Here is a 55925-nt window from a genome sequence, read left to right on the forward strand (position 1 = left end):
TTGAATTTAAAAACACTTCATGTTAGATGTAGTAGAACTTTTATAGTTTTTTTCGAATAAAGCGAACTTTGTATGACTTTGAAAATGATGTCATGATTTGACTGTTTTATCTTGTTCAATACAAATATGTCAGAGGTCAATATACAGAATTTTATCATCATTTATTTTCATTCAATATTTATTATTGTTAATTATTAATTTTATTGTTCAATAAAATATTTATTATTCCAGAAAATTATTATTTTAAAACGTTTTGTGTTACGAAATTATTCAGAAAGTTTGTGCATAGTTTGGTGCATTTTAAACATATTTCGGTAAGCTCATTACTATGTTTTAAACTAAGAGCCCCTGGTTAGAAAGCCCAAGCAACTTCTGTTATAATAAATACCCCAATCAATCCTACATTAAATAATTGACTTAGTTTGCTAGTTAAAAGTACTTTTGACCGGCTAAGAGCTTTGACTGTAACATACATATTATATTACATTAAATTTAAAAGCTTCAAATTTCTCATCAAATTCTCAAATCTATTTTCAGTCAATAAAAAATGTACCTCAAATTAATAATCTTACTTGTTGGATTAAAACTATGCCATACGGCGAACGAAACTTTTACTTCAAGTATCGAAAACGATGACGAATTATTTGATTTGCTTCGAGAAAAAGGTAAAAATTATAAAAATGAACTTCCATTATTGACGGAAATGTATCAAAATGATTCGCCAAATAGTACCGACGAAGAATGGGATAAAGTTTTGGCAAGCCTACATTCGAGTAATACCACTGCAAATAATGAACCGCTTCTGACAGAAAACTATCAAAATGACTCGCCAAACGGTGCTGAAGACGAATGGGATAAAGTTTTGGCAAGCGTACATTCGATTAATGTCACTGGAAATAATGAACCAGTTCCGGCAGAAAGCTATCAAAATGATTCTCCAAACAATATAAGTGATTTGACTCAAACATCAAATTTTAAATCGAATGAAAATATTGATGACGATTTAAAAAATTTACTGTCGTTAGTTGGGTCGAATGAAGTTTTAAATGATGCGCCCGAATACAGTGAGGAAGAAATGGACGAAGATCCGCCATACGATGAATTTGTTCTACCCGGTAACTTAGAAGATTTTATAACAACGCCCGCAAATACTGAAGTAACAAACGAATCGATAAATAAGGAACAACCAGAGGATGAACCTCCTTATGATGATTTTATTCTACCCGATAACTTCGAAGATTTTATAACAACACCCGAAAATAATCAAGTGACAACAGAATCGAGAGACGAATCATTCTATAATGAAAATTTCGATGAAGTTAGTACTACAACTGAAAATGATCATCCATTCAAATTAGAATTGATTACGACAGAAAAAATGGAGTTCGAAAATGATGCCGAAATGGGTACAGATAAAAATGTGCGAGAATTGAATAAATTGTTAAATTTGGACGATTCGTCAAATGATGTATCAAGTTCTATCGATGTATCAAGTTCCATTCAATTAGGGACGCGTTTTGCATCACCTGTTTATTCATCGCTATCCACAAATGAAGAAGATCAATCTTCCGAAGAGGATTCCGAGCAAAACGATGAAACAAGAGACGCAAATAATGTGACGCAAGTTGTTCGTTTGGATGATATTTTAAATGAGAAAGTTGATTTGAAAAATAAATTTCCCCCCAAACTATATGGAAAACAGGCGAGGTAAGTTAAAAATATTTAAATTTTCATAGCAAAAGCTATCATGGGTTACGAAAATCCTTAAAAATTCTTTTGTTTAGTAATCAACGAAGTTTGGCATTTGTGTTCGATTCGACTGGTTCAATGTGGGATGATTTAGAGCAACTGAAAGGTGGTGCAGAGAAAATTATGTCCGCTATGGAAGAACGTGACGATAACCCAATTTACAATTATATTTTGGTACCATTCCATGATCCCAGTAAGATTTTTGTTCATATGCAAAACTTTCAATTTTCAATATTTTGAAAATTATGCCAGATACAAATTAGTGTGGGAGTAGTCTAGGAGCTATGGTCGTATAAACAATTAATTTGTTTATAACAAACTTCCCCCCCCCCCCTACTCTGATCGATGAGCAAGTTGAAAATTCGGATTCAGCAGGTCAAAATACATCGAAATGCATTCCTTGTTCGGTAGGACCTGCAAATACATACGAAACCCACTCAGCGCCTATACTAATTTGTTTACCTGAAATTACTTGATCATACACGGTCCTTAATAGTTGATCCTTATCATTTTCCTGCATTTTAGAAGTTGGACCAGTAACTATAACAAACGATAAAGCACTGTTTCGACAGAAATTGGAAGAAATGGAAGTTTATGGTGGTGGAGATTGTCCCGAAATGTCTTTAGGTGGAATTAGTATGGCAATTGATGCTAGTCTACCAAGATCTTATATTTATGTGTTAACGGACGCCACGGCAGCTGATCATATTTTAGTTGGCAGTATTTTGGATAAAGTTCTTCAAAAACAAATTCAGGTAAGCGATGGAGACTCAAATACTTGAAAGAAAGCAAAAGATATCCAGTAATTTGCTCAACATTTTGTTAAATTTTTTTACAGGTTGTGTTTGTTTTAACTGGAGATTGTAATAATCGCACAAGTCCAGAATACACGGTCTATGAGAAAATAGCAGCCGCAAGTTCGGGTCAAGTTTTTCATTTAAAAAAATCGGATGTCAATCAAGTATTGGATTTTGTACGGAAAACTTTAGATTCAAGGCGTGAAAATTTATTAGTAGTGACAAATGTTAGTCCCACAAATAAGTCACCGCATAAAGTTGCAATCGATAGTTCATTGGATCAATTTACAATATCTGTATCAGGAACAAATCCAAAAATTGATGTAGTGAATCCAGAAGGTGAACATATTAATGAACCACCAAAAGTTGAACAAATTTTGGACTTGGAAAATATACAGGTATAGAAAGTTAACATCGAATTAGTGGTTTTTTATTTTTTTTGGTATTATAAAATTGGAAAATTTTTCAGGTTATAAATGTAAATAATCCTTCAAATGGTAGCTGGGAAATAAATGTTTCAAGTGGATCAGATCATTCTATTCGATTATCGGGTCTAACTGATTTACGCATAGATCATGGTTTTTCAGTTAATGTTCCAAAAAATATGGATGAAACGAATCATAGACCTTTACATGGTTCGTAGCTTATACCACTTCCAGTGGTACCAAAATTTTCATTTAACTTTATCTTTCGCAGGTCAAAATACATATTTGCTGTTAAAACCATCAAATGATACAATTGTGGATCAAATAACATCTGTGGACCTTATTGGACTTGATGGACAACCATTAAGGCATAATATACAATTGGGTTTGTTGCCAGGAACAAATGATACATATATTTCGGAAAAATTTAAGCCTCCAGTCTCATTTTTCAACCTCTTCGTAAGTATTTATGTAATTGTTATGAATCTTAGAACAAAAAAACAAAATCGGTTCTTCCGAATTTTTATCGAGGATTTCTTTAAATTTTTTATTTAATATTATTTTAAAATAATTTCAGATAAAAGGTGAAGATAAAAATGGTAATCCATTTATCCGATTGACAAATACTGCAATAAAAACCCAATTTCCAGGTTTGTGTTCTGTACATCAAATACCAATTGTACACCAATTTATTTTCTAAAATAATTCTATTTCGTTCCAGAAAAACCATTTGTAACGGTTAAAGTACCAGAAGTCTATCATTTAGTGCATGTTCCATTGGATATAAGTTGCCATGTCGAAACATTAGTACCAGCGAAAGTTCAATGGTTTAAAAATGGGAAGGCAGTTAGTGATCGTCTTACAAAAGAGTAAGTTAAACTTTAAACTTTCATTCTGATATTTCAATCGACCTAAGAGAGAACGCGATATCTCAAAAGGAGAAAAAATATAGTTATCAATATAGTAGTTGTATTACTTCAGTAAATCTGTCAACGCTACAATGAATACTATCATATATTGCTCATCTGTGTAAAGGATACCTTAGCTACCTCTCTGAAATGTTTCGCACTAAACTACTTTTAGTCTCATGTCGATAGAAATATCTTAAACGTAGAGGAAACCAACTCGTTAAACTCGTTAGAGAGTAATAGTGAATAAATAATACCTAGCTCAAATAAATTGAATCTCTGCTTTAATGACTTCTAATGATTTTAGACAAACTGGGTGGTTTCATTGGTCAGATATGTTCCCAAATATTCACACAGCTGGGTTGTATACTTGTAAAGCTGAAAATGAAGCAGGAGAAAACGAAGAAAATGTTAGACTACACATGATTGGTAAGAAATACTTATATTCTGTTTAAAAATTTATTATCAAATGCTTATTCGAAGACAGGATTAAGGAAACGAAGATGAGCTATACAGGTTGTTCTGTTATTGATAACAGAAAAGTATACCAGTAAATTAAGCTTATCAAGACAAATGGGTAAGCTCTTAACCAAATTTCGATCTGAGGAATGATTCGGGAGATGTGGCTATGTGGAGATTTATTAATTTTAAGACAGTGAAATAAAGAAATCAATTCTCTCTTTTATAGAATCACCTGTCCTAAAAAAACCTTATAAATTGGTAGAAAGCTTAAAACCAGGTTCAGCATTTTATGCAGACTGTTATGCAGTGGCTGGAATCCCCTCGCCTGGCATTGAATGGATGAAAAACGAAAAAATCATTACACCTGGTATGTATTTCAAGTACCTACTTTTGAAGTATATAAATATTAGAAAGATAATAAATGAAAATTTTCAAAATCTGGTGATTTATTATTCGAGTATTATTGGCATGAAAGGATCACGTTCATTAGCCAAATACTAATCACTTAATCGAATCTGATTGGCCAACGTCACAATTTTTTAGAAACTTGAAAAAGTATAAATTGTGTACACCGATGATAACTACATGATAGTCGAAATACGCATTTATATAATACAAAAATTAATCTAAGAAATTGAGAAAAAAAACTAAATTTAATTTTAATATTTGATTACAGATTCTGGTATTAACATCCTTTTAAATGGAACCCTTTCTATCCCGTACGTTACAAGTGCGCATGAGGGTTTATACCAATGTGTTGCAGCTAATTCAGCTGGAGTTGATGCATTTAATTTGGATATCCGTGTTGAAGGTAATTATTCCCTATGTATATAAAATATATATCTAGGTATACTAAGTTTGGGCCAAAGTTTGTAACGCTTAAAAATATTGATGGTACGATCAAATTATTTGGTATAGGTGTTCATAAAATCACCTAATTAGCCCATTTTCGTTTGTCCGGCCATCTGTCCGTCTGTTAGCTGAAATATTTATAGCGAGCTCAGGATGTAAAAAAGCGAGTTTGAGGTCGTTAATGAGCAACATCTAGAAAAAAACATCATTGTTTTTTCATGAGAGAACAATTTAGGACAAAACTTTGGTGTCCATTTTCTCCAAAACTGTAGTAAGATAAGGAGTTGAAAATTTGAAGGTAGCTTCAACTAGTGGTCTTGTTAAATATTCTGGAAAAACAAAAAATGGAAGCCAATCGGCCGCCATAATTGTGTTGGTTTTTTATACAGGGTATTTCAACAATTACTCTTTCAATTATTTGTCTTAACTTGTTTTTATTTTGTAGTTGCGCCAAGTTTTACCGTCGAAAGCGATAATTATATAGCCATTGAAGAATTTGTGGATAAAAGTTTAGAGTTACATTGCCAAGCGGTTGGTGTTCCAAAACCATTTATTACATGGTTAAAAGATGGAATTAAACTGATCCCAACGGACGATTTCCAGTAAGTTATAATAATTCGTTTTACAATATTTTTTAACTAAATGGGTATTAGTAATATGTCGTCCTATTTTAATTTTAAAGGCTTTTAGATGAAAACACAACACTTGTAATTCCAAAATTGGCTGTAAATCATGAAGGCTTATTTACTTGTATTGCATTCAATAAAGTTGGATCCGTTAACAAATCAATTTCATTATCCGTCCTTGGTAAGTTATCAAAATATGAATCCTCTCGTAAGTAGTACACTCGCTAAAGTTAGACGAAGTGCAGTTTTCGAGGCACTCCCGTTTTATTTCGCGAGTATTTAATGATAAAATTTATTTTTAGTACTTCCAACTATTCAAAGTCCTATCACCGACGATGAAGTTCAAGTTATAGAAGGTAACAAAGTACTACTGCCATGTTTAGCTTTTGGAAAACCAAAGCCTACCGTTTCTTGGACGATTAATTCAACGAAACACGATGAACTAATCCACATATCAGGCGAAAACACAAATTTGAGGTAAAAAGAAATATATGTGGTAGCTAGATTTTATAATCAATTCAATACCATTTAAATAAATTTTTCCATAGTTTTACAGCAAATCGAAACGATTCAGGCCGCTATGAATGTGTAGCTCAGAATGCGTATGCTAGCGTAAGTCGAGTATGGTATTTGGACGTATTTAGTGAGTGGTAATACATATTTTAAGCACGGCAATAAAACAATAATTTGATCAAAAATGAAAATAATTACTTTCAGCACGACCAATTATCGAACCGTCGTTCAATGAAACTATTGAAATTCATGAAAATGAAACATTGGAATTAACATGTCATGCTACCGGACATCCGAAGCCAACTTTAACATGGAAATCAAGTCAGTTGTTCGATCAATTGTAAGTAAAACAAAGTTGAAAACTAGGTCCAATCTGATGCCAGAACATGATGTCATATATTAAACTCTGCAACTTTTATATAAGTTGTTTTTTGATTGGTTAGCTACAAAACGAGTTATTAGCCATAATAGGTTAAAATGGTCCACCCTGTATACATTACTTTAATTTCCGATCAACCTTAACTTAATTTGTAAACATTTAACTACTTTTTTCAGCCCAACCGATGACGATGAGAGAGTGACAATAATTGGAAAACGAGATCAAACACCTATATTTTGTACATGCTTTGCTGAAAATTCCGCTGGGATTACCAATAAAACATTTACGATAATAGTCAAAGGTCAGTTTTTTCATAAGCTTTCTCTGTTCTAAATTCTACTTTTATCGGTAGAAGCATTTCGTGAATCGAAAATTTATACATCTTTGAAGAATCTGTAATTACATAAACCATTTGATTTGTAGCTCCCCCAAAATTGTTGGGAGAACATTACAATAGCATTCAAAAACTGGAAAATGAAACACTACTAATGGTTTGTATGGCTGAAGGCAATCCAAAACCTGACATTACATGGTACAAAAATGACGAATTACTTAATAATGGTAGTTCATTTGTAATTAATTCCGATAATTCGCTAAGTATTCCATCGATTGAAAGAAATTTAACGGGAGTTTACATGTGTGAAGCTAAAAATTCTGAAGGTGACGATTTCTTAGTGTATAATGTTACAGTGTTAGGTAAGGAAATCAAATTCTGTGCACTTTTACAATTTATTTTGAAAATTGCAGCAACGAAATTTATTTATAAATACTTACAGTTCCGCCAGAACCGAATAATTCTGTAAACAATAATGTGGAAATAATTGAAGGAAAAAGTGTTCAAATAGAATGTCCGATTATGGATTCATTCCCACCACCAACCGTACAATGGTTTAAGGTAGTAATTAATTTCTGCGCGTTTTTAACACTTTTCAAACCAATTCCGTTTTTTTAGAATGGAAACAATGTAGAAAATACACAAGTTCCAAAGAACCATACACAAAATAACTTATTATTTATTCAAACAACGACAATTGCCGATGATGGAATCTATGTTTGTGTCGCCACAAATATTGCTGGTACAGCTGAAGCTCAAGTCTATTTGACTGTTTTGTATCGACCAAAGATCAAAAATAAACAAAATACACCGATTCGAATTAAAAAGCATACGGGTGATGTTGTTCAGTTGAAATGTGAAGCTGATGGAAATCCAACGCCAAAAGTAAGATATTTTGCTCACATTCTTATACATTTTTAGAAAAACTGTTTATTAAAAAGTTCATTCAATTTGTATTTAGACCCAGTGGCTTCGTAATAACAAAGTTATTTCAAAAGATAATTCGACTTTATCGATAGATAATTTAGAGTTAGAAGATCGTGATAATTATACTTGTCAAGCGAGTAATCGAATTGGTCGTGATGAAAATGTCTACTTTTTAGATGTTTTAGGTAATTATAAATCTCTTTGAAAAGAAAATATGTGTAACATTTATTTATGGATAAAATCCATAATTTTAGAACCACCAAAAATTCAAGGACCTGATCATGAACAAATCGATGTAGTACGTGGGCAAACATCCATAATTGTGTGTGAAGTGACTGGATTTCCGCAACCAGAAATCTTATGGTCGAAATCAAGGTGCGTAATATATACTTAGCAGCTCCTTAATCCCTTCTTTCCGATTAGACACTGTGGCCAAATGGTGTGCTCAAATTCTGAAACTTCTGCCAAAAGACTTCAAGGTTTCGTGTAAAAAAGGGATCCGAAGGTGATCGGTTCATAATAAACGGTCCCCACGACTCAAAATTTCGATTTTTCTATCGATTTAAGTTTCAACCTAAAATATTTTATTTTATGTATAGTACAGATATGCCATTAGATCAACTTGGAATTGAAATTGTGGATAATCGATTGAAAATTTTATCCATGGATTATCAACATCAGGGTAATTACAAATGTGAAGCAATCAATACTGAAGGAATTTCGACCAAATCAATCAACATTAAAATTAAAGGTAACGCTAATCCTTAACCACCTATTTTTTCTTAGCTCGCCTCCATCAAAGCCCAAAATTGATGGAAGGTGATTCCCTTCATACTAAATTTCAAATATTAGGACACTTTTGGTGATGAAAAAATGCATTAACAAGTGAAATTCTGAGTCTGGCTGTGGATCATTTGGGATAGACTGTATTAACATAATTATTCTATATTTCCAGTTGAGCCAACTATAACGGTTATCCCAAAAAATAAAACTATAACTGTGAAAGAACATGATAAATTCGTTCTGGAGTGTATTGTCGAAGGGATACCAAAACCAGAATTACTCTGGGATAAAAATGGTGTTGAATTATCAATTGAAAATTTTCAACGTGAATTTACTGCTCGTAGCTATCCAATCCAATCAAATTTAACTAAATACACTCTAACAGCTCGAGATGTAACTGCTTCGCTTAGCGGAAATTATCATTGTAATGCAAGTAACGCATTGGGAACAAGTTCTTCAGAATTCAACGTTACAATATTAAGTAAGTATGATTGGGATTTTTTTTCAGGATTCTTTTATTAAAAATATTTTCTTTATCTATTTATTTCAGCATCTCCTAAACTAAAATTGGGCACAAACAGCCAAAATAATTCGATTGAAGCAACAGAAAATTCACCTGGAATATTTGTATGTAACATTGACCTTGGAAATCCACCTGCGAAAATTACATGGTACAAAAATAATAAAATATTATCAGAAAAATTGGATAGCAAAATTCAAATTGAGTCTAATGAAACAATTTTAAAAATTTTGGATGTAAATCCCATGGATAGTGGAATCTATAAATGCAGTGCATCAAATCCTATTGGCAAGATTGGACAATCGTTTAATTTCGATGTTTTAGGTACGTTTTGTATAAGATCTTTTGAGAGCATTCTAACAGTTTTCTTAAATAGTTCCACCAAAAACTGACAGTGACATGCAAGTTCCAATTGATATTATTTTGGGCGATGATTTGAAACTATATTGTGATATTTCTGGCCATCCAAAACCATCGATTATGTGGTTAAAGGAATCTTCTCCAATTGAAAAAGTTAACTCGACGAATGAATTACTGGTAAAATTTAACAGAACTTTATAATTCAATCTCTGATCCTAAATCCTAATCCTAAATTTTATAGATACTTCCAAATGCATCCAGTTCCGATAGCGGTGAATATACATGTGTTGCCATTAATAAAGCTGGCACTTCGAAAATGTCGTTTAATGTCAAAGTTTTAGGTAATCATATAAACCCCAATTCTTCGTTATTATCAATTTGAAACAATATTTAATTTCTGATAGAACCTCCGAAATTTTTGGATACTTCTCCTGCCGAATTAAACATAAATACATCCATAAAACATGGTTTTGTATTACGATGCGAGATTGGAGGTAATCCACCACCAAATATTACATGGGAAAAAGAAGGACGTCCCCTTTTCAACCGATTAAATAACAATGCATATCATATTTCATCGGATCGAACTCATTTACAAATTTCAAATCCTAAACTATCAGATGCTGGCAAATATATATGTGAAGCACAGAATTCAGTCGGCATGCTACGGCGACAATTTAACGTTTTTCTAAAAGGTATTTTGGCTACAAACATTTGGTTGATTTATTTTAATTTAAATTTATTTTATCAGTTATGGCCGAATGGAATCCTTGGTCAGAATGGAGTGAATGTAGTGTGACATGTGGAGAAGGCTTTCGAACACGTGCACGTCTTTGCAACTATCCCGAAGAATTTGAAAATAGCTCAATTGCTATCGACTTAAGTGGATGTATGGGTCCAAGCATCGAGTCCCAAAATTGTATCCAAAATCCATGTGCAATAGATGGTTCTTGGAGTTACTGGACTGTTTGGACATCGTGTTCGGCTACTTGCGATTCTGGAGTTCAATATCGTTATCGTTACTGTAATAATCCTTCTCCAGCTTACGGTGGAGCAAATTGTTCTGGCCCAAATATTGAAGAAACTGTTTGCAATGATAGACCATGTCCGAAAGATGGCGATTGGTCTAACTGGTCAGACTGGGGTCCATGTTCCACGACATGTGGAGTTGGTGTTCGTTTTCGAAGTCGTGAATGTGACAATCCAAAACCAGAATATGGAGGAAAAGATTGCGATGGAAATTATGTGGAAACAATGGAATGTATCCAAGAACCATGTCCAGGTAATTTTAAACACACACATTTAAGTTTAAGGAGAAGAGAAGTATCCCCAATTGAGCAAATTCTGGATATAGAATAAAAATGAAGATAAATTGATTCTTGGAAATAATCTTACCCTATTAATTGAGAAATTATTTCTAGTTAATGGTGGTTGGAGTGATTGGGAACCATGGAGTCCATGTTCAGCAACATGTGCTTTAGGTAGAAAAGTTCGAAAACGACATTGTACAAATCCTGTTCCCCAATATGGTGGTAAAAAATGTATGGGAGAAGCACTTATGGTAAAACAGAAATCATTAAAATTATCTAAAATTTTTACTAATTAATATTTCTTATTAAAAGATTAAAGGCTGTGTGGTTCGACCATGCTTTGAAGATGGACCAAGATCCATTGAATACGACATTTCTGGCAATATAAGTGGTATCCCTATTTTGAATCAACGTATTTTGGCCAGAACCTCTGTAGATGGTCCAACCAAGACGTATAGATTTAGATCATTCGAAGATTATAAACGAAATAAGAATAAGGTAAACCTTAAGACTTCAAGGGACGATTTTCAACATACTTATCCTGAAAATATTTTCGTAGGATAGCTGGCTTCCTTCTCTCGTATTTTTGGTATCTCCAATGTCCATGAATATGCTTATGGTAGAAAATGAAGATCGATCGGAAGAAATTGATTATGACCAAGATTTCGATGATGAAAATGAATTCGAACAAGAATCGAAAGTTTCTTTCCAAACAGGTATATTGTAATATTCAGAATCCATGTTTCAAAAAAATTCCTTTGATGATTTCAACTCGAATAACAATGATTGTTCTCTAATGTTTTTCTAGGCCAAGAAGTGATCATACGTCAGCAAGGGAAAACACATCCAGAGAATGGAGTAATGGAAGTTTTTATTGAAATGAATGGAGAATTGCCGATTGTTCAATCAGAGTCTAAATTAGTCATTGATCCATTTACAGAGAATTCGATTCCAACGGGTAAAACAACCAGGCAAGCATCAGCTAATAATTACATGACAATCGATGGGAAACCGATACAATACTCTTGGGATAGTAAAATTAAATATAAAAATCGTCCACAATTGAGAAAGTAGGTGAAAGTATTTTAACTTTCTTTTATTTATGAACTTTCAAAAACCGTTTCAAAATATTTAGGCTTATGGTAGAGAAAATCTCAGCCGAGAATATTGCTTCAAATTATGATCCAAGAAAAAGAGAATTAAATCTTGTTATGACCACAAATATTGAAGATAATTTAGATTGTCCAGAAGGTTTCGAAACAGATAGATCACGAAATATTTGCGTAGGTAAATAAAATAATTTCCCAATATTTTCGAAAAGAAATTTTTAATATTCTTTTTCTGTTCAGATGTTAATGAATGCGCTAAAAATCTTTGCCATTCATCCCAAATATGTAAAAATACTGTGGGTAGTTATAAATGTTCTTGCAGAAATGGATATAAATCTTTGGGGAATGGGTATCGATGTTTAGGTAAGATAACTTGAAAAACGAGGAAATTGGAAGCGTTTTTAATAAAAATTATTGTTCTAGATATTAATGAATGTGTAACGGATACTCATGAATGTTCTCATTATTGCGAAAATTTACCCGGCGGGTATCTTTGCAGTTGCCCCAATGGAATGGTTTTAGGTGTTGATCGCCATACTTGTATCAAAACCAGGAAAAGTATGCTTTCTTTAACACTTTTTTTTTTACTAGCAGAAACTTTCCTACAACTTCGAATCGCTTTTCCACATGTATCGAATGTTTTTGAATAAATGAATCAGCATTTTTAATAAATGGTCAATAATCAAGAAGGTGGCAAAAATTTTGAGTTCAGTTGGGAAAAAAGCAAAGCTTCGTGTACTATTTCAAAAAAGTGTTTTGGAAAAGGTTGTACTCCAATCATTTTATGGTTTCAGCTCGGAATGAGCTGAATTTTTAAACAAACCTTTATTATTATTTTTGATTCCGAGGAGAAACTTTAAGATAATTGGAAAACTTAAAAACACAAAAATGTTTCTCATAAAAAATACTAAAAATTGTTCGAACACCAACGAATATTTACAAATAAAAACAAATATTTTCCAGAAAATAAAATGAATTCTAATAAAGATGGCTATATACATCCAAGAAACTTTGTGGATGAATTCATAAACGATTATCCAAATAATTATTCGAATGAAATGGATTATCCAGTTTCGGACTTTGGATTCTTTAATACAAGTGATGAATGTCCCACAGGATTTTATCCCGAGAATAACGATTGCCTTGGTAAGACATATTTTTTTATTGAAAGTTATCCCGAAATGGATTTAACAGGCAAATGTAATCATTAAAATTATATAAACCTTTTTTTTAGATATAAATGAGTGCCTAGACGAACCAAAAATGTGTTCTAAAGCCCATACATGTTTGAACACTAAAGGATCATATCTATGTCTTCCAGCACCATGCCCAGAATATGCAAAACGTGATATTCGTACGAAGTAAGATTTAAAATAATTTCAATTTATTTCAAGATTCATGTCTATGTTGCAACAAATTAGCTTAATTAGCCATTCAGTTAACATCCCAGCCAAGTCAATTGCCTAACTGTTTGATTTAATGGCTGAACTCACTTAGGCTTCTAGTTGATGTTTAGTAAAAACACTAGCCTGTCAATTGAACCGCTAATTAAGCTAGTTGGCTCCGACATATACATCGCAATTTATCAATGTTTTAAAATTTCAGTTCTTGTATTCAATATTGCAATGACACAAAAAGTGCTGCAATTTGTTCTGAAAATGCTGAAATTACTCAAACAATTGCGTATAAAACTTTGTCCATCATGGAAAAGGATATTGTACCTGGAGATCCATTGATGGAATTAGACATGGAAGCTTTTGGCAAACGAACAAAACATGTTTCTTACATTCTACAAGATAGTACTTCAGGTAAATTTTAATGCCTATAGAAATTCTCGCCAAAACTCAGTGAAACCAACTAAGAAAAATAATTCTCGAATGGTCTCATTATATTTTTGTCTCAAAGATCAATTATTTAGTGCGAAATGGAGCAAAGAGTACGTATTTTCAATTTGCCTAATAGCTCCGAATCAAGTTCTTAGAAAAAGTGTACTGCAAGTCTTGGCGAAAATCTAAGCAATTATTAACTCATAGTATTTTTTAAATTCAAATTTGTTCACAGAGGTTTTCGAAGTATTCAACACTCGAGGTGGTTTAGGAATACTAACATGCTACGCATTTCCAGAAAAAAGTCGGGTTCACAGGTATGGTTCATCAAAAATTCACACAATCCCTTATTACTGTAGGTGAAGTCCTGCCTAATATGAGATGCCTTTTAGAACAAGTAAAATTTTGCATTTTTTTTATAAAGAAAAAAAATACATAGGACGATCTCCCAAATTTTTTTTGTTAAGTGCTTTTAATAAAATTATCTGAAAATTTTAAGAAATGGCGTTTTTAGCCTTCCAAGTAAAATATTCCGAAAAATAAGAACTTTTGAGTTTTGTAGCCATTGATAGATTTTATTCCTAAAAAATTAACAATTCCTGAAATTTTGGACAATTGCCAGAAAACTCAGCCGAATGCTGTTTTTTTTATAATTTACTGAAAGGTTATTGAATTTTTTTTTCAGATTAATTGCAATTGGAAATTCTTATAAAAATGCGAAGAAAACAAAATTATTATCGACCACAAAATACATAATCCATGTTTATGTATTTGATTAAAAATATTGATCGATTGAACTCAAAAATTAATTTATATTAATTTTATAAGAATTAATTAATTAAAAACCATTAAATATTAAATATAAACTTTTCAACTTTTAGTTATACAAATAGATTTCAGTTTTCTGTTCAATTAACAATTTCCAAGTTAGAATATGACTATTAAAACTTACTTACTTTATCTGGTTTTAATTTTCGCAGAATAATATTAAAACATTAATTTATTTAACACTGTTGAATTTTTTTTTTTTTTTTTAAATATATTTTGGCTCTAAAATAAAAAAGGATTTATTGATGTCAAACCAAAAAGAAATTAACTAATTAGAAAATCCTGTCACTGCCATATAATCTTTAGAAAATTGAGTTTTGTAGAATAATTTTGGATTATTGGAAGTAAGTGTTTTATTCTACTAGTTAATAGAATTTTTGGATAAAATTTAAATTTATTATGTTCTTACTCAATTTTCTTAATACTAAAATTATTCGACCAAAGATCTAATTAGTGAAAAACGATCACCAGGAAACTTTGTAAATATTACTAATTCTTAGTTTATAGATTATTGTAAATGTATTTATTAGTTTTAAAATAAAATGCGGTAGGTAACTTTTTAAGAAAAGTCATGTTACTGTACATAATACTTAGACTTAAATACAGAATTGTATAATATTATTTTGAAGATTTTTCAATCGTTCACAGGCGTCCATTTCTAAAGGCATAAGAAACAATCTTTTTCAATAAGTGCATGTTTGTTAGTCCATGTTATTTTGAAGATAGTTTTTAGGTAAATTTTGATTTTTTTCAGTATGCAAACGATGTGAATACTTTATGTACACGATAAACTGACCATTAACAGTTTAAAATTAAATAATATGTTAATTACTATTGTATGTCATCTGTAAATGATAAACTATTTTCTCACGTTTTCATAGTCAAATATACAAAACCTATGATGGTGTCGTAAAATAGCCTTGACATAAAATTGTCATATTGCTTCCGTCGTCTATATATTACCTCTTCAATTATACAAAAAAAAAAAATTAAATCTATTCATGAAACTTATCTTTGATGTTGTTAATTTTTATAGAAATTATGATAAGTAAAAATATGAATTCATTGAAAAGTATTAGTCAAGCATGAAATTTTATGCGTCAAGGAGCTTATACTTTTTAAAAGAAATTCTAAAGAATAATTGTTAATTTTGTTCACTGGGTAATTTAAACTTTAAAAGCAAAGACAACCACGCTATAACCTTCACTCTCGCTGTTCCTTTCTTAAATAACAAATTCAAGCTTTCATTTTTTTTCACGAAATCGTTATAATACCATCGATTTAGCTGCGCTGATCGGAAGAGAAGATTTACGCTACAAGTCTTGGTGAAAAAGGCCTTCGAGGTAGCCCAGGATGGGCAATATACACCTCGTCTCTTGAATTTTACGAGAATATGTTACATATTTTGTCCCTTGGTATTCAACATTCGCTCTCCTTGGAGGCCATTTTCGCTGTGATATTCGAATTCAACGACCCGAACAACCCTCAAGTAAGCAAATTAGACTCACTTCCATCGATATTTAATTCCTTATTTTTACAGCTTTTCATTTTTTCCTCATCACTTTTAGGTGCCCATATAATTTTGGTTTCCAAGTTTACCTTAACGTTCAACAATCTCCACCCAGAATTGAAAAAATCTTGGCCCGGTCGTGGACCAATAATATTTGTTCAAAATTGTGGAGTCGAGAGTAAAAACTAGGTTCAAAACGTAGGTAAAGTGAACCCCGTTCGGTCATGGGATTTTTAAAGTACAAAAATCTCAAATTTTGAGAGAAACAAATGTTTTTCGTTATTAAATGAACCAATAAACGGTACATGCCTGATGTATACGTGATAATTTCCTGAATATTTTCGTATTTACAAAAGAAAAAAATACAAAATTTCCCAAGGCCTTTTACCTACCATACGAACAAAACGTAATTAGAATAACCTCGTATAAATTGTGACTGAAGTATTTGGTGTGATCGCTAATTAAATTAATATTAAATCATTGTAAATAAATAATGTTTTTTTTTTAGATTTCATAAATCTATCATAATATTTATTTCTGAATAAAGCATCTTATATAATTGATTATGGTCTGTAGATAATTAAAGAGGTCTTCTTAGATCACGTTTTATTATCTAATAAATTTTATAGAAAATTATTTGATTTATTATTACGGCTTAAGCAACGTTCGAATAGTAAAATCAGGACTGTTATATTGGGCGCTGGGGTGCAAAAAACAGATGGCACCCCCTTTACAGGGTATTTATCTAAGTTGGCTACAAATGGAAAACTTTTTTATTATTAGGTTTACGATAAAAATTTATTCTTTATAAAAAGCTCTGCTTTCTAAAATATTAACACTTTTGACATCGAATATACCGGGTTTCCACAAATTGAGAAAGTTCGATAGGAATGTTAATGGTCGTTTATTTCTAAAGTAGACCATTTTGAACAGATAATAAGGGAAACGATTCAAGAAATCACTCCCGAGATATGTAGGAGTGTATTTTCACGATTTTGGTGGAACAACACGATTAAGGTGGATGGTAGTCTTCCCCGAATCCCGAATAACTATTATCTTATGCTGCAGGAAATTGTTTATATCACTTAAATTAAACCAACAAACAACTTTCTTGTATATTCATAGAAATAAAAAGCTATATATGGTCCTTCGAACCATATTTAATGTTGTTTTCAACAACACTTTTTTTATTAATATGACGAATCTGTTTTTTTCTAAATCACATATAAAAATAATGAAACAATTGAACCATGTATAAATAATTGCGGTTTGATAGCTCTCTGTTCGTTTGTTGATGGTTGGTAAAGAAAAAACATTGAAAATATCATATTTTATGGTTAATGATTTCCATTTTTTAAATGAATGACTCAAAACAAGGAATCAAATCATTGCAGTGATGTGTCCTTTAAAACGTAATTCATTAAGAAAACCACTATTTTTATGTCATGTATAATAAAATTTAATATGTACCTACTTATTCTGTTTTTTCCTGTTTACCCCTCATTTTAAAGCTTATAGGTATCTAAAAATGTACCGCTAAAGATTAAGATTTAATTTTGTTCGTTATGTTATTTGTATATCATATCTGTAATAAAATTGCCTATAAATAAAAATAACTTAAACAAAAGTTGCAGATTTTGATGGGGGAATCATGTTTTGTCATTCCTCGCATCGCGGTTCAAACTAGTTCTCAATAATGTGAAAGATATAAAAACGAGTCTATTAACATATTTTTACTTTTTTTATAAATACTCTGATTGTGAAACATATGAATTTGTTACGCTTGTAATTAGCGCTATAATAAAATATGTAAATAACTTTCACAAAAACCTTCAAAAAGATGCCCATTTGTAACATATAATAAAAGATTATCCATTTCCCAATAAATAAGAAGGTTTGGTATATCATAATATCAATTCAAAACAATTAATATTATTCATAACAAAATTCTAAAAAAAAATTATTATTTGTTTGCGGTAAATATTTATGATTTTGAATAAATATAGTTTTTATATTTTTATTAAAAGTGTAAAAAAAAACAATAACAATTATCTTATATGTGATTTATATTCACAATTTTACATGTTTTTCAATAATTATTTGTAAGTATTACTGGAAATACCAAAGTTAAAATATGTTACGCAAGCATCAAAAATTGTAATTTTTATCATAAAATTATCTACCACTGTTTCTCCCTGTATTCACGACTGATTCTAGATCAAATCAAAACCTGAGCTTTTTGATCTGGCGGATGGTTAACGAGTTGGAACTTATTGCTGTGAATAAATGTAAAATCAGGGTCGACTTTCTAATTTTTTTGATTATAAACTGATTTTGTTCAAATTTTGATCGTAATTAAGTTTAGGGAAAAAAACCTAAATTTGTTTGTGATCTTCCCCCCTCCCCTTATTCGGGAATTCGACTTTTAAATCCCAGAGAAAATTTTTTTGACTCAGCCTTTCTTTTACGATCTCTCCGACCTTAACTTCCTTAACTCCCGTCCAAATGATGTCCCACCTCAGGACAGTCACTCTAGCCTAACCGATATTATGCGTAGCAGGCTAGCAAAGACTTTCAGGAAAAGGAGAAGCACAAATATAATTGTAAGTGACACCTGGAGTCTGTGGCGACCAATTATTAAGTCTGTCGGCCTTTGCGGGGTCGACTATTAACTATTAAGTTCGAAAGCCTTACTCAGTAGGTAGAGGCGTTGAAACTCGTATACTGCGATTTTACATTAACTCTTATGGGCTGCTCTCCTCTATCCTATACTCTTTGTGCGAAATCTCCATATACAAAAACAGTGTTACATAACATTTTTTTAAATAATAAAATCTTATACATATTATGAGTATATTTCAATCTAATGGTTAAAATGACACTTATTGAGTAATAGACGACACAGTACACAACATAAAGAACTCAGTAACTACACCCATGAAGGTTAAAAATGTTAATATTTACCAGCAACAAAAAAAGACAATACACAATAGCCACCATTATTATTCATTAACAATTTTATACCAACTAAGTACTATATTTTGTTATCTCCATGAAGGTGGAGTTCCTATATATAAAAGGTTTTATTGACAATGTCCTTTAGTGTATCCATACTCCATCAATCCATCTATCTGTCCAGTGTCCATCATTATCTAAGCAATTGTTGTCTTGTTTCTTGCAAATTTACAACAATCAATCAAAAAACAATCCCATTGTTAAAATGATTTTAAAGGTAAACACGGTTTCTGGTTTTTTCATAATTACATAAGCTTAAGTTTTTACAAGAATGTGATAAAAGTTGCATAATGTGTTTTTATTAATTTGGAAAAGTTTTGTAAAGTGTTTTATTATTATATTACTAATTTCGTAAAGTGTAAATAATATCAGTGCAGTGTAGTCTTTACAGGGGAACTTGTCAACGTGAACAGTCTAAAGTTGTCATTAAAAAGTTTTAACAGGCAGCGATCACGTATAATTCGGTTTAAATAAGTCTGAGATTAACTAAGTTCAGTTTTTTCTTATCCTTATTTGTTTGAAATAAAGGAACACTAATGTAATGTAAAAAAATACTATCAGTTGGTCTAATAATTTTTTTCCATTGGTTCACCGAAAAATAATGACTCGTTTTCGAATTATTATCGGCTTTTAAATTGAGACATTCCATAATTTCAAAATGATTTCTCTACAAAAACTATACAAGTATGTAATGTGTATTGCCTACATCGACTGATAAAAAGATGTTCTTTGATTCAGTCTAATTTTTTAAATAGATCTATAGATCAGGCAATACACATAACATAAAAGTACAATTTTTGTGAGGAAAAACGTTTTAATGTAAAATTTTTTTGAGGAAAATCAATTTGATTTGAAATATCGCAGCTTTAAAGTCAAATAACTCGAAATTGTGCCATTATTTATAGCTGGACTTATAGCAATGTAAAAAAATACTATCTATTGGTCAGATAATTTCAACGAAAAATAATGACTTGTTTTCGAATTATTATCGGCTTTTAAGTTTAGACATTCCATAATATCAAAATGATTTTCTCTACAAAAACTATACAATTATGTAAAATGTGTTGCCTATATCGACAGATAAAATAAGCTCTTTGGTTAAGTCTTATTGTTTAACTATTTATCGATCAGGCAATACCAAAGACCTTTCTTCTGGAATTTAATACATACCTACAAGATTGGAATTTGATTTTTGTATTGGGTTTCAGGAATTATTTCTAGTACTTGCAGTACACTTATCATTGAGCCTCTGCGAGCCACAATCGCAACAATTGGATACTCTAAAAATCAAAGAAAATGAAGACACCAAAGAGGATTTAAAAGCATCTGCGAGTGTAGGACGTATGTATATTTTACTTTTAATTTGTTCGCCTGTGTGTCCATTACCTATAAAAACTACATTTTCAAAATAAATCTAAACTATTTACCTATTTAATTCAATAATTTCTTTACCTTAAGGCTTCTTTTCTGGACGCATTGGACCCCATATTGCTGCCATAGAGTAAAATACCCTATTTGCATTACCCTAATTAAATTAAAATAACCTACGTTAAAAATGGCATTTATATCCATCATAATATAAACAAAATATTTAAACAATTAATTCTGTTAGTTATTTTACTTCATGTGTCTTAAATTTCTAGTTTATCAATACGCTGGATATGGAAAATATCCATACACAAATGGTCTCTATGGCGGTGCAGGATATGGAGGCGGTGCCTTAGGAGGTACCCATGGATACAATAATTATGGTTACTCTTCTCCTAGCTACGATTATGGTGGATACGGTGGTTATGGCACTGGCAGTTACGGTAAAGGTTATGGCAGTTCAAATACATACTTTTATCCACAAGTTGGAACTGGATATTCCAATTATCCGTTAAATGGATACGGAGGTTATGGTGGTTATGGGGGTAATGGGGGATTATTAAGTTATAGTGGTTATCAACATCAAGGCTACTATAATAATGGATTAAGAGGTTATGATAGTGCGTTATCTGGTAATTTAGGTTATGGATACTATTCACAAAACTATCCAAATCATGATTATAATGGATACGGTAAATATCCAACATATTCGTATCGTAGTGGTTATTCCTTACCTGGTTATGTAACCGGTTATCGTGGTTACACTCGATAAAATTTGGTCATATCTGTCAGATGTCCACTGATCTCTATATAACTGGATAGAGGATTTATATAGCAGTATGGCGACATTGAAGCATTTCCAGGGCCCCAGAACGAGTGACTGGAAACTAAATGAACTAATTGTACGAACTATAAATTTTTTAAATATGCGCTTACGCCGTTTTTGGTTTTAGTTCTATCCACTCAATTTTAATCCAGTTATATAGAGATCCCCAAATACTTACCTCTAGATTCTCTAAAAATAAACCCTTTCGTGTAATCTTGAGTTCCAAAGTTTCCATTGAATTTTTTAAGAAAATTGATTTTTGTTCAAATCAAATAATTTTGCAAATGTGTGCAATAATACAATTTTCAATTTTACCATGGCGGATTTAACTAGTTTTCGGGGTCAATGTCACTTGCCTCCTCTCTTGGAGATTAGAACACTTATTAATTATTACCCGTCGATAAAATTTGCATAAGTGTATGTTTGTATATTTTTGTGTATAAATAAATTTTTTAACAAAATTTAATGTTTTTTTATTCTTTCACCTCCCCAATTTAATAAAAGTTACAAGTTTATAGATTTATATTTTGTCTAAGGTCTTTTGGAAGCTATAATGAGCCCTTGGATGGGGCTGATGTTGTTTTAGCCGCTGGAAATACATGAAAAATCGTGATAAAATTAGTGAATCAACAACACTAATATTACAAAGAGGAAAGATTTTATTTTTGTGTAAGTGAAGTGAAGACTATAACGAAGTTGAAATAGCCCAGAAAAGCGGATGAGTAAATGCTAGTAAATAATAATAACGAAAATTGTTTATATAAAAAATGGTGATATATACTTTTTAATACCAATTTTTTTACATAGTTAACACAATTTTATTTTTTAAACTACAAAAGGTAAGTTTCATTTTGGAACTTTCAAAATGGAATCACAATACAATACAATTTATAATACTGCACGACTTTTATCAACTTTTGTTCAGGAAATAAAGCGAGTCATCCAAAATTAACGGAAGATTTGAGATTTTTAAAAATGGTAGGTTACACGAAAAAGGTTTTAAAAATAATAATGGTTTAGCAGTTATAGCTCGCAATTTTCGTAGAAACCATGATCGAAATAAGTTTACAGCCTTATAATTAAAAAAACTGTTTCTTTTTTTAATCACAATTATTTCTTGCGTTAATTTTGAGACATCCTTTATTTGAAATTGCACTTTTAAATCAATATTTAATATCCAGACAGTTATCCAAAATTTTTAGAGTTGCCAGAACCAGTGCTGCCAGACCACTTCGACCATAAAACGGTAAATAGACGTTTAAAAAATGGTGGATTCGGTAAAAACACGGTAGACTTTTTATTTTTAGATAAATCAAATTTTTACCGAATAAAAAGTTCATCAAATTAAATTCAAAATATCCGCCGAGGTGCGAAATGTAGTGGCTTAGCATGATTCTTCATTATTATAAATGTGCTACCTAAATAATAAAAACGGTAAATTTCGAAGAAAAAACGGGAAATCTGGCAACACTGGTTTGAACTTTGAGTTGAATACAACAAAAGTAGGGCATATCTTCTAACATCTGCGTTGGAACATGAAAAAATGTTGCATACATGAAAGAATTCAGTTAAAATGTAAACGCGAGGTGTGCAGTTTAGTTCAATTCGTTCATCGTTGATTTTGATTGGTTTATAAGAAAATTATAATTCTTTTAGATAAAAAAAGAGATAAAAAAATCTACGTACAAATCACTGCATGAATGGCCAACTCAGATTTATCTGGGTTCGATTCAAGGTCCAAGTCCGGAGCATTTCATAATTTTCATAATCCACCCTAATTTAAGTAAAAAAACTTATGTACAATAAGTATATTTTTATATACAGGTTGTCTCAAAAAAATTAATAATATTCCTAATGTTAAAAATTTGAGATAAGTTGTACGTTTACAAAATATAATGCCCAAGTTTTAAATTCTTCAATATTATTGAAATATCAACAAAGTTTGCAGGAAGGAAATTTGTTGCCGTTCAAATTTTTTGATTGTTCCCGATTTTGCCGGTTTGTGGCCACTCTATAGAAGGAACATTTACCAAGGAAACAAAACACTTTATAATACATTGGATAATTCAGTTCTTTGTAAAAGTGCACTATCACAAAATTTATCTTCCTTTTTGAAAAACGAGCTCGCATCAGACGATGATACTGGCGCTTGTTGCTGCTCCACTACAATGGCACTACCATCACTATTCGGTGCTGGAAGCGCACAATGTGAACGAAACCGTTGCATAGCACACTTCGCTTCATGTGCCCTACACACTTCAGATCGTGCAAACGCTCTCGCACACAACTTACACGAGTACGGACGATCACCGGTGTGCACTCGTATATGTACAGTTAACTTAGATTTTTGTGCAAATTTCTTCAAACAGAACGAACATTCATGTTTCTTCTCCGGATTATGTATCCGCCATTTATGATCGTTGAGTCGTCGTCGTGATGTGAATATTTTAGCACAGACATCGCAAACAATTTGATCGTTTGCATGTTGTGTCATGTGTGTGTAAAGACCACTCGCTGTACGTCCAGCATACGAGCAGAGTTTACACGGATAGGCACGAATATCACTGTGTGATTTATTGTGTGTTTTGAGGGCGGATTTTGTTTTGAAACGTTTGCCACACGTTTCACAAACGTGTTCACGAATTTCGTTGTGTACTAGAAAGTCATGACTTTCTAATTGTTTTTTATTGCCAGTACGTACGCCACATATTTGACATCTGAAAGAAAATTATACATTGAATAAAAAATCCTTACAGTCAAGTAAGGATTTCCCAAATTATAACTTACTTAAATTTATCTGTATGTGAGACCATGTGTGTTTTTAAGCTAATAGGACGCACTAATTTTCCACAAGTGGGACAAGGAACTTGATGTTGACCTTCATGAATAATGAGATCGACTTTTTTATTAAATACCTGAAAAATATCATTTAAAAAAAAACACATTTCAGTTCCAACATTCAAAAGATCTCAATAAGTTTTATCTTTTAGATTAAAAATGCTAACCTCTGGACATCTTTCACAATGGAAAACAGGTTTTCCTTCATGATTTTCTTGATGTTCCAGATAATCCAACATTGTTTTCGATGACGCGAAACAAATATTACAAATGTAATTACATTTTGCAGCTTGTTTTATCTGAAAACAAAAACAAAGAAATGTATTAAGGACCACCATATTCTTGGGTACCGGATTACTCTGGCGTTAAAGGGAATGAAGCAGCGGAATCGTTGACACTAGAGAAGTCGTCTCAAATGCCCCTTTCACCTGAGCTTGTCATTACCATAGCAAGATGCTCCGTAATTTACCGAATCAAGGAATTGCCACGAGTAGCTCATCTTAATTATCGGGATATTACGCAGGGAATGCGACAGACCAATCAAAACCACATATTAAAAAGCTTTCAAAATTAGAATAAATTGGTTTACCATATCTTGTCTCTCCAAAGCAATTAAATAACTTTCCAAAGAATCATCTTCCGAATCATACAGTTCATAATCTTCCTGGTTTGTTGAAAACATTCGTTTTTTCCTGGTTGATTTTGTTGGACAGGAATCGTCATCTGATGTTCTATTGCTATTTTTTCTTCCAGGTGGCCGCCCCCTTCGATTTCCCGGATGTTTGGCATAAACCTGGAAATATATACTGCTTAAATTGTATGTAATGTATCGAGGACAATAAATGCTGGCAGGAGGGAAATTAAATAACAAAAGTGGTCCACTCTGTATTTTGAAATTTACCTGTGATGGTTTATAATCCAAATCATCTTCCAATTGTTGATCAAAAGAATCATCGCGTTGATCAAAACTATCATCATGATTTGATTGTTCATCATAATCACCACTGATTCCAATATCATCCTGGATCGCTGACTCAGGTTTTGATAAATATTTAATTTCATCTTGACTATTTTCGTATTGTTCATCTTTGAATGGTTGCGAATCGGTATCAAATAATGATTGATCAATATCGGTGTTATCCGAGTTCACTGATTCACGTAGTAGTTCATCAGCTTTATGGCATATTTGTTTAAATGTTACAAATTTTACAATCTGTTCAAAGCATGCATTGCATACCGAATGTGGAAGTCGATCATTTTGAATTACCTACAACGAGAAATATTATAATTAATCGAGCTAATAAAACCGAAAAAAACCTAAAACGTTGTTTTTAATGTTACAACTCTGATTTTTTCGGTACTGGGCGTAAACTGCTCGTCTGAAGGTATAAAAAAAAAGTCAGTTTGGTCAGAAAGTGTGGTCTATTTACGCGTGGTACATTTTTTATCATGTAATTAACCCACCATATCTTAATCTGACGCGCTCGAGTTAATTTACCTATCGCAATTTTGTTTTACCTAATTTGACCGTCTGCCCTACGTGGGTCCCCCCATATTTAGGGCCAATATTTGGTGGAGGTACTGAGGAAGGTCCAAGGAACCCCCCATGTCTTAATCTGACGCGCTCGAGTAACTACACAAATCCCCTCTTGGGGATTCCCCTACTATTAAAACAAATATTAATTGATTAAACGATTATAATGTGGTTTTGATCAAATATTTGATTCAAAATCAATTCGACTTTTTATTTTGGACATTTCTAAACAATTGTTCACCTTTTTTTCAACGACAACTCTACTTATCAAGACGTTTACTTCCGGGACATACTATTTATTATACATTATTAATTTGTTTACAATATTTAAAACAAATATTAATTGTTAATAAACAATTAAAACTTTACTCTCATAAATTACCATAGATATTTGCATAATTTTAATTGTTTACAAATATTGAAGAATGAACTTTATTGTTTACAAAACTTCGATTTAACATAAAATTAAAAGCCATTTAATAAAAAAAACAAATTGAAAAGTTTAACTTACACGCAACGAAGTACAATAAAAAATATTATTTGGTAGATCTGGTACATTTTTATCAAAAATTTGTATCATATTATTTTGTGGTGCTAAACATAACCTACATGTTGTCGAAAATGAGAATGCTTTTGTTGATTTTTTCGCTTTCATTATTCCATAAAAAAACTATTTTTTTAGCACATCGAAATGTTTCTTTTTTAGGACTCAAAGGATTCACAAAACTTAGTTTTTATGTTTATTTAAGTTGTGGAATTTAGTTTTATTTTTGTTATGATATGGGTGGGTGTTTTTGTTAATAAAAAAAATATATATTTTTGTTCTTTGTTTAGCCTATGTTTGATGGTAATGTTCTCTTTCTTTTTATTAGCGATAAAACAAAATGGAGATGAATGCCTCATTAAATGCATGATGAACAATAAATAAATAATTATTTGAAATTTTTTAAATAATCTTGGACACAAAATTTTGGGATATAAGTTTTAAAATTTTTGAAACATAAATTTGTAATATATTACATAATACAATTAAAAACAGATTTTTGCTTAATGTTTATTCAAAACCGGGATCAGCTTTTAGCGAAACGATGGCACCCTGAACATAAAGTTTTTTTTATGATTTTTGTTCTTTTTTTACATGTATTAAAAGTTTAGACTAAAGTTTGTAACGATTGAAAATGTTGACATAGGACTTAGTATGTACCCAACCCCCCTCAAAACAACTTTTGCTTTTAAATATTTTTTCTCGAAAAAACTTATTTTTCGAAATTGCTTACTTGTGCCAAATTAAAGAAACATCCAGTAAACGTTGTATAAGTTCAGTCCAAAATTTTTAACGATTAGAAATACCTACTGATTGTACTGAACTCTTCGCAACAGACCACCCCCCCCCCCCACAGATACCACTTCCATGGTACAGGACTTTGGCTACTTCCACACTTCCCTGCCCAATACTGGTCAACACTTTTGACCGTCTCCGTAACATTGGCCATGAACTCTACTCGACAGACAATAATTTTGATAGCATTCCTGACCCTCCGCCACCATTCATGACCTTCCTTTAGACATCCTCACGAATATCGTCCAGAATTTTAAGTTTTTAACTTAAAAAAATACTGCTCAAGTTTTCATTGACTTCCCGAAAAATGAATCCTTACGAAAAAAATACATTCCCGACTGACCTTAAAGCCAAAAATATCGTGTTTCTAAAAATTTCAATAGTTTTTGGCTGGATGTTGATGAATCAGTCAGTCAATGATCTTTTGAATATGAAGTAATCAAACTTCTCTCTTTATGTAGAGGACAGATGTACAAAAAAAAATAAATCAAAACAACGTGGAAAAGCATTTATAACCATTTTTAGAGTAAAGCGTGTATTTTTATCAATAAATTATAAAATAAATAGAAAATGGAAGAATATGAAAATGTTTGTCGTACATGTTTATGTAAAAATAATGCAAACATATCTATATTTAATGTTGACCATATTGATTCTATTGAATTTGTAACTATTTTAAGAGAATGCACTTCAATACAAGTAAGTAAAACAAACCGCTTTTATTTACATTTCATTATCATTATGACATCATCTCATCATTTTATAAACAAATCACAATCATAGGCTTTTATTATTAAAACAATTGAATAGAAAAACAAAATTTAAATATGAATTAAATAACATATTTAAAAGCTTTTATTAAAATTCCAAACGGTTTAATAGACACCACTAAAACTTCGAAAAAACGAGTATCGATGGAGTTAAAGCGGTGTTATAGCACTATTATTTCTATAAACTGTGTATTTTTTTTCGAGAAAAGAACGAACTGACAATTTCATGTATTTCGTGGTACAACATGATAAGGTACCATGGATCATATATCATTATGTATCTAGAATCACTCCCATTGATTGTGTCTGAAAGTAATCTCTTCAACATGTAGTCTATTAATCGAGGAAATAAAACTGAAAAACAGTCTGACTCAGTAATCGACTTCCCGCCAGTATATTTTCACGGGAGCAGATGAAAAAGTTTATCTGAGTGAACTCAAGAAAATCATATTCATGCGAACTTGTGCTCGATTTACGAACACAATGTGGGGCAGAAGTACCCTACTTCACGATACTACATGCCTTACTTCACGATACTACAAACATTTTCCATCGGCTCACATACTCTTTTGCCGCGGAATCGATTCTTGGATCAAATATCTTATTTCCTCGGCTAATTTACAGTTCACTCTAAGGAACAGTACCTTGTATGTGATTGAAATATTTAAATCATTGTTTGTAGATTGCCGAATTTGACAAATTGCCAAAATTAATATGTCAAAAATGTATCGATCAAGTAAATGTTAATTATAATTTCAAAAAACAATGCTTAGAATCACAGGAAACACTTTTATTAATCAGCGAAAAGCATTCAGATATTAATATTGATAAAGTTGATATTAAGGATGAATTATTGTATACTGACACTGATAACAATTATCACGAGGACGGTAATGATGGCGATGTCAAAAGTGAAGACTTCGGCGACGATGAAAATGATTTAGGTAAGAAAGAGTTTAGAAAATAAGTGAGTCAGGTAATAGGATATTCTACTATTTTTGAAAAAGTACTGCAAATGTTGATTTTGCTAATAAAAAGTCACAAAAAATTTATTTCGGAAAAATACACACGCTTTCCTGCCAAAAACTTAAATTTTAAACCTTTTTTAAACTGTCAAAAACGCGGGCATCTAATTTGATGACATAATATCGGTATCATTATACGAAATAACACAAATAAGTTTGACATATATATTCATAGACATCTGATTATAATAAATATAAATACTTATTATCTATGGATATATTATACCCAGCTGTCTACATTGAACTAATTGATGGTCTATGACTCATACCGCTATGACATCACAGCAGGGCTTGCTCGCGTTTTAGGTCACGTGATATACAGTTTAAAAATTACGACTTTTAATTTTAATATTTTAAAAGAAAAATATGCTTTTATGACTCGAAATCAGAATATTTAAGTATATTTTTACATAAATTTTAACTTTTTTCAAATTTCATGATTTATTTTTGACTAACGTTAATACCGTCATCCTGAGTATAAGACTAATTTATTCTGACTGATTCTAATTACGGAGCATCTTGTTATTTATAACTGGGAGTTATCAGAAATACCTTAACTAGATGATTTTTTAGATGCTGACGACGACTATAACGAATATATTTGTTTAAACGACGGTGATATTAAATACGAATCAAATGACAATAATAAGAAACATAAAGCTAAAAAACGAAAAAATGGAACGACCGATACGACAGGAACCGATGACGAGCAACGTATTAAATGTGAAGAATGTAGTTTAACATTCAATAAGAAAAGTGGTCTAGATCAACATGTCCGTTTAGAGCATTCCAATCGTAAATATAAATGTGATCAATGTGATAAAAGTTTTATTTTATTGGGATGTTTAAAAAATCATCAATTAAGTCATGGTTTCAATTGTAAAATATGTTTACGAAGTTTTGAGAGTGCGGACATTTTGAATGAACATTTAGTCGAGCATAAAAATCAAAATGGTTTTGTGTGTAAAGAATGTGGAAAAGAATTTGCGAAAAAAGTTAAATTAAAATTACATTTAAGGGTAAGTTAAGAATAAAAATTTTTTTATTTTAGACGTTTACATCTTTGAGTTGGCAATATTCTTTTGTTTAACCCGTCAGCACTCGCCTATTTTTGACCATTGCTATTTGATTTATATTTTCTAATTTATATGCAAGGAATCTCTCATTAAATTAGAAAATTAAAACCCATGAAATAGGGAATATTCATGTAATTTTTTATATTTTTAATTCATTGTTTACACCGTTATAACAAAGTAAAAAGATGAATACTGCTTAAAAATGCTGTATTTAAGTGTAAAAAAATATTTAAAATACATAATAATTTTGAGATATTTAAACGCAGTTTTCTGGCGCTTTCTGTTGATGACGTATAAGTACGTGATCTGTCAATTGGTGACAGTTCAATGTATAATATACACTTTAAAAAAAATGAATTTACAACACAGAATTTACACTCGTTATTTTTAAGTTTTCTAATAAAAAGCCGTAGAATAGTATCATTTAATGAAATACCATATAAAATGTAAGTAATTAATATCATACAGTATGTCAACAAATTTGACAAGCCCGTACTATGATGTCACGTCCGTATAAAAATTTGAATTTCCGTTTTAGAAATTTTTAAATGCCCTCACTGAATTTGTACATTTATTAATTAATTTTAAGTAATTAAAAAGATATTAATTACTAAAATAATGGTTTAGTTGAAATGTCCAGTCATTAAAGTTACGGAAGAAAAATATTTGAACCAAATTTAAATTTCATAAATATTCCCTATTGAACCCAGCACTCATGCCTTTGAAATTTAAGTTTCAATGAATATCAAAAATTCCAAATATAAAAACAATACATTTTTTACAGACTCATACAGGTGAAAAACCACATTTATGTACGGTTTGTGGACGAACATTTGCATTACAAGGAAATTTAAATACTCATATGCGAATGCACAATGGAGTCAAACCATATTCATGTCATTTGTGTAGTAAGTATATCAAATGTGATCCATTTACGATGGTTTTTTTAAATGTGTTGATATTTTGGCCATAATGGTCTTGTATCGTGGCAAATAAAAACATTCCTGTAAACGGAAATGACAAAGTATTTGATATTTGAACGATTTAACAATCGAATAATCTCTCGTAAAACAGACGCTAATTGATCACCTAGATCTTGCGATTTATGGCTTGTTGATTTTTTTCTTTTGAAATATTTAAAGGTGAAAATCTCCACTTACGATATTTTTTTTGTTTACAGGTAAAGGTTTTGTACAATGGTCATCTTGGAAAAGTCATATGATAACACATGAAAACGAACGAATTTTCGATTGTCCAAAATGTAATAAAAGTTTTACACGTAAAGCGGTATTACGTAATCATTTAGCATTCCATTCAGACGTACGAAAATATTCATGTCCATTTTGTCCGAAGAAATTTAAAACATCATCGGAACTTGTTACACATCGAAATATTCATACCGGTATGTATAAACTATAGGGTGTTTAAAAACTCATTTTCAATATTCTCTGATAATTACCGATTTTTTCAGATCCTTATATCGATTTTCCCATGATCCTTAAATGCCCAGTGCCTGCAAAAGATTAATCACGGTCCTATTCTTACTTTTTTACAATAATACTGATTGTTTTTTCTATTTTATTGACAGGTGAAAAAAGTTATATTTGTTCATACTGTAACAAAAGTTTTAATCGTGCAAGTACATTACGTGTTCATAAACGGATCCACACGGGAGAAAGACCTCACGTTTGTAAAATATGCTTTAGAGGTTTTATTCAACTACATGTTTTGAACACGCATTTAAAAACGCATAAAATAAACGAATGAAATCATATAAATTTCTTTACGAAAATTGTATATTAATGAAAAATTTATGTGTATGGCCTAATTATGAATAATTTAATGAATTTTAAGTGAATTTGTTCAATAATCTCAAATGAATCTCAATTTTAGTATTTTAATTGATCTAAATAAAACGACGATAATAAAATATAATCGATTTAATTTTAATAAAAAAAATTTTTAATATATAATGTGTACAGTCTTTAATCAGTCTTTTCTGTTTTTTAAAAAAACAATATTTTGATACCATGATATATGAAAGGTATCAGGGTATATCAAGTTTAGTCCCAAGTTTGTAACGCCTAAAAATATTGATGCTACAACATATGCGATGACTGGTTAATTTGGATAACAGATAACATGTTTTTCTTAAACCTTATAATGAAAAAGTTTTTCATATGTAGCCAACTTAAGTAGACACCCTGTATACATGGTATAAGAACCTGTATACGATGTTTTCGAATAAAACAATTTTTACTCGAGTAATTTTTCCGTCGATGTAGGTATTGTTTAAAATAGGATAGCCGGTATTAGACAATTTTTTTTAAGGACAGGTTGTTTGTTTTAATTAATAAACATATTTTAATTTTGAAATTTGTTTTAATTAGTAAATATATTTTATTTAACAAATACAATTTTTTAATAAAATTTACTGGAACTAAAGTAAAAAATCATCCCGCTGAAATAAAAGAAAAACAAAATTAGGAAAAACACTTCAAGTATATTAAGTGGCTCATAGACGTTTAATAATTTCTCTCAGTTCAATGTTCCGAATTTTATTTGAACTTTAGTGGAATCAAAATCAAAGTAAAATTGATAGTTCCCATCAATCGAATGGCAAAATATAATCTACGCTTTTAAATGCTTAAAATAGTTCATACTCATGTTCGTAGCTGTGCTTGAAATATATGTACGTAAATCTTTATAAAGCCGGCGAAAAAATGTACAAAAATTTGTTTGTAACTTCATTAATAACAGACTGTATTCTGGCATTTCATTTTTTCTGTTAAAATCGCCCAATTTAATAATAAAAATAATAAAACCTAAGAGGGGTACCGCCAATGGGTCCCTAGCAACTAGCCCAAAGGGTTCTCTGTACCCTCCTTGGAGATGCTATTTAAATCAAATGAAGCTATAAAATTCTATCGAGACCAGACGCCACGCAGAATGTCTACATTATTAGCATGGATCTGATCGAAATTATCGAACGTGTGTCCATAGGCCCACTTTTTAATAATTTTTACCTCTCCGTTATATTCTAATACATGTTGTCGTATCTTTGAACTATCAACCCATGTAACAAAATCTTCTAAATTACGAGTCACCAAAAATGCGGGATCCTTCACTAATTCAGGTCCAATTCGAACATGTCCTTGTTCAATCATTTTTGTAGCATGTTTTAAATTTTCAGACATTTTATCTGCAAAAAAATATATATTTTAGTTTGTAATTATTCATAAACACTAAAATAAAGCGCAAGGACAGAGGAGTAAGGCTCCCCGGAGATAAAAATAAAAATGACTTCCAATGTTTATCAGCAGAATATGGAGAACTTTTTAGCTCTTCTTACTTAGGTTAGGTTAGGTTAGAGTGGCTCCCTGGGGTGGGACACACTTAGACCATAGGGTCCGTTGTGATACCGTTAATGGATTGGCCCATCCCCGGCCACTACTCCATGAATCATTTGGAGCTGTTTAAGAACAGCAGGAGGGCTTTGACGTCGGCTGACTTTAGGTCGGAGAGGTCGTCAAAGAGAGGCTGGCTCAAGTAAGTCCATCTCCTCATGACAAGAGCTGGGCAGTGACAGAGAAGATGAGACATTGTCTCCTCCTCGTCATCACTGTGACAGCTCCTGCAGTAGTCGTGATACACTGCCAGGCCTAAGCGTTCAGCATGCTTGCCGCCCAGCCAATGTCCTGTGATAGCCGCAACAAATTTGCGAACAGAGGCCCTTGGAAGTGATATGAGAACTTTGGAACGCCTGCGATTGTACTCAGACCATATCTGTCTTGTAGTACCACAAGTACGTTCTTCCCTCCATCTAAGATTGGCCTTTTTCCGGATATCCTATTTCAGGAGTATTTATTGATGCTTGTGTCCGGCACCATTGTGCCATTTCTGGCAAGCTCGTCGGCTTCACGATTTCCTGGAATGTCCCTGTGTCCCGGTACCCATATCAGTCTTCTTACTTACTTTTAACCATAATAATAGGTAATCGTCTACGACAAAAACAAGAAGCTGTAACTTTTTCAACAAGACTTAAATCCCATCGAGACGGAATTAAACCCATTTGATATAATTTATCTAACAGTAATGCACTTTTCTCGATTCTATACGGATCTTTTGGATCAAATTGTTTGATACTTCTTGCAACTTCACGTATTTCTCTACATAGTTTTTTGTATCTAAAATATAAAAAATTGTTATTAAAAATCATTCCATGTGCACAAAAAAAGAGTAAAAGTAATAAAAATTTACTAACGTTGCATAGTCTTCTCGTTTTTGAATGTAATATTTTTTTAAAATTTTTACTTCATGTAAATTATTATCAACTTTCCAATCGATAAAATCAACTTTTTTTAATAATTTCTGTTCATGAAATTTTAATTTTCGTACCATTTTGTTTAAAAGGCTATTTTTCTGTTAGTGTTTAAATTCGACTGTGATATTATTTTATTCCATGCTTTTATTTTAGGTTAAGTTCGTAATTACTAATCTTAAATTTGACAAATGTTTGTATCATAAATATGTGTATTAAACATAGATTGCTAACTTAAGTCTGAGACAGAGGAATTGTTCAAACAAAGAACCATAGATCTATTGTATATCATTCCATAGAATAATATAATCTATCGGATATCATTCACAACTCTAGTTCGTAGAAATTCCCTTCTTATGTCAACAACAACAACAATAATAGGCGCTACAGCCCGACGTGGGCCTTGGCCTCCTCCACAATGCGCCTCCAGACGTTACGATCCTGGGTCTTGGTTCCCCATCCAGTGACTCGCATTGTCCTCAAATCATCCAGCACCTGGACCATCCATTTGAGCTTTGGTCTTCCTCTCTTCCTGGTAGCATAGATCTTGGCGTTAAGTATCTTCTTCGGCATACTGGCGTCTTCCATTCTCTGGACGTGCCCAAACCAACGGAGTCTTTGGGATTTGATGAACGTAACAATATCTTCACCGTCCAGGATTTCTAATATCTCGCTGTTGTTCCGGATACGCCATTCTGTCTCATTGATTTGTACCGCTCCATAGATTCTTCTGATTATTTTCCATTCGAACCTTCTTATCTTCTCCTGATCTTCTGCCGTGAGTGTCCAGTTTTCACTCCCATAGGTTATTACTGGTCGAACCAAAGTCTTGTATATTTTCAACTTTATTCTTCTTGTAATCAGCTTGCTTTTCAAGAGCTTCACATTTACAAAGTATGCTCGATTGCCTCTCTGGAGTCTTTCTTTTATCGCTGTGCTAGTTTTTCCTTCGTTATTTACCTGCTCTCCGAGATAGGTGAATGAAGAGACTCCTTTAAATATCACATTTTCCCTTCTTATGTCATCGAATTATATGTTCTAAGATAATGCTTATACCCTCTTCTCCATTTCATTTAAGGGCAGCTGAGTATTTTGGAGTCGCGAATAACATCAAAAATTTCGTATTTATGGAAAATTCCTTGGTCTTTTGAAGAAATGTTTTACTCAAAACTTGTTCGTATTTTTATGGGAAAAATTTTGTTATTTAGAAGAGCTCAGCTCCATTGAGATGTATAGCGATGTTAAAGCGCTGACGTCAGGTGGTTTTGAACAATTTTTGTCATAACCTTTTTCGCAGTAAATCAATATGTACTGAGAAAATTGACTTAAAAAAAATATATAGATTTCGGTATCTGAGTGTTCTGGAGGCTAATCAGGTAGATTTATGAAATACTTGGTGTCTGAGTAAAAAAACATAATAACGTCCCAAGCAATAAATTACCACCTTCAATTATTGAATAATTTCTGTAAAAATCGATTATGGATAAACATATTAATTGAATAATTATCTAAATTAAAATGATTGATAAATATTTCATTTAAATTTTGATTGAATTTAAATAAATTAAAAAATTACAATTATTATGCATTTAATCATAGTATTACCATCTATGAATAAAAATATGTACTCATCACCTAACACAAACATTTGATTCAGTTGCGCGCTTATTTATATTTTTTAATGATAATAAATACAATTTTATTAATGAATTAATATTAAAAATAATTATAATGTGTAATAAAAAATAAAATTTTCAAAAGAAATTACATTCCATTTTACATTTATTACTAAATTAAAATAATAAAAATGAATATCCAATATTATATAAACTAAATTCAGTTATAAAATAAAACATTTATTAAATGCAGTTTCAATATGGCGGTGTCTGTGCATATTTGAAATTCGTTTATTTACCATTTGAATTCATTGAAAAACAATGTATTCATATGAAAACACATATTTATTTAATAAAAATATTTAATTTAAGTATCATTAATGAACAATATGCATAGTAAATTAAAATAAATATAACTGTTTGATTACGATTTGTGGTTAACTTTGGCGGGTATTGGGTCTGGTTAATGGTGTAGGAATTTAGGGAACCGATCAATTGGGAATATTATGGCTGAAATGTAATTTATTAATTTTTAATTAATAAGTTACTTAAGAATATTACAGGTAAGTAAAAATAAAATACTTTTATTTAATAATAAATAAACTTTTTTATTTTTAACATTATCGTTTTAATTTTTTTTTGTAAATTTGAAATATAATTTTTTTTTTGTTTGGAAAATATCAACACGTCTCAGGGTGTGAACAGAAATTTATTAAAAAATCTCTTTAAATAAAATACTTTGTTTAAAGAACTCTAATTAGTGCTGTTCATTTTTATAGTTGAAGTTTTTATTTGTCAATTTTTCCTAAAATTATTAGCTTAAGAAAATTGTAATTTATTTAAGGTATGCAAAAATAAAGTTTAAAATTTGGATAAATATCCACACTCAAAATAAATGAAAATATTTTTCTTTATAAAATGCAAATCATTAACTTGGATTTTAATTTCCCTACAAGAATTACGCAAACATTACACCGGCAAGGCTGTCTAGTTTTTAAAGGCTACTTTTAATTTTAGCCTTTTAAATTTCATTGTAAGGAGTTTAAAAAAGAAAAAAACTAGGCTTTAGAGTGTTTTTTATTTTTTTAAATTGAGTGATATTTAAATGATTTAAATAGCTGAGTAGCTGACATTTTGTTAAAAACATATTAATAAGATCTATGGTTTTTATTTGTTTTAAATAAAGAGTTTGTTTAATATCATGCTAAGTGATTTTTTCTGCGAAAGTAACCTTCTAGAAAGTTGGAAAAATTTCCAAAGGTACTTATCAATGCCCGAGTTAAAGATACTATTTACAATGTCTGTGTTTCTTAGTATGTATTTTTTAAGTCGAGGATATTTTAGCAAGGATTCTATAGTTTTGTACTTGTATGTTCTCAAAAAGGAATATTATCTAAATTTTTTGAGCATAAATGAAATTTATCATAATTTGTAGGTCTTTTTTTCATGGTCTTTTATTTATGGGTGAGGTTATACGGACACTATCGTGTGTTTACCCAGAGTCTCGCGTTAACATAATTTGGAGTAGAGATTAGAACTTTAAAAAAAATTGTAGAGTTTGTTGGAGGACATCATCTTATGACATCAGATTAAACTCAGTTCTATGTGTTGCTTTAATATCCAATTAAGATTCTAAACGATAAGAGATAGAATAATACTTTAAATTAGAAAGTTGATCCTCAAACACTAACATTTTTTCGATAATGTTCGGAGGAAATGCGACTTAGTCTTTTTATGAGAATCAACTTTCTAATTTAAAGTATTATTGTATCTCTTAACGTTTAGGTTAAGAGATAAATTGGCTATTAAAGAAACCCGAAGAACCAGGCCCAATCTGAAATCAGAACATGTCTGCGATGAAACTCGGTAATTTTTGTTTAAGTTATTTTTTGATTGGTTAACTAGAAAACGAGCTATTAGCCATTATAGATTAAAATGATCCACCCTGGATTCTGCCTTTTGGTCATTGTACCAAACGTCATTTTCTGAGAAAATATCGAGAAATTATAAAGATTATAAGCCTTGCTAAAATGTAGTACCAAATATTTGTATTCGTTTTCAAAATATACCGTGTTATTTTCGATGGTATTTATAAACCAGTACGATACCCACCTTTGTCGCTGGACTTAAAAGTAAGGACCACGGCATTATATCCTTCACATCTCTTTTTCTCACTTCCCTCTTCCATAACAATCGAAATAGGGATAGGGATTGTTTTACACAGGTAAAAATAAATGTACAGTTTTCAATTTAAAAAAAAAGAAACCCTGGTTGGACAGATGTCCATAAATCGTTTCGGTGTCCATAAAGAACGGAATTATGGAAGAGCTAGTTCACAAAGTTCACTTGAAAGAACGTTCTTTTGAACTGTTTCAGTCGTTAGACTACACAAGTCTAGCATGTGTGAACGAAAGATGTTCCAAGTAGGATATTGTATTTAATTTTTGAATTACTAAAATATCAATGACATCAAAGATATTTAGTTTCTGATCATCTATGGTTTGAGGACCAAACATCTCCAACGAAAATAGTCAACAAACGTGAATTCGCAAGACTAAGACGATTAATTAATGTGCCATAGAGATAATATCATAGAGCTGCAAAGTCGTCGGCAAACGGGTACTTTTTTACTTGGACATTTTTTGAAGTCTTAGATCAACAAGCCCTCGACCCAACACCCCTTTAGGATAGTCTAAGAAAATTTGTTTAAAAAGTTTGTAAATGCTAACAAATCCTTGCAATTTCAATATTTCATACCCGTTAATTTCTTGCGTTGCTTTTCGTACATCCTTTATATGTTTTGTATTTTTGTTTGTTTAAATCAGATTGAAGATTTGCAATAAAAATGATAAAAATGGCGACCAATACCACCTCCTTACAAATCACAAGCACACTAACTACAACAAATCGTCATAACACGGTCGTAACATCAATTGGTAGCAAAACAAACATCATCGATTTGGTGACATCAAACGAAGAAACAGATGCAGACGAAGCTGCGGTTCCTGATTCAACAACACCATTGGAGAAAGAGCGTGTAACGTTCAGTCATGGTGAAGATGTATTGTTGAAGCATAAAGATGGTCGTTATTATTTGGGTACCATTGTTGAAATTGATTATATACGTGATCAATGTCTGTTACGATTTGGTGACAACACTGAAAGTTGGGCCTCGACACGTGATCTAACAAAGCTTAGTTTACCCGATGAGGATCTGTTGTGTGTGATATGTAAAAAATCTTCACCAAAAGATCAAAATGATATTGTAGTGTGTGATAAATGTGGACGCGGTTATCATTTAGTGTGTCATCAACCGCCGATTTCATTGGAATATAAAAATGAAAGTAAGTTTATCAAGTTACTTAACTACACTTAGCATCAAACAAATTACCCCTCTAAAAAAATTATGTAGCTGTATTCTCGAGAAATACATCAGACGCGCCCATGTTATGAAGATGGTAGTTCAATCACCCTTCTTAACTATCCTCCAGTGAAACTCGAGTGTTTCAAAAGCTCTTTTTCGCTCCTGTAATTTCGTTCCTACGAGTGTTAAAATTTTCACTTAGGGAAAATTTAACGTCTTTTCTTTTTTTTTACAAATATAGGTAATTTATGGCATTGCAAGAAATGTGTGGAAAATATACAAGCACAGGGTAATATGCGTAGAATTAGAGAAACCACAACGGCACGTCGAAATAAGGATACAATTCGTAAAATATGTTCTGGTCCGGATGAAGTAAATAAAGTATTACCAATTGATCGTAGTAAATTACCTTACGATGTAAGTATTCAACAATAACTTTCAATTCACTAGGAAAACTGTAGGTGAAATTGTTCGGCGTTGTATGTTAATATTCAATCCCCGACGCAAAAAGGGGGATATTATCAGTTTGACCGCTTTGTGTGTGTTTCTGTCTGTCCACCTGTGGCATCTAAATTTCGGAGATTTAAAAAATTTTATTATTTGTAAATTTAACTTTTTTTTTCTTTTTTTTTTTTTTTAAATTATTGATAAATGTATTTGATTACTGTTGTTTAAAATTTAAAGCCAAATATTAAATTATCGTTTAGCCGGACCTGTTAAATTGGGATACCTATCATCGTGTGAACATGGAACAAATATACTGTTATTGTGGACGGAATGGTGAATGGTATACACAAATGTTGCAATGTGGACGATGTAGACAATGGTTTCATGAGAAATGTGTCAAATGTTTGCAGTATCCATTGTATTGTGGTGATAGGTATGTTCAAATTTACACTTATTCCAAATAAAAATACAGGCTGGGCTAAAAATTCTTTATTCATTTAGAAGGTTAATCACCTTTTTTAATTATTAATATTTTTAATAATTATTCGTTATATATATATATATACAGTGTGATATTTTGTATAGAGTCATAATTGTTAATTTCGAGTAACTTTTTTTAGTAACATTTTGTCAACTTTTAAAAAGGAAGGGTAGTTTACCAAAAAAAAAATAGTGATACCAAATTTTTGGCTACCCTGTACATTATTTAGAAGTTTTAAATATTCCTACATACTTTTCAGAATAAGCAAAACTTCTTATAAAGAATGACTTTTTTTCTTCTAATGCAAAATAAGAAAATTTACAAGTATAGTTATCTCTATCGGGGGACACACTATATATGTCGCAGCCAACTACCTTAATTAGCCGTTCAGTTAACAGCTTAAGCAGTCCCAAGTTTGTAACGCTTAAAAATATTGATGCTATGAACAAAATTTTCATAAAGGTGTTCATAAAATCACCTAATTAGTCCATTTCCGATTGTCTGTCCGTCTGTCATCACGATTACTTAAAAACGAAAAAATATATCGATCTGAAATTTTTATAGCGTGCTGAGGGCATAAAAAGTGAGGTCTAGTTTCGTAAATGGGCAGCATAGGTCAATTGGGTCACTCAAAAAATCGATTTCTTCAAATTTCTAGACCAGAATATTGCCTTAAACTAACGGGTTTTAAATTACATTCTGAGAGAAACGTCTGTGACTAGATCGAATTTTTATGGTTGTGCTGCAGCGGCAAAAAAAACAATGTTCGAACAAGATTTTCAATGATAATTGATAAAATTTTTGTTTAGGTTTTATGTATTTGTATGTTCAATTTGCAATTATGGTAAAGAATTTTTACGACGATTAGAAATGAAATGGGTTGATATGGTACATTTAATGTTATTTAATCTCACTGCCTTTAATGCCAAGAAGTATTACGACTTAGATAAAGTTATTATTCCATATATTAATGATAATTGGCACGCTCTACAATTACCACCAAAGGTAAGTCATTCTATCGACCATGCGCCCCTTTTTTTAGTCAAAATATTAAACTTTGTTAATTTTTTTATTTATAGATTAATAATGTGTCAAAATCAGAAAGACGTGATTTTATTTTATCAGTCTTAACAAATAATCGAAATCGATTTAAATGTGGACGTGAAATAAAAAAACGTACAACAATATGGGGTTTAAGAGTACGTCTTCCCCCACCAGCACCATGTGTAACACTGCCTTCAGTTGGTCCTATTTCGGAGACTGAATTAAAAGAACGATGGCATGGTAATCGACGGTTACAGTTCCTACCTGTTGCAAATATGTAAGTTTAGCATTAACTATCCATCTGAAAATATCAAAGAATTACACAGGTCTGCGACTAAAAAACTGCATAGGGTTTTTTTACATTTTCTTATAGATTTTGACCTCCCAAAAACAGGGAAAATATTCAAAACATTCTAAGAAAAGCTTTAAATATCCTGCAATAAAACTCGAATATCATATCTTTAGTGTAATAATTTTAATTTTAATAATTTGTTTTTAGTAAAAATGAATTGGATTCGAATTCATTCTCTGGTACAAAAAGTAATTGTTCAATGGTTGTTCCTGTCGATCCTGAAATGGTTGGTCTAATGATGGGAATGGCATATCATGATCATGCAATTAAATCAGAAACAGATTCACCATGTCCAAGTCCTGAAATCGTTGTTGATACGCAGGACAACAAGAATCGTACATTCACAACAAATTACAAACATAAATTATTAAAATTAATTCCAACAACAACCACTACACAAACTATCACAACTGCATCAACAACAGCACTAAGTTACGATGAAGATGATGACGAGAAACTAAAATCGGATATTGAATCACCATGTCCCAGTCCAACGCCAACAACATCCCCTCATATTGTACAAAAACAAAATAGTAGCAATATTTTATCAAAGTCTGAAACAGAATCGTCTTTATGTCCAAGTCCTGAGGATGATCTTGCAAATAAGAGTAGCACACCAATGCATCAACAACAAACACAACAAATACAAAAACCACAATTAGTTGGTGCTGGTTTTGTGAAACGGAGTGTACCATTTCCACAAATTAATAATAATTCAATGAGGAGAAAAAGACTGCTTGCTGTAAATGGTAAGTTTTCTTAATTAATGTATCACTGATTTTAAATTATGGTCCGCGGGATAAACGGGAAAAATAGGGAATATTCATGTATTTTTTTTTTAAATATTTTTAATTCATTGTTTACACCGTTATCACAAAGTAAAAAATTTAAATACTGCTTAAAAATGTTGTATTTAAGTGTAAAAAAATATTTAAAATACATTATAATTTTGAGATATTTAAACGCAGTTTTTTGGGGCTCTCTGTTGATGACGTATAAGTACGTGATCTGTCAGGAAGTGCAGAATTACTCCAAGAGCTCTAGATTGATGGTGTTGTCTCGTAGACATCCCGAGATTAGTAAGAATACTAACCGTTGGATATTTTTCATTACAGGTATACGACGTCACAAAAACCACCATAAAAAATTACTTAGAAAATTTACACGAAATGAAAATAATGAACATCTTCATGTACGTATGAAAAAATTACGTAAATTAATAAAAAATTCTGAACATAAGCAACAAAAAGAACAGCAACAACTGCCACCAACACCACCGGTCTCATCTGTATCAGAGGATCCACCAACTCCTCCACTTCAATCAGCAAATCAAACAAATTTGTTGTCGGAAGCATCGTCCGATTGTTGTACACTTAGTGATACGAAACAAACGAATAATACACCATCATGTGATACCACATCCGATGGTGATGAGACATCATCGAAAAGTACTTTAGATTTAATAATCCCACCACCAAAAGACTTTGAAGGTAAGTGTTTTGTTTACATAAGTGTTTCTGAGACCAAGATATTCACTTTTAAATCAAAATTGACACTTCATAATTTAAAATAAACTGCCTTTTTTTAAGCCCTGGCATTTTACATAGGATTTTAAATCCAGAAGTGTCAATTTTGCTTAGAAAGCGAATAACTTGGGCCAAAAAGCTCGTATGGTAATTTTACTATAGTTCATTTTCAAGAAAAATAGACAAGCATTCGAGTGGTATTAACAAATTTTTAGTTTTTATTCTTTTGATTACAGGTAAAAATAATCCATTCCATAATTTATCCAAAGAAAACACAACACCAAGCACAACCCCTGTAAACAACGAGGACACAACAATTGTCTCAAAACCAGTACAAACGGTTCCAAAAGTCTCATTACCATTATCGTTAACACCAGTGATCCCACCATTAATACGAACGCTTAAACGACAATTGAGTGAGAAGGACATATGTATTGGACCAAATGGTGAAGTGAAACGACGCCGACATCGACGGACCCGTTCAACGTTATTACAAGTGGCAGCTAGTAAAAATGCAACAATTTTACCGCCTACCCGATCTACGGAGACAACTCATCATCGTCAACTACGTTCCACTGTACAAACGATACCAAATTGTGTTGATTACGCATTAAATGGTCGTCGATTACGGCAACGTCAAGAGAAAGAGGTGAAAGTATCATCGACATCAACGAATAGTAGTCCAAATAATTCAATAACACCAAACGGTGTGAATACAAGTCCCACAAAAAGTGAATCGAATATTAGTATGGATGATTTAAAGAGTTCGGTGAATATCTATTTTGGAGCAGCGAATCGTATTGCATCAGGGGAGAAATTTAGTATACGAGCAAGTCGTTTGGGGCCTGAAGGTAAAATACAATATTTGGTTGAATGGGATGGACATGATCCTTTGGTAGTAACATGATATTCTATTTATTGTTTATGAGCGAACGATGCGAGGCATTATTCACGCACGATTGTTTCTCTTCTTTTTTAATGTATTTTTTAATTATCAATTTCCTTAAAACAAAAATGTTTAATTCCATACGGATTCAAAGAAACTTTTAATTCTGTATTTTTTTGAAGAGCTAGAATTTTTATAAATTTGAATGTTTCGAGGAATACAAATTTTTTTGTAAATTCCACAATGAAATTAAAATTTTTTTGTTAATCTAATTATTTCCATTAATTATTTGAACTGATGATAACAATTAGAAAAATCATGGATTTCATCAAGGAAAATCGAAGTTTCTACGGTATTTTGCCGTGTCAATCACAAGAGAATTCACAGGATTTATTCTAGCAGAATATTTCGTTGCTAACTGATTTTTAGGAGCTCTCACTTCTGGGAAAATGATTTCAAGTTTCAAAAACGTCTAATTAACAATGTTTCAATGTTTACATACCGATATAAAAGATGGCGCACCTTCTGTATATACTTCGTATTATGAAAACAATCCAAAAAAGTGTTAGACGGTTTTGCAATCTGCACGGAGTACTCCTGAAATTTGAACTAAAGATTTTCGAATCATAAATTTCGAGTAAAGTTTATGTAGCTCGAAAATTATGGTCGCTAGGATTTAACTCCCGAATTAGAATTATTATAGCGAATAAAAACAAATAAATTTGGCCAGTCTAGTCTTGATGAAATCTATAATTATAAAATTGAATGGAAAATAATTTTGGTTAGATCGGTTTTCACAGCTGTTATATTTGTATGAGCTTTATAATTTTTTTTATTAAACAACCGATTAAAACTTTTTAATAATTAAGTACTAGCAGTGAAAATTTATACAGTCAAAACCGGTTATAACGACATTGAAGGTCAAAAAATAGTTGTTTTAACCAAAAGATTTAGTTGGGACGTCTCAGCTCGATCTTTTTGTGTATGTGTGTGCTTCGAGGCTAAAGCTCTTTGTTTTGTATTTAACATCTCATCACCGTTTATAATTTTTCAAAATAAAGTGAATAACTCAAAATTAAGGGAATAATGTTCAAAATCCGATGTTGTTTTAAACGGTGTGTTCACATATGTATTTAATTTTGAGGTTTGTATCGTCCCAATCGTTATAACTGATCATGACTGTAATTTATTACGAATTTAATATTGATTCCAGTATGAGTTTCGTACATGTTAAAATGTTTAGAAACTAGAAATTATTCATTATATTTGAATATATTGTAAGGAGAAAATTTATTTTTTCGGTTCATAGATGTTTATAATAAATGCTAGATGGCCGTCGTTATTATAAAAGAAAATCCATTTTCAATTTTATTTTTAAATGTGCCGCCATTTAAGTGAGAGTTCCATTTAGAATGTTATTTTTAATTTTTTAATTAAACGTAACATCTAAATTACCAAAATTTTTAATAAACATTAGTCAGAACATTTGTTTTCAAATCGAAAGATCTGAGAAATATTTCTATATTTACGTTAACTGGTGTTTGTTTTCTTATATGTCACATGTCAAAAAAGACATTCAAAAATAACTTAAAATGGAAAATCCTTTTATTTAATGGTCCTATGGTTTATTATAAACATTAATGAAGATGTTGAATGAAATTTTTGGAAGTATCAGGCAGGTTTTCCTTGATAATGATATATAAGTACGGCTACAAGGCCACAAGGCTACAGCACGCCATGTTTGTATATTTAAATAAAAAGTAAATGTCTTGATTGTAAAAGTGTACTCTGTTAAAAATATTATTGTTATCATAATTATCTTTGTATTTATTTATTCTTTTTTTTGTCCAAATTCATAAAACAGTACAAGTTGAGTTTCATACAATCCAGAGGTTTTAAAATTTAAAAAGTTACAATTTACCCTCATTGAATGTTTTTTATTGTTAAAACATCCAACAAGTGAAATTAACAAAATTTAACCACCCGCGACCCCCTCACCAGCGAAACTCAATTTATTATAAACAAATAGTAACGTATTCTAAAAACTTTTATTGTAAAATGCAAAAAGATTTAAAAAAATGTAATCGAGAAGAAATAAAATAATTCGATTTTTGTTTAAATATTAGTAAAAATTATTTTTAGTACGATGAAAATATTTTTAAAAAAATACGACATTTTGTTATATGAATGTTAAATGTTTTTTTTATTATGAGAAAAAATAGTCCGAAAGGGTCCATAGCGGAGGTGTTCACAGTAATAAAGATTTTTTTGGTCTCGAATACATTATTATCGCATAAAGCTGTAAAGACTTGGGTTGAAGTCATAAACGATAATCATGCCCGTTAACACTCGCGTCAACCGTTCGGCAATCTTTGGTCGTGTGATGATAAATTTGCTTAGGCGTTCTGCACATGCGTTAAATATTCTTTAACTTTGTAAATCATAACCTCTACATAATTTTATATACATTTATTTTCTAAAAAAGCTGAAAAATTCATAATTCGAACGTAGATAAAATTATATAAAGATAGGAAAATTTTCAACCACATACATCATTTGAAAAATAAAAGTTTTTAAATCGAGCATAAGCAAAATGCTCATAACGTGAACACTGACGGACGGGTTAAGGTGGGTACACACGTTCATGTAAACTTGACAGGCTCCGTTATGGGTCCTTTCGACTATAGGTACTAGAAGTGGATATGATTGTTAAATATTATATAGAATGGTTTGTGAAAATCAATTTTTTACTGCTGTGCTTAAGTAATTTACATAATTTGAGTAACAAAGTTATGCCCAAGCGTGTATTATTGGAGCAAATTTTAATTAATAGAAAATATTTCAAAATTGTTTAATTCGAATTTAAAAAAAATTGTGATTTTAACAAGTTATGGTGTCCAGTGATTGATAACTGAGAGATATAGCCCCGCCAACTGACGATAATTCTACCTAATTAAAACAAGATTCGGGTCCGTTTTTAGTAGTTCTAATTTAGACTACCAGATGACAATACTTGTACTTACAATTCATTAAACAGCTGGGAGTTTTGACCCCGCCAGCTGGCGATAATAATTTGTACTAATTAAAACAGGATGCTGACATTTTGAGTATTAGGAAAATGGTTATACACGTTTTAACACATCGTTTAAAAACAGGATTAGAAGTTATGCTTAAAGAGGACGTCATACAAATGAACTGGGCACTATAATTTGAAATTAATTAAATTTGATTGACTGAAAAGATGAGAAGTTAACAAGTCACTGTAGTTTAATTTAAGTAAATGTTAAATCAAAACCAACTCGAGATCCGATTATCGTTTTGTGTAAAAATTTCGAAAAAAAAAAACAGGTCGAACATTCCTCGAGTTTGGCACTTGTATTATTAACAAAATAAAATTGTAGCTTTGAAAATTAAAAAAATAAATAAATTCTCGTTACATTCCAATTAAGAGCGTATTCTTTGGACAGTTTTAAGTTGAAAGTGTCTTATATACTTTTGTCTAAAATCCAATAGTTAAGGAGTTATGTGCACTATTATTTCCCCAAAGATAATAGTAAAGAGGAGTAAACTTAATAGTAAATTAATCAGGTAGACCATGTAATTCTTTTGTCAAAATTTAAATAACTAAATGTCTAATTTGCTTGGAGTATTAAATTAAAATTGTGTAAAGACCAATTCTATTTGTTGTATGTATGATTATGTAATGTGTGTGATTATGCCTCAACATATATTTGTATACAGATTACAGAACCATCACCGATGGATAATCTTAAGAATCCTCAACAAACCTCAAATCCTTAACATACACTTTCTTTTAAATTATACAACACTTGTTCTCTGAATGTTTCAATATAACTTGTTCTTATTCATTTTTTCAACATCAAAATGGTTGTATTTAGCGTAACTAATCGTCATTTTGAGATGTCAAATAAGCGCAATTTGAACAAGATGACTGTGATGATCATAAACAGGCGCTTATAGCTCGGTATAGGAGGTTTCATGTCCTTAATATATATTATGGCTTGCACTTTGTAAATTTTGATCATGAAGCTTTTTAATTATGTATCGATCGATACTTTTAGTAACTCTAAACACAACCAATGAGATGATACAGAATAGTTAAATGTGAAAATAAACAAAAATAACTGTGTTCAGATCATTTAAGGTATTAAAAATAATTATTATTCAGTACCAACTAAGTATATAATTAATATTTATTAATAGTGCATATTATTGGTGTTTTCATCTCATGTTACGTCACATCATACGTCATCTTTCATCTTTATTTATCAGACATTAAATTAAAATTGAATCAAAACAAAATTATTTCAAGAAATTAAATATTTTCCCTTAAAACAAAACAACGTTCTTATATTAGAAAATGAATTAAACCATTATAAAATAAAATTGTATAGGAATAAAAGGGTCTATTTTACCGCCCAATGTGAGGCGCCTTATTATGATAACGATTTATCGATAAGATATCTCCTTAGACAACATCATATAAAGGCTGTTCCCGGTTAACAAAAATGTCGAAAATATATTCCATCGATGAATGTGTGTGAACGATGTGTTCCATGTAGGATGGTATTTTAATTAAAACTAACATCTCACTTACTAAATTTTGTATAAAGTCACATTTTCAATGTCATTTATGAATATCATTGGAAATGTCATAGTTTCAGATCATTTATGGTTTTATTATTAGCTTAGACCAGAGGTGGCGTATCTTTATCTATAAACGTGCCATTTTCTCTATAAGCCTGTCTCCTGATAGTCAAAATTGAGACCGTTTCAAAAAAATGACGAATTGCTGAAAATACTTTTCTAAGAAGAAATTTTGTGCGCTGATCACGAATTTTTGGATCACTTTGCTCCTCAAGATGAGAAAAAAAAGATATGACCGTTTTTAAGAGTGAAATTTGGATTGAAAATGGTAATTTCGGTTTTCTTTTCTCTAGCTTTAAACAGAAGGTTCAGATCAAAAATGTTTTCAAATAAAAGTTGTAGCTAAAGTACATACGCACAATATTCCACCAACTAAAGCTCATGAGGCCCAGATATGCCCATTTTTACCGTTTTTTTGAATGATTGTTTTCGAACTTGTAGATTGCGATCATTATAACCTAAAAATATCATCCATTGTAAGTTTGGTCAATAAGCGGAGAAGTAGAACTTCTTAAGCGAGTACATAAAGACACACATTCATTTTTTATAATCGGCAAAACTGAGTTAACTACCTGAATATGTACAAGGTTATGGTAAAGTTCCAAAAGTCATTTTTCTAAATTTAGGGATAACGGTTAATGATCGACCCGAGACACATCGAATTATAAATGATCGCGCGTCAAAAGGATTGAGAAATACTGGTCTAAATATGTTTTTTCTACATTTTTAATTAAAGTATTGTTAATTATGACTTAAAACTAATTATTTAACTTCAAGTAATATATTACACATTTTATACCGACTCAAAACTGAAAATAATTATAATTATAATAATAAAAACATAAACAAAGGCAAATCAAAACATATTTTTTGAAATAAATAAATAAATAAAAAATCATTTTAATTAGTCAATTTTATTAAAAAAATAAATAAATAAATACAAAAAAAAATACACAAAATAAAATGGGGTAAGTGACAAACAATAATTTAATTGTAATTCGATTATCACTTTTTCATTTCAAATTACAAAATAAATTTGATTTATTTACTTATCCATATTTCTATTCTAATTTTATTGAACATCCCTTATTTTGTCAACTTCTAGGACGTAAAACTAGACTGAAGAGGGATAAATACTAAATTTAAGAAAACAAGTTGATCCTATTGGAAAAAAAGGTGAGTAAAAGGTAAGTATATTACATTATTGATATTTCAAATATGTCAATCGTGGAGTACTGGCTAGCACAGACGCCTCCGGTTACGAAGTATCGAGGTTCGTATCTAGCATAGTCCCGATTTAATTTTTTTTTTGTGAAATAGCATGTTCTCTTTTTTGTGAAATGAGTTTTACTTTTTGTTATAATTTAAGAAAGTCGAAAATATGAATATAATTATTTATTAATACGAATAACAGACCCTAATGGTATAATGGTTAGCGTATCTGACTTCGAATAAATAGTCCCTTGGTTCGAGACTAGGTGAGGACATATATTAAAAAAAAAGTTCATTAAATCTTTTAAGCAAAATCTGATTTTTATTTTCATTTTTTTTCAAATTTCAACCACAGCATGTTTGCCTAGTAAATGATGAAAAAATTAGTTTTTTTTCGTTCAAAAACTTCAATTTTTTTCACATTTCTACTAGGAGAACATCAAGGACGGACGGAATAAGTAGTACCTGATAGCAAGGTAATTGTTGCCACCTCGTAAGTCAGAAAGTTAGTGGTCTGCACACCCGTGTTTGGTGAGTGTGACCTCTAGTGGGCAGACCAATAACTTTCTGCCAAAATAAAATTTTAGACTTTCGGGGTGAAAACACTTACTCGCCTTTCTCCTTATCAGGAATTACTAATTAACACTTATGTTCTCCTAGTACAAATGTTGAAAAAATTGAAAATTTTTTCGAAATTATATTATTTTTTGAATATAAAAAATTAAACTGACCATATTTATATTAGCTGACCAATTATCAGCGAATGCTTCCCGATCGCGCATAGGTGGAGTTTTTTCAATCTTTAATAAAAAATTTTCTGATGCTGACCAATTAATGAGACCAACTGACCTTTTATGACCAATTTCTGACCTTTCAGATGGTATAATTGGTCAATCGAAATTCCGCACATGAGGTGCTAAGATCGCGGAGCTGCCATTTTTGTACATATTTTTTAACATCTTGTAACAGGAGAACATGGTTTTAAAGAGTAAGATGTCATAAATCACTATTGTCAGGGGGTTGAAATTATGATGATTTAAATTGCCACCTCCTGACAGAATAGTGATTTATGACATATGTATAACTGACGTTATTTATAGCAAGAGGGCGGGGTATATAGATAATTTAAACTATAAAAAGAGTGGAAAATTTTTAAAATCAGGAAAAATTCATTTAAAGGTAAAAATGTTAACCGCACCAAGATACGAACCAGTGTACCCTGGTTTCTAAGGCAAGTGCTATACCCACACAACCATCCATATCTTATTTATTACCATATAATTAATTTAATACTTACTTTTACTAAATAAAAAATTTTTAAAATAAAACTTAATTAAAAATAAATAACGATTTTTATTTATTAATAACAAAAAAAAAAATGTTTTAAAAAACAAACAATTCAGAGAGAAACAAGTCATTAACACTGTCTGTATACATGGTATTTCAACAATAAACTCAGTCAATTGTTTGTTTTCACTTATTTTACTAAAAATAGAAAAAAATAGTGAACTTACCTTTTACTTACCCATAATTGTAGAATTGCAACCCTAAAATGCAAAATTTTGCATGTTCTGAAAGTGGGTGGTTAAAAGAAGGGGATAATGCATAACAGCCTGGTTTTTTTTTCTGAATTGATAACTGATGTTTTATTGAACTAATTACATTATATATATGTTATATAATTATATGTATATTTATATATATATATAATGTGTTTTTTTTATTTGTTTCTTTTAAATATAAATAAAAACAATGAATATAATTAATAATAATTAATGGATCTAAAATATTTTAGTTTAAAAAATAAAAATACGTTTTAATAATTAAATGTATTCATTTCATTTTCATTCATTAAAGTTTTGTTTTTATATAATTTGTGGATGTGTTTATGTGTGGTCGTGTCCCAATCACTTACAGTTTATACACATGAAATAGTTATGAAATTGTTTTTTTAATTTTAATTAATTCAAATAGCTTAAGTAATTAATAATTTTTTTTATACAAACTGTACCAACTAGAGTTCATTAATGTTACATTTTTTTTTTATAAGTTTTTTAATTTTCAAAATCTATTTTAAAATGTTTTTTCTCAAATTATAATTTTAGGTGTAACTCATCTATACACAATAAAAAACATGTATTTGATACTTTTAATTGAGTTTTGTTTCTTTATCCCATCGCTCATTTGAATTGTAGCTCGCAATTGAAACATAGTTAAGAACACTCTCCATCAAATAACCTTTCAAATGAAACCAATAAAATTAAAATCGGTTCATCCGTTTAGGCGCTACGATGCCACAGACAGACAAACACACAGACACACACACATAGCGATCAAACTTATAAAACCCCTTTTTTTGTGGTTCGAGGGTTAAAAACAGTTATAGTGATCCTTTTGGGCTCTATCAGGGCTCATTTTACTGGGAAGAAAATAAAAACATGACCGGTCTAGTCAAAAAGTTCAAATTGGTTAAATATAGAGATGAGAATCGTAAAAATACGTGTGATAGAATACTTGGGATTCGGAATGATGGTTAGAAAAATGAGCTGAAAGCGTTTTTTAGCACATAAAACATTGCAAAAGTTATATGCTTTCGGTATATTTTTCTAGAAATAATTCCGAATCCAACGAGCTATCACACGTGTAAAAATACGACTCTTATCTCTATATTTCACCCATTTGAGCTTGTTGACTACATTAAATAAGCCAAGATTTACGGATTAATTTTTAAATATCGGAATATTTACCCTTTAAGGAGAAAGAAGAACTGATTATCTTATCAACAGACTCGTAAGTATTTCAGTTGATTCAAAATTACATCTTCTTTTGTGATCGAACATTAGATAACATTTACTGCGAAAGAAAACGATTCTAGATGGTTATTTATTCGAAGAGGATAAAGAAACAAAGCTTGACTTTTTGTTTAGTTGTTATACATTTATCATCCAATTACGCATTCAGGTAAATTAATTACATTATTAAAACTACCTTTAAATATTAGTATACAATGTTTTAATATCCTTAAAGTGTTCAATTTTCTTTTTAATCAAATTAAAAAAAAATAAAATCAATTAGCCATGAAAATATTTAAAATTGTTGTTAAGGTTGTTATGAAGAAAATGTTACTTAATGATAAATTTTCTAAAAATTGACACTCAAAACTGAAAGTCATTCTTGCTCTTAGTTTTCGTGAAAAACAATATTAAAGTTACTAGTTTAAGATGGGATATTAAGCTGCATTAAAGTTCATAACTCGAGACCCAAAAATGACAGCTTCATTAAAAAAATACCTCAGTATTTATTAAAAGCTTATAAATAACTGTACTCATTTACAAAACATTCCTGGTTTTTTATTTTTGAGATAATTAAGAAAAATTATTATAAAATGTATGAAATTTATTATAATTTTATTACGCTTGGCAATATTGCACATGTGTGTTGAAGATATGTCTTTGTATTATCAAAAAATAATAATATAATTGTAATTTATTAATAATTAATTGAACTTTTAACGAAATTATTTAAGAAATTTTTATTATTTAAAGTTGGCAGCAGATACTTCGTTCTGTATATTTTGCATGGGACAGAGTGAGAGGGACATTGAAACGCCCTTCCACTTTCATAACAACCTTAATTACATTATACATAAATTGTAACAACTGGTTTCAGGTTTTTTATGCTTTTATTATTCTTAAAAACATAGTATTTGCTACATTTAGTCAAAAATCCTTAAGTTGCATCGACTTCAAGTGTCCAGAGACTTCAAGTGTCCAGAGGCAATTTATGGAACCCTCTATTAGTTGCCAAATCGCTTAAGATTGCATGTAAAAAAAAAACAACGGTAAATATTGGACCGGATTGCTTGAAGATGGAAGGTTCGCATTGACGTGAAAACTATGTCAAGATGCAATCAAGTTGGTATTCTGCATACAGACCTTTCAGCAGTCGGGAAAAATTATTGAGAACCGGTTTATGTATCCGGTGCGAAGCGAATAATTTGCTTCTTACAGCTCCAAGAAGATTCCTTATTTAATAGCGATTAAATATGAATATCGGAAAATGATAGAAGAAATTTATATTTTTAGTACCGGCACAAAAGATTGATTTTATGTTTGAGGCTCTTATCTCTCTGTTTCTGTCTCTGTATCGTGGCTTCCTATCGAATTGAATCTAATAATAATATAGAAGCGCGGGGGAGTATAAAAGAAAAGGCGTTTATAGCAATCACTGTGTTTATTTTAACAATAAACTCAATCCATCTGTTAAACTGACGCCAAATGATGATTTATTAAAAAGCAAAAAAAATTCTGAACCCATTTCTTTTCAAGTAACTTACAATTTTACGATTTTCTAGTTTTCTCATTTACGTTAAGTCTTTTTTTCGTACATTTTATAAAATGAATGGCTTCGTTCGCTGTGACCTTGTTCAGATAGAACAGGTTATTTTCAGATAGAACACACTCATTTTGAGTACTCAGTACATTTTATGAGTGCCCTTATCGATTTTCACACATTCATTTTAACTAGTTTACAGCAAAAATAAACTTTTTTCCAACGTTTTTATTTCTTACGACACTCAAATGGAAAACACCTTGATGCAGTGCCGGATTAACCCATGTCGAGGCCCTTAAGCAATACAATTCTGCGGAGCTCCTAGGCGATGTGAAAATCAGACGGCACCGTGTTTTTTTTACTCTTGGTAAATAACGAGGCATCTTCGTAAATTAACTTAGCGCCCTTCTCGTACAAGTTTGTCTTTTACTCTTTTGACCTTCCCCGGGGTTTATAGGTAATTGCCTTATCCCTCTACTGGTTAATCCGTCACTGCCTTGATGTAAAGAATAATAAGGTGTACCAATTAGAGTTATCATCCAAAAATACGAGACATCATATTGCGATTATCTTTTCGCAATATAGTGGAGTTGATAGTAGGACTATGATAATTCATTGTGAACACGTTGAACTAACAAGTTCTAAATTTGCTGCAAAAAAGGAGACAGAGTTCTATAATAACCCATGCAAAAAGGAAGCATTTTTGTAGATGCTATTGTGAAGGAAAAAGTGTCCTTAACGTAAAAAAGAAAACTGTGTTTTTCTGATTTAAACAAATGATTGTTTATTTCGTTAAAAATTTGCATAATTGTTTTTCACATTGGATATCTTTTTTATAAATACAAAAAAAAAAAAAATAATAATAATACAAAAATATAATTCTAACAAAAAAGAAAATTTTCTTTGAATTTTTTCCTGAAATCTAAAAATAAAGAGTTTTAAATATATAATAAAAATTATTAATTAATAAAATTTAACAAAAAAAAAAAAAATTAATAAAAACTTTTTCACAAAAAAAAAAACTGAATTTTCTTTTCATTCTGTTTTTCATTTTAAGTATTTTTCTACAAAACTCACTAGTGTTTGCGTTTACCTTATGGATAAATTTTAAATATATTAAAAATATATATACATTCTTAAATACAGGGTGTTCATTTAAAAAAGTTATAAGTTTTTATTCAAAAAAAATAATAATAAAAATCTTCTCTTTTTCAAATCAACTGATACATCCCTGTAGGTAACCGAGTGTTTCAAAAATCATTTTACTTATTAAAATTCAACTTTTCAAAGGGAAAACGTGCGTTTTTCGCACTTTCGAACTTTATAATAAGCCTCCATCATAGAATTCTTGTAAAGATAAAATGAACAACGCTATAAATTTTTTAATTTTCAAATAAAAATTGACTTTTTAAAAAGTAAAATGAATTTTGGCTCACTCTATAATTAATACAATTTATTTAAGTCCATGGTACAGTTTTTTTTTTCTCCTATGTTGAGTATTTTTTTTTCAACAACAAACTCGTAATTTAAATTCATAAAAACTCGACTAATGCACATATCGAAAATCATTTTCCTGCGTTTTATTTAAGAAATAAATTTTACTTACTAATTGTCATTTTAATTTACACTTTTTCACTGTTTAAAAAAAAAAACACGCTTCACTAAAT

General features: G+C 30.7%; 6 protein-coding genes across 7 annotated transcripts; 4 read left to right on the forward strand and 2 right to left on the reverse strand.

Annotated features, from left to right (window-relative positions):
• The first annotated feature begins 587 nt into the window (after nt 1–587).
• LOC123292314 (hemicentin-1-like) lies at nt 588–14667 on the forward strand. Of its 2 annotated transcripts, XM_044872914.1 has the most exons (41): nt 588–1707; nt 1785–1942; nt 2275–2504; nt 2588–2944; nt 3016–3181; nt 3243–3430; nt 3549–3621; nt 3693–3840; nt 4187–4308; nt 4568–4708; nt 5018–5152; nt 5639–5795; nt 5876–6000; nt 6122–6296; nt 6368–6462; nt 6537–6672; nt 6888–7012; nt 7135–7407; nt 7488–7606; nt 7664–7930; nt 8007–8157; nt 8227–8347; nt 8572–8723; nt 8928–9236; nt 9306–9599; nt 9652–9812; nt 9877–9976; nt 10040–10330; nt 10387–10917; nt 11057–11196; nt 11258–11443; nt 11505–11661; nt 11754–12015; nt 12081–12232; nt 12295–12417; nt 12478–12612; nt 13018–13200; nt 13289–13415; nt 13660–13862; nt 14116–14197; nt 14566–14667. In XM_044872914.1, the coding sequence occupies exons 1-41, from the start codon at nt 704–706 to the stop codon at nt 14657–14659; spliced, it is 8148 nt and encodes a 2715-aa protein (XP_044728849.1). In that variant the 5' UTR covers nt 588–703; the 3' UTR covers nt 14660–14667. The 2 variants fall into 2 exon arrangements, with proteins under 2 accessions (XP_044728849.1, XP_044728850.1); XM_044872915.1 differs by lacking the exons at nt 13018–13200; nt 13289–13415; nt 13660–13862; nt 14116–14197; nt 14566–14667 and having other exon boundaries at nt 12081–12228.
• A 4669-nt stretch (nt 14668–19336) lies between these two features.
• LOC123292353 (prisilkin-39-like) lies at nt 19337–21660 on the forward strand. The gene is made up of 3 exons (XM_044872979.1): nt 19337–19450; nt 20442–20574; nt 20877–21660. Exons 1-3 carry the CDS (start codon nt 19439–19441, stop codon nt 21371–21373), a joined length of 642 nt encoding a protein of 213 aa, XP_044728914.1. The 5' UTR covers nt 19337–19438; the 3' UTR covers nt 21374–21660.
• A 1065-nt stretch (nt 21661–22725) lies between these two features.
• LOC123292333 (zinc finger protein 3 homolog) lies at nt 22726–26494 on the reverse strand. The gene is made up of 6 exons (XM_044872956.1): nt 26311–26494; nt 25167–25532; nt 24855–25058; nt 24433–24564; nt 24215–24342; nt 22726–24144 (listed from the first exon to the last, which is right to left on the reverse strand). Exons 1-6 carry the CDS (start codon nt 26452–26454, stop codon nt 23475–23477), a joined length of 1644 nt encoding a protein of 547 aa, XP_044728891.1. The 5' UTR covers nt 26455–26494; the 3' UTR covers nt 22726–23474.
• A 1214-nt stretch (nt 26495–27708) lies between these two features.
• LOC123291378 (zinc finger protein OZF-like) lies at nt 27709–31923 on the forward strand. The gene is made up of 6 exons (XM_044871645.1): nt 27709–27837; nt 28591–28852; nt 29507–29952; nt 30794–30917; nt 31190–31411; nt 31598–31923. The coding sequence occupies exons 1-6, from the start codon at nt 27709–27711 to the stop codon at nt 31774–31776; spliced, it is 1362 nt and encodes a 453-aa protein (XP_044727580.1). The 3' UTR covers nt 31777–31923.
• A 487-nt stretch (nt 31924–32410) lies between these two features.
• On the reverse strand, nt 32411–34486 carry LOC123292355 (U3 small nucleolar ribonucleoprotein protein IMP3). Its single transcript, XM_044872982.1, has 4 exons — nt 34274–34486; nt 33985–34196; nt 33036–33211; nt 32411–32470 (listed from the first exon to the last, which is right to left on the reverse strand). Exons 1-4 carry the CDS (start codon nt 34408–34410, stop codon nt 32450–32452), a joined length of 546 nt encoding a protein of 181 aa, XP_044728917.1. The 5' UTR covers nt 34411–34486; the 3' UTR covers nt 32411–32449.
• Nucleotides 34487–36232: 1746 nt separating this feature from the next.
• On the forward strand, nt 36233–44200 carry LOC123292323 (polycomb protein Pcl). The gene is made up of 9 exons (XM_044872944.1): nt 36233–36509; nt 38772–39290; nt 39552–39727; nt 40018–40190; nt 41048–41243; nt 41318–41559; nt 41782–42383; nt 42750–43124; nt 43397–44200. Exons 2-9 carry the CDS (start codon nt 38792–38794, stop codon nt 44065–44067), a joined length of 2934 nt encoding a protein of 977 aa, XP_044728879.1. The 5' UTR covers nt 36233–36509; nt 38772–38791; the 3' UTR covers nt 44068–44200.
• The last annotated feature ends 11725 nt before the right edge of the window (nt 44201–55925 follow it).

The sequence above is a fragment of the Chrysoperla carnea genome, chromosome 2 (assembly GCF_905475395.1).
Source record: "Chrysoperla carnea chromosome 2, inChrCarn1.1, whole genome shotgun sequence".
Classification (NCBI taxonomy): Eukaryota; Metazoa; Arthropoda; class Insecta; order Neuroptera; family Chrysopidae; genus Chrysoperla; species Chrysoperla carnea.

What these genes read in the sequence shown, in the direction of transcription:
- LOC123292323 (XM_044872944.1), top strand. Translation starts at nt 38,792, where the DNA reads ATGATAAAAATGGCGACCAATACCACCTCCTTACAAATCACAAGCACA. An exon ending in GTAGTAAATTACCTTACGAT is followed by an intron (nt 39,728 to 40,017) that starts GTAAGTATTCAA and finishes ATTATCGTTTAG; the next exon opens with CCGGACCTGTTAAATTGGGA. An exon ending in ACCACCAAAAGACTTTGAAG is followed by an intron (nt 43,125 to 43,396) that starts GTAAGTGTTTTG and finishes TTTTGATTACAG; the next exon opens with GTAAAAATAATCCATTCCAT.
- LOC123292355 (XM_044872982.1), bottom strand. Translation starts at nt 34,410, where the DNA reads ATGGTACGAAAATTAAAATTTCATGAACAGAAATTATTAAAAAAAGTT. An exon ending in AAACGAGAAGACTATGCAAC is followed by an intron (nt 34,197 to 34,273) that starts GTTAGTAAATTT and finishes TTTATATTTTAG; the next exon opens with ATACAAAAAACTATGTAGAG. An exon ending in TATTAGAATATAACGGAGAG is followed by an intron (nt 32,471 to 33,035) that starts GTAAAAATTATT and finishes CTTTTATTTCAG; the next exon opens with CGGGATGATTTTTTACTTTA.
- LOC123292314 (XM_044872914.1), top strand. Translation starts at nt 704, where the DNA reads ATGTATCAAAATGATTCGCCAAATAGTACCGACGAAGAATGGGATAAA. An exon ending in ACTCGACGAATGAATTACTG is followed by an intron (nt 9,813 to 9,876) that starts GTAAAATTTAAC and finishes TAAATTTTATAG; the next exon opens with ATACTTCCAAATGCATCCAG. An exon ending in AAACGTGATATTCGTACGAA is followed by an intron (nt 13,416 to 13,659) that starts GTAAGATTTAAA and finishes TTAAAATTTCAG; the next exon opens with TTCTTGTATTCAATATTGCA.
- LOC123291378 (XM_044871645.1), top strand. Translation starts at nt 27,709, where the DNA reads ATGGAAGAATATGAAAATGTTTGTCGTACATGTTTATGTAAAAATAAT. An exon ending in CGACGATGAAAATGATTTAG is followed by an intron (nt 28,853 to 29,506) that starts GTAAGAAAGAGT and finishes ATGATTTTTTAG; the next exon opens with ATGCTGACGACGACTATAAC. An exon ending in ATATTCATGTCATTTGTGTA is followed by an intron (nt 30,918 to 31,189) that starts GTAAGTATATCA and finishes TTTTGTTTACAG; the next exon opens with GTAAAGGTTTTGTACAATGG.
- LOC123292353 (XM_044872979.1), top strand. An exon ending in AGCATCTGCGAGTGTAGGAC is followed by an intron (nt 20,575 to 20,876) that starts GTATGTATATTT and finishes TTAAATTTCTAG; the next exon opens with TTTATCAATACGCTGGATAT.
- LOC123292333 (XM_044872956.1), bottom strand. Translation starts at nt 26,454, where the DNA reads ATGAAAGCGAAAAAATCAACAAAAGCATTCTCATTTTCGACAACATGT. An exon ending in TTTATTGTACTTCGTTGCGT is followed by an intron (nt 25,533 to 26,310) that starts GTAAGTTAAACT and finishes TTCTCGTTGTAG; the next exon opens with GTAATTCAAAATGATCGACT. An exon ending in TCACATACAGATAAATTTAA is followed by an intron (nt 24,145 to 24,214) that starts GTAAGTTATAAT and finishes ATTTTCTTTCAG; the next exon opens with ATGTCAAATATGTGGCGTAC.